This window comes from Rhizophagus irregularis, chromosome 23 (assembly GCF_026210795.1).
Source record: "Rhizophagus irregularis chromosome 23, complete sequence".
NCBI lineage: Eukaryota > Fungi > Glomeromycota > Glomeromycetes > Glomerales > Glomeraceae > Rhizophagus > Rhizophagus irregularis.
The window spans coordinates 649,682-720,620 of NC_089451.1; the positions used below are offsets into that span (position 1 = coordinate 649,682).

The 70,939-nt window shown below is 31.3% G+C and overlaps 12 protein-coding genes across 15 annotated transcripts; 6 read left to right on the forward strand and 6 right to left on the reverse strand.

The window, feature by feature from the left end:
- Positions 1 to 7,861: 7,861 nt before the first annotated feature.
- On the reverse strand, positions 7,862 to 8,863 carry OCT59_015123 (uncharacterized protein; the record flags this gene model as incomplete). Its single annotated transcript, XM_066139792.1, has 1 exon — positions 7,862 to 8,863. The coding sequence occupies one exon, from the start codon at positions 8,861 to 8,863 to the stop codon at positions 7,862 to 7,864; it is 1,002 nt and encodes a 333-aa protein (XP_066002632.1).
- A 14,002-nt stretch (positions 8,864 to 22,865) lies between these two features.
- OCT59_015124 (uncharacterized protein) lies at positions 22,866 to 26,409 on the forward strand (the record flags this gene model as incomplete). Its single annotated transcript, XM_025309698.2, has 12 exons — positions 22,866 to 22,943; positions 23,027 to 23,434; positions 23,508 to 23,693; positions 23,764 to 24,000; positions 24,071 to 24,161; positions 24,241 to 24,338; positions 24,410 to 24,496; positions 24,666 to 24,719; positions 24,791 to 24,886; positions 24,949 to 25,345; positions 25,488 to 25,513; positions 25,585 to 26,409. The coding sequence occupies 12 exons, from the start codon at positions 22,866 to 22,868 to the stop codon at positions 25,900 to 25,902; spliced, it is 2,076 nt and encodes a 691-aa protein (XP_025164723.2). The 3' UTR covers positions 25,903 to 26,409.
- OCT59_015125 (uncharacterized protein) lies at positions 26,406 to 28,328 on the reverse strand. 4 transcript variants are annotated; one of them, XM_066139793.1, is made up of 7 exons: positions 28,211 to 28,328; positions 27,997 to 28,147; positions 27,871 to 27,928; positions 27,673 to 27,802; positions 27,525 to 27,591; positions 26,776 to 26,919; positions 26,406 to 26,705 (listed from the first exon to the last, which is right to left on the reverse strand). In XM_066139793.1, the coding sequence occupies exons 3-7, from the start codon at positions 27,886 to 27,888 to the stop codon at positions 26,669 to 26,671; spliced, it is 396 nt and encodes a 131-aa protein (XP_066002633.1). In that variant the 5' UTR covers positions 27,889 to 27,928; positions 27,997 to 28,147; positions 28,211 to 28,328; the 3' UTR covers positions 26,406 to 26,668. The 4 variants fall into 4 exon arrangements, with proteins under 4 accessions (XP_066002633.1, XP_025164722.1, XP_066002635.1 ...); XM_025323027.2 differs by having other exon boundaries at positions 26,415 to 26,705; positions 27,673 to 27,705; XM_066139795.1 differs by having other exon boundaries at positions 26,415 to 26,705; positions 27,509 to 27,591; positions 27,673 to 27,705.
- Positions 28,329 to 28,401: 73 nt separating this feature from the next.
- Positions 28,402 to 29,489, reverse strand: OCT59_015126 (uncharacterized protein). Its single transcript, XM_025323026.2, has 2 exons — positions 29,225 to 29,489; positions 28,402 to 29,077 (listed from the first exon to the last, which is right to left on the reverse strand). The coding sequence occupies exons 1-2, from the start codon at positions 29,325 to 29,327 to the stop codon at positions 28,425 to 28,427; spliced, it is 756 nt and encodes a 251-aa protein (XP_025164721.1). The 5' UTR covers positions 29,328 to 29,489; the 3' UTR covers positions 28,402 to 28,424.
- Positions 29,404 to 31,019, reverse strand: OCT59_015127 (H(+)-transporting V1 sector ATPase subunit D). The gene is made up of 8 exons (XM_025323025.2): positions 30,944 to 31,019; positions 30,756 to 30,873; positions 30,607 to 30,686; positions 30,219 to 30,331; positions 30,025 to 30,128; positions 29,808 to 29,953; positions 29,662 to 29,735; positions 29,404 to 29,584 (listed from the first exon to the last, which is right to left on the reverse strand). The coding sequence occupies exons 1-8, from the start codon at positions 30,985 to 30,987 to the stop codon at positions 29,511 to 29,513; spliced, it is 753 nt and encodes a 250-aa protein (XP_025164720.1). The 5' UTR covers positions 30,988 to 31,019; the 3' UTR covers positions 29,404 to 29,510.
- A 161-nt stretch (positions 31,020 to 31,180) lies between these two features.
- OCT59_015128 (uncharacterized protein) lies at positions 31,181 to 32,044 on the forward strand. Its single transcript, XM_025323024.2, has 3 exons — positions 31,181 to 31,310; positions 31,387 to 31,590; positions 31,664 to 32,044. Exons 1-3 carry the CDS (start codon positions 31,190 to 31,192, stop codon positions 31,678 to 31,680), a joined length of 342 nt encoding a protein of 113 aa, XP_025164719.2. The 5' UTR covers positions 31,181 to 31,189; the 3' UTR covers positions 31,681 to 32,044.
- OCT59_015129 (uncharacterized protein) lies at positions 31,992 to 33,986 on the forward strand. The gene is made up of 6 exons (XM_025323023.2): positions 31,992 to 32,298; positions 32,378 to 32,416; positions 32,497 to 32,588; positions 32,663 to 33,184; positions 33,250 to 33,287; positions 33,362 to 33,986. The coding sequence occupies exons 1-6, from the start codon at positions 32,202 to 32,204 to the stop codon at positions 33,789 to 33,791; spliced, it is 1,218 nt and encodes a 405-aa protein (XP_025164718.1). The 5' UTR covers positions 31,992 to 32,201; the 3' UTR covers positions 33,792 to 33,986.
- Positions 33,987 to 34,344: 358 nt separating this feature from the next.
- OCT59_015130 (uncharacterized protein) lies at positions 34,345 to 36,108 on the reverse strand (the record flags this gene model as incomplete). The annotated part of the gene is made up of 9 exons (XM_066139796.1): positions 34,345 to 34,361; positions 34,435 to 34,493; positions 34,580 to 34,586; positions 34,663 to 34,693; positions 34,763 to 34,987; positions 35,065 to 35,213; positions 35,290 to 35,389; positions 35,449 to 35,666; positions 35,766 to 36,108. The coding sequence occupies 9 exons, from the start codon at positions 36,106 to 36,108 to the stop codon at positions 34,345 to 34,347; spliced, it is 1,149 nt and encodes a 382-aa protein (XP_066002636.1).
- Positions 36,109 to 37,432: 1,324 nt separating this feature from the next.
- On the forward strand, positions 37,433 to 43,228 carry OCT59_015131 (uncharacterized protein; the record flags this gene model as incomplete). The annotated part of the gene is made up of 17 exons (XM_066139798.1): positions 37,433 to 38,221; positions 38,293 to 38,330; positions 38,411 to 38,675; positions 38,751 to 39,056; positions 39,172 to 39,246; positions 39,360 to 39,518; positions 39,602 to 39,904; positions 39,990 to 40,259; positions 40,346 to 40,525; positions 40,610 to 41,063; positions 41,316 to 41,477; positions 41,552 to 41,823; positions 41,939 to 42,176; positions 42,253 to 42,333; positions 42,407 to 42,471; positions 42,549 to 42,789; positions 42,888 to 43,228. The coding sequence occupies 16 exons, from the start codon at positions 37,433 to 37,435 to the stop codon at positions 42,723 to 42,725; spliced, it is 3,834 nt and encodes a 1,277-aa protein (XP_066002637.1). The 3' UTR covers positions 42,726 to 42,789; positions 42,888 to 43,228.
- Positions 42,816 to 48,579, reverse strand: OCT59_015132 (uncharacterized protein; the record flags this gene model as incomplete). Its single annotated transcript, XM_066139799.1, has 14 exons — positions 42,816 to 43,993; positions 44,081 to 44,164; positions 44,242 to 44,467; positions 44,540 to 44,808; positions 44,881 to 45,030; positions 45,103 to 45,430; positions 45,498 to 45,668; positions 45,741 to 46,004; positions 46,086 to 46,379; positions 46,449 to 46,589; positions 46,671 to 46,745; positions 46,823 to 47,149; positions 47,278 to 47,621; positions 47,757 to 48,579. 14 exons carry the CDS (start codon positions 48,577 to 48,579, stop codon positions 43,701 to 43,703), a joined length of 3,789 nt encoding a protein of 1,262 aa, XP_066002638.1. The 3' UTR covers positions 42,816 to 43,700.
- An 11,931-nt stretch (positions 48,580 to 60,510) lies between these two features.
- On the forward strand, positions 60,511 to 61,008 carry OCT59_015133 (uncharacterized protein; the record flags this gene model as incomplete). Its single annotated transcript, XM_066139800.1, has 1 exon — positions 60,511 to 61,008. The coding sequence occupies one exon, from the start codon at positions 60,511 to 60,513 to the stop codon at positions 61,006 to 61,008; it is 498 nt and encodes a 165-aa protein (XP_066002639.1).
- Positions 61,009 to 63,559: 2,551 nt separating this feature from the next.
- Positions 63,560 to 63,967, forward strand: OCT59_015134 (uncharacterized protein; the record flags this gene model as incomplete). The annotated part of the gene is made up of 1 exon (XM_025311124.2): positions 63,560 to 63,967. One exon carries the CDS (start codon positions 63,560 to 63,562, stop codon positions 63,965 to 63,967), a length of 408 nt encoding a protein of 135 aa, XP_025174773.2.
- Positions 63,968 to 70,939: the final 6,972 nt, after the last annotated feature.

The following is a 70,939-nucleotide window of genomic DNA, read 5'->3' on the forward strand; positions in this document are numbered from 1 at the left end:
ACCATATAATCCACATTTTCATAATTTTCAATCAAATGTGAATAAACAAAATTGATAAGTGCTGGTAAACCTTTTTTAGTCATCCCTAAGGTTACCTACCTAAACTTCTCCAAAATTCTACGATTAGTTTCTCCAAAATTTTACTATAGTTTTATTATAGTTTTGGTAAGGTTTTGGCAGTTTCAGCATTTATAATAAGTTTTGGCAATTTTCACTTTTTTCCAGAGTTTTGCCAACTTTTTAATAAGACTTTCATATAGTTTCAGCAAAATTTCACCATTTTGGCATTTTGCCAACTTGCCAAAAAACACTTGTTTCTCCAGCAACCTTAGTCATCATCAAATTCAAAGGAAGATTTATACTATTTTCTGTACCAGGAACAATGGAATAATTACCATCTCCAATATTCAAAAGAAATTTGGCAAATTTCTTTTGCTTTATGATCTCCTGTGGATCAAGATCTTGATAAAGTTTCATATTAATAAATAATTTCATAACTTTTAGGTGTTTTCATAAAAAAGAGCAAGTCAAGTATGATGAGACAATATCAGCTCAAAGGGAACGTGGTATGACTGGTAAAACCTGCCTAAAATCACCTTCAAATACGAAAACTTTTCCACCTAAAGGCTTATTAATGCAAGTGATATCACGTAAAGTCCTATCCATAGCTTTAAATGCAAACTTCAGATGAAAAGCTTAGTTGCATTAATTAAACAAGCTTTTCTACTTTCACAGAAAATGTTGCAGGTTGAAAGTTCATTTAATTTCAGAGGAATTTTAAAACGTGAATGGGTTGTTCTCCTACTATCAATCAATTCTTGAAGAAGCTATAGCCAATATGATTTCTCCATAGAATTTAACAGTTGCCAGCAACATATTATACAAAAAAGTCTTACCGATACCACCAGAACTATCAACAAAGAAGCAGTTACATGTATTATTAATAGAAGATAAAACAGCATCATAAATAGTTTGCTGGTCTTTATTCAGCAAAGGAACATTCTGATTTAATGCACTTTGCAATAGTGTAACATCATTAAGGTTGCTTGTCTAAACCTCTTCAAAATCCTATGATTAGTTTCATCAAAATTTTACTATAGATTTATTATAGTTTTGGCAGAGTTTCGGCAGTTTTAGCATTTATAATAAGTTTTGGCAGTTTCGTCTTTCTCCAAAGTTTCGCCAGTTTTTTAATATAACTTTAATATAGTTTCAGCAGAATTTCGCTTTTCGGCGAAATGCCATCTTGCCTAAACCCCTAGGTTTCGGCAAGCAACTTTAAACATTATATGATATTTCTTCTTAAATCAGTTGATTTAATACATCAGGACCATCAAGAAATCCAGATCCTTCCAAAAAAAGAGGTATATCAGGAAAATCTTTTAGAGATTTTACATTCAACTGCAAGTAAGATTCCAATTGTCTCAATGCTTCCTGTTCAACTGCATCATTTACATCACTATAAAAATCACGATTCTGATATAAAATATCTTTACAAAGAGCAACTTTATGATTATTTCACAGAATTTTAGGTGCAGCAAGTGACAAAAGATAAGAATGGTCACAAAAAGGAAATGTAATTGTTAATCCATTCTCATACAACATGCTTTTCTCAAACAGACATCCCATTCGGTATTATCTTGAAGAAGGCCCAAACGAATATAGGCTTCCTTAAAACTTCCACATATATGACCTTCAACTGTCTTCAAGTCATCAAAATTAGAAGCACCTCCTACATGAGCAAGCAATATTCGCAAATAATAATATTCACCTTCTGAAGGTTGCACCATGTACAGTCTTCCAATCCACTTGTAATAGTTTTTCGTATATTCTACAGTACTTATGATCGGTTGAATTCCAAGTATAATAAAGTGGAAAGTCAACATATCTGTAATTATGAGCAGCAGGATTCTTAGCATTTTCTTGAAACTAAGCAACTAAAGTAATTACATGTAAGTCAGCATAATCTAAAACTTGCTGCAATTTTATCAGCAAGTTTTAAAAGTGTTACTTTACATAATTATAGTGTTAATTAACATTAAGGAGTTGTTTAATATGATATATCTTATCATTTAATACTGTATACTGTAATGATTAACACTGAATGCTGTTATATATGTATAATTTTACAAGTTTTTTTATGTTGTTTGATATCCAATATGATATGCAATGTAGTTTAATACCATCAATCAATCTAAACAAATATAAAATATTGTTTCATTAAAATTTAGTATAAAAATATACTAGTTGTTATCGCTATTTATTAACACTATACATATTTTTTAACACAAAATGTAGTTTAACATATTGTTAATATTGTTAAATGCCAATAAGCAATATATATAAATATGAAGTTAGTTATACTGCAATTTAGTATAGAAATACACCCATTTTTATTAGTGTTTTTTAATATTATACATATTTGTTAATACTAAGTGTAGTTTATTGTGTTGTTCAATATTAATAATTAATGTATATAAATACATATGAAACCTTATTACTGAAGACTCCCTCTTTTTATCACTATAAAACAGGCAGAGGGAGTAGCAATAGCTCTCTCCCTATAAGTACTTTATAACCTTTACCTATTTATAGAGAAGGGGCTTTTTGTAAAGTATTAAAGTTAATAGATATATATATATGTATATATAAATACATATACAGTCAAAGCTCGTTATAGTGAATCTCGTTATAGTGAACATTAAGTAAAATCATGTTATAGTGACCTATTGATTTTTTTCCTTATAATTAATTTCTCTCAATATAGTGAATTTTCTTAATAAATCTCGTTATAGTGAAATTACATAGTGGAACGGAAAGTTCACTATAACGAGCTTTGACTGTATACATCTATTAAAAAGTTATAAAAGAAAATTTCGAATTTCGGGAAAAGGCTCTGTTTATATATTTTTTATACATCACATGTATTACGTGATACTGAATTAATAATTACTGCAGCTTCAACTGCGCCTGCTATGGTATAGAGCTTTTTTTAGCAAAGCTTATTTTTTTTTTCTCTTATGACCTTTATTTTTCCTTTCCTCTTTCGCTTCTCTTTCCCTTCTCCTTTCTTCTTACCCTTCCTCTTCCCCTTTCCCTTTCATTCTACCCTTTCCCTTTGCTCTCCCATTACCCTTTCATTTTCCTATTTCCCATTTTGTTTTCCCATTCTTTTTCGCTTTCCCCTTTTCTTTTCGTTCTCACCTTTTCCAAATGGTAAGTTTTGAAGCGTTCGCCTCAAAACTTTTTTATAAAATTTAATTTTCTTTTTTATGTGGGAATGTTTTTAATGTTTCTTTGTTTTTTTTTTGTAGGACATTCGTTATTATACCTTTAGAGCGAAATTGTAAATTTCAATGCAAAAGTTTTGAACCTTTTTTTTTTTAAGATTATTTTTTTTTAATTAGGAAACATTACTAACGTTTCCTATATTTTTTTTTGTGTAGGATCTTTAGCTTGTTTTCAGTTCAAAATATTAAAAACTTTAAATTAATTTTTTTTTTATTTTAGGAAACTAATATTATTTAATAGTAACTAAAGATGGCGGTCTGATAGTCTAAACAAATCTTTCTGATGAAAGTTATTTCTTCACATGAAAACTGTCAGAATGATTTGTGAAGAATATTTATATACTACTGTTTTCTGGATTTCTGAACACATTTCCTATAATTTTTTTAAGGACTCTGTGTATTCAACTTAAAAAACAAAAGAGTAAGTTTCGAGACGTACGTCTTAAAACTTTTTAAAATTTTTTTTTTTCTTTTTAGGAAACATTACTAACATTTTCTATACTTTCTTTTTTATAGATGTTTGACTTTGGATCTTGGAAATGGTGGTGGATATGATAAGCTTTGAAGAGTTCACTTTCTCTTCAAAACTTAAAATCAATTTTTTAAAAAAAAAATTTTATTAGGAAACGTTTTCTAACGTCTCCTTTATCCTTTTTGTTGTAGGATTGGAATGTTCAGAATGGATGAACAGTTTGGTAAATTTCATTTCGTTATGAAACTTAAATAATAAATTTTAAAAATTTTTTTTTTTATTAGGAAATGTTCTAACTGAATGTCTCCTTTATTTTTTGTAGGTTCGAATATCTGGTATTGGATACGATAAGTTTCGTACTTTTTGTTACGAAACTTCTGTTGTTTTTTTTTTCTTTTTTTTAGATTAGAAAATGTTTACTAATATTTCCTTTTTCTTTATTTTATTTAGGTATATAATAGAATCCGTTCTAATTTCGAAACCAGGATCCTGGATGGTAAGTTTCAAAGAGTTTCACTTCAAAACTTTAAAATCAATTTTTTTTAATTTTATTTAAACTTTTTATTAGAAACCGTTCTAACTGAACGTCTCCTTTATTTTTTGTAGATTCGAGAATATCCGTATTGAATATGGGTTCTGAAACGGTAAGTTTCATATGTTTCATTATGAAACTTCTGTTATTTTTTTATTTTTTTAATTAGGAAATGTTTACTAACATTTCCTTTTCTTTTTCTTTTATTTAGACTTCAGAATATTTTTGATTCTGGATGGTTATGGGTAAGTTACACAAATGTTGTAAAACTTATCATATATATTTTTTTAATAAAAACGTTTTCTAACATTTTCTTTTCATTCTTTTAGGTTCCAGGAGTTCAAGTTACTGGGAATTTGTAATTGGTAAGTTTTATTTATCATGGAACTTTCTTTTGATTTTTTTAGGAAATTTTTATTAACATTCTTTTCTCTTATTTTATAGGTACCGTCCGGTGTTTGATTTTGTGAAAACAGCAGGTTTTGTAACAACTTTCGTTGCAAAACTTATTTTTTCAAATTTTTTATTTTAGTAACTTAGCAAAAATGGACCAGTTTTGGAGTGTGTGAAGGAGTTAAAGAGAAAAAAAGGAATAGAGAACTAAAGTGGATGAAAAGATGTCTGGGCGATACAAAATTATCGGAGATACGCAAAATGTATAGCTATTCAGCGTACTTATAATTTTATTTTACAGTTTTACGTTAGACATTAGATAGAAATTAAAATATTTAAATAATACAAATTTATTTAGTATTAATAAAATAATAAAACAATACATTTATTTTCGCGTTAATATATACATTGTTTATCAAATTTATTAATAAAAAATTATATTGTACAATATAAATAAACTAACACATGATACGCGTTAGTTAACATTAATTTGCCATTTTTTTACACGTATTTTAATAGTGTCGGTCATTATAGGGTTAGTTTTTCTATGTTTTTAAGATGTTAAACAACACTAGTGTCAATTGGTATTAATTAACACTAGTATACACCACCCAAAATTTTACTGATGTTATCATCATTATGGAAAGTAATAAGCTGCTTCTTAGGAAAATGAATCGCCAATCTTTAAACACTTGGAGAATGGCCATGCATCCTGTAATGAAAAATTCTCCAAATCGCTTCTGAAGACGAAATGTATCTTATGTCAAGATACATCTTTATCTCATCAACAGGTTCTTTAATAGGTGATCGCAATTCACTAGCACTTTCAGGTCATAAAAATGTAATAATAGCTTTATCGTAACTTTTGTATATGTATTTATACAAATATTTAATAGCCAAAACTGAATTACAGATTTCAACATTGATATGAGCATCATATTTTTCTACCAATTCAACATTGTGAGGAACCACTCATTGGTTATCTAAATGGACGTCATGTCTAACTTCAACAAAAGAACCATTGTCACGTCTACGGTAAAGAGGATATCTGTCACAATTGTCCTGTATGAAGGATTAAAAAGATTTCAGATAATGCTTCTGGCAGAAACCATCCTTCATACACAGAGCTGAAAGATTAAGTACACCATACTGACTATGCATCATAGACGATATAACGGTCACAGTGAACATTAGGATCAGGGATTTCTACGGAAACAATTGCATTATAATCTTCTGCAGAATGAAGTTTTGAATCTTGCAAAAGAATTAGGAGAATATGAGCATATAGTAAGTCACATTTCTAAAATTTGATTACGTAAACAAATGTGACAACTTTACTGAGGCAGTGTTTTTCACATAAATCCTTTAACAATTCTTGTAGTTTTATATGAAAAACATGTGCCATCAAATCAGGTCTATCTTGATATGGCAACAATTTTCTTGTAATCTCTTGCCACTTAGAATTACATATGAAGGTGACAAAAAGGTCAGGCTTTTCAAAGTGACTCACGATAATCATAACATCTTGATAGAATTAGTATATCTGATATGAATCACCAATAAACGTTAAAGGAAGAAATATCTAACATCCAACATTCTGTCCAATATTTCCAGCATCTCTATTATCAGCATCTTTATCATCAACATGTATGGTATCAGCAACTCCTTTATATAAATCTAAGCAAAGGGATGATTAATTAAATCTGAAATAATTCAAATGATACTATTCTATCTTTAAATACTGGTCTACAACATACTGTTAATACAAACGGCCAGCATGTTGTAAGCAATTACCAGGTCTAATCTGTAACCTGTAAGAATAAAATTGCATAGAAGTCACTGTATCTCTTAAAGCATTTATTTGAGCATTATCTGCAAGCACTATATCAATATGCCATCCATCATTACCATTTAGAAATAGTAGCACGTATTGAAGAAAATTATTATTATTTTTTTTTTTTTAAACCTTTATTATAGATGCGATCATGTCCTATTATAATCATGCTTACTTACATATATAAACTTACAAAATATAAGATAAAAAAAAAATACATATAAGAATTAAGCATTATGAAACAAGACTACTTTTCAAAAAGAACAAGTCGACCTGTCACCTAAACGATCACATCATTATTAAAAACTATGATGCGACCTCAAATTCAAAGGTGACTGTCATGATCTACCTAAAAATTTGCCCAATGACTGCCTCGATGGAATGCCAAATCATTCCATTTATTCCAATTACTTTCTAACATCTTACAGCCAACATTTTTAACACCCACTTCAGTGCGATTACTATGTGACTTAGCTTTTTTATCTTTACCGCTAATACCGCACTGCTTTTCTTCCTTTACTACACGTTATAAATAACGTGCATGTATGATTCTTTCTTTATTAAAAAGCTGTATGTACATACTATTGGATACAGAATGATGAAATAAACGAAAACAATTTTCTAAATAATTTGATAAAACTACTGGGGAAGTCTATATATTTTTCTTTCAAATAAAATTTGCCATATGTAAATATAATTAAATATGGAATGATGTGAAACTAAAAATAAATTCGATAGACAAACTGTCTATATATTTTTCTTTCTAACCAAATAGCCTTATGTAAATATTATCAGATAAGGAATGATCTAAAATCCTAAAATAATTATTCATTTTTTCCCTTTTGATAATTTATTTCTTAATAATTAGCCATCCCACAAAAGAAAATAGAAAAACAAAACAAGAATAACTAATCATATACTTATGTCCCCTTAATACAACATACCTTGCTCTAATTTACGAGCTTTAATTGCATACTGATAAGGTTGCTTGCCAAAACCTCTCCAAAATCCTGCGATAAATTTCGGCAAGATTTTACTATATGTTTACTATAGTTTCGGCAGGGTTTTGGCAGTTTCGGCAAATGGGGGTTTCGGCATTTCGGCAAAGTTTTGGCAGGATTTTTAATATGATTTAATATAGTTTTGGCATTTTCCGTATAGGTTTTGGCAGTTATTAAGAAGGTTTCGGCAAGCAACCTTACATACTGATTAACCACGTAGTCATGAGTAACCCCACGTTCACGTCTTGCTCTTCTAACCCCATTACAATATGTCGTTAAAAGACTTTTATCTCTAATACTATTCAAACCCCGATGAAATTCTGACCTTGTAATAGGTTTTCATCTATTGAGTATTTCTTGCCAAGGAGCGACATTATCCTGTCCACTAATTTCCATTTTTTGAAGGTTCGTAACAATATTATCTATTGTAACACTTTGACCAGCACTACTCGGCTGTTCTGCTAACTTAGCATCGTTTCGTTCAAAAGAAGTGTCTTTTTTCTTTCTTAATTCAAAAAAATGCTTTTTGTTAAAAGAATAGTTCATAAAAATATCATCTATTAACATTTTGTATCCAACTTTACTCGTAACTTGATCTACCAGAAACTCCATTTCTTTTTCTGATATGTACTGTTTCTTAAGGATATCACCTCTACGTTTCAACTTATGTTTGGAAATGAGTACTTTTGATTCAATTCCATTATTTGTAACCTGCCATTTATTCTTATTACTCTTGAGGTTGTTTTTAAACCTCTTTTTATACTTCTCTTGTTCTTTCGGTGTCTTAAATTGCTTGTTTATCCGTGAATTTGAATACGTAACTGCATATTTACGTGCTCCACCATCCATTGAAACTTTTTTTGTATAAGACACGCCTACGCGTTTACTTATTACTTGTTTAATTTTACTAAAATCCTTAAACACATTTTGCGGCGGAGGTGTAGGAGTTACTATCACCTCTGAACGACAATTTTGACAAACTTTTCTATTTCTTGACATCACGTAAGCACAGACGTTACTACAAAACAAGCATGGGATATAGAACCCCAAATACCATGTTCGTTTACCATGACTAAATTTAATATAAGTTGTAGTTTGCCTGTTCTTTTCTTGTTTCATTAATCTATTTTCAATAACTACAAGTTTATCCAATAATAATTGACGTATTCTTAAAAAATACTTGTTTCTAGTTTCTATGTCAATAGGTAACCCACAAAATACACTTGTCAAGTATTTTGAAATCCTGTATTTAGTATTCATCATAGGCCGATCTGAATTAATCAAATAAGGCTTATCATATTTCTTTATTATATATCTATTGTTGGTAACAATCGTTAACATATCTTTCTCTTTCTGTAAAAAATCCACATGCAAAAGGATATAGGACTTTCCTTTTCTGGTGGAATATATTGTATCAGCCCCATGTACCGTTTCACTTTTTCTGGACAGAAAAAAGTATAGCCGATAAAAATTTCTTTATTCAGAATCTTTTATCTGATTGGTGCGCCGTATTTACGCCTTCTTTTAAAAAAATTTCGCAAGAAAACAAAACTTTTATGTCTTTAAAGGACTATTAAGCCCTTGTGAACTTGTTCGAACTGAAAAGAGTGATAATAAAAAGTGTGTTGTTTAAACCAAGAAACACTTTTATTTTAATACTGAAGTGCTATTTTTCTAGTAATTTAACGAGAAAAAAGCGTAATATTTCTTGTGTGAAAAATGGACGTGAACGGTACAGGAAAGAGTTTTTTTTTTTGTATTGAAGAAGATTATAGGAAGAATGCAATTCAGATATTCTTTGTAAAGTTCTATTACAAAGTTTAAGAACAATATCTCGATTAAAAGGTATTTCAGCTGAATCAGCATCATTTTGAAACAAATCTCTTATTTGACGAAAATTCTGGATATAAAGATTATAAGTATCTAACATATTCTGCAAATTCTGCAATATTTTAGCATTCAGATCACACATAATACAAAGCTGATTGCTATTTTCGTGATCGGTGTTATAGATATAAAGCTGAGCAAATACCAGTTTCTGTCTATCATTGGGCATTAAAGATCTTAAAATTTGATTTACCTTGACCTTGAAAGCTTTCATTAATATTAGCACTAAAAGAAGAGCATGACAAAATTCTGTTGTAAGTTCTGATGTTTTTACGAAAACTTATTGCTTCTGAATGGAAGGAAGTATATAAATCAAGTAAATAAAGGGAGGATCAAGTACAGGAGGTTAATGGATCTTGCCACCTGCACAATATACAGTCAACTCTCTTTATAGTCACACATTTGCGACAGTCCATATTTGGTGATTATAAAGAGATGTGACTATATAAAAAATTTCTTATATTTGTATATCATAATTCCGGCCAAAAATTAATTTTAGCCAGAATTATACTTAAAACTTTATTGTATCGTAACTTCGCCAATATTAATCGTAGAGAGATGATCTTACCGCCATTCGATTCGTCATGATGAGACGGTTCTAATGGTATAAAATACGTCGAAATCCAATCACTAGATCAATTTCCGAAATTAAAAAATATTAAATGGTTTTTAAGTAATAACTCCGTCAATATTGATCACAAAGAGATGAGCTTACCACCATTCGATTTGTCTCGATGAGGCGATTCCAACGAGCTATAAATCGTCTTTTTACAATTCTAGATACCGAGAAATCTAACAAAATGTTAAATGGCGCAGTAAACGTAAATCAAGAAATATTATAATGCCGATGTTTAACATTTTGTTGAATAACTCGTTAGCCAGTAATCGGAAAAGGATAAAACTGGGTTGGTCACCCTATCTCGGTGGTTAGTCACTGAGACCCTCATTAAGCCTGAGTATGGTGAGGTCGCAGGTTCGATTCCCATGACCACGGAAATAAAAAGAATTTTACTGCGGACGCTACAACCAATAGCGTGAAGGTACAGGGATTAGTGTAGTTGGACTGCATCATGGTGAATTAGTGTGTACGGTTAGGCCGCACATTTCAACTAAGGGTCATGGTGTCCTTTTAACGTTCCCTATGAGGCCATTGGCATGTGCGCAGTCCTGTCCTTGAGGTCACTACTATACCTTGGGGGGGACTTCCTGTCTGGGTGGTCACTCCACGATACCACTTGGGGTCAGTAATGGCTAGATGGTCATCCTAGATGGTAAAGCTGAGGGTGCAATGTCTTAGTGGTAGTTAGACCTTCTGTTAGGTCTTAGGCCAACCAAGGTGTTCGTGCACAGAACAGGTAGCATGGTTATGGGGTTCGATTTTCCACTTCTGGGTCCCCTGGTTGGCGATCCCCTGGTGGTTGATACCCACCATAAGGGGTGATCCTGGACAGAAGCTTGCTACTTCCTGTCTGAGTGGTCACTACATAAGTATACCACTTGGGGTAAACAACTGTACTATCGGTGCTAGGTAATCGCGGGCTGTAGTGGCCTTTGAGTGAGACCTCGTACCTAAAATGGTGGTATGGAAGGGTACTAGATGGTTGATGTTACCTGTCGAAAGTCCTCCATGAAAGTAGGTGCTCTCTAAAGGTCGTAAAATAAATTGAGTACCAGTATCATGCAATGGATTAAGGATGAGTAGGCGGCGTGTACCTAGCTTCAGATCAGCCTAAAATGGATCGATGGGGGATGTCTTCTACATGGTGCTGTTACCTGAGGAATTAAGTCTTTCGGTTTAATGGTTGCCTATTGAAGATGATAGGACACAGACCCGAGATTAGTCTCATAAGAGGCAATGGGTGGTCTGGCCGTAAACAATAGCAAAGGAAAAGGATAAAACTGGGGTTGGTCACCCTATCTTGGTGGTTAGTCACTGAGACCCTCATTAAGCCCGAGTATGGTGAGGTCGCAGGTTCAATTCCCATGACCACGGAAATAAAAAGAATTTTACTGCGGACGCTACAACCAATAGCGTGAAGGTACAGGGATTAGTGTAGTTGGACTGCATCGCATGGTGAATTAGTGTGTACGGTTAGGCCGCACATTTCAACTAAAAGTCATGGTGTCCTTCTAACGTTCCTATGAGGCCATTGGCATGTGCGCAGTCCTGTCCTTGAGGTCTACTATACCTTGGGGGGGGAGGGGCTTCCTGTCTGGGTGGTCACTCTATGATACCGCTTGGGGTCAGTAATGGCTAGATGGTCGTCCTAGATGGTAAAGCTGAGGGTGCAATGTCTTAGTGGTAGTTAGACCTTCTGTTAGGTCTTAGACCAACCAAGGTGTTCGTGCACAGAACAGGTAGCATGGCTATGGGGTTCGATTCCCTACTCCTTGGGTCCTGGTTGGTGATCCCTGGTGGTTGATACCCACCATAAGGGGTGATCCTGGACAGATGCCTGCTACTTCCTGTCTGAGTGGTCACTATAAAGTATACCACTTGGGGTAAACAACTGTACTATCGGTACTAGGTAATCGCGGGCTGTAGTGGACTTTGAGTGAGACTTAGTACCTAAAATGGTGGTATGGAAGGGTCTTAGATGGTTGATGTTACCTGTCGAAAGTCCTCCATGAAAGTAGATGCTCTCTAAGGTCGTTAAATAAATTGAGTATCAGTATCATGCAATGGGTATAGGATGAGTAGGCGGCGTGTACCTAGCTTCAGATCAGCCTAAAATGGCCCGATGGGGGATGTCTTCTATAGTGGTGCTGTTACCTGAGGAATTAAGTACTCGGTATAATGGTTGCCCATTGAAGATGATAGGACACAGACCTGAGATTAGTCTCATAAGAGGCAATGGGTGGTCTGGCCGTAAACACTTGCAAAGGAAAAGGATAAAACTAAGGGTTGGTCACCCTATCTCGGTGGTTAGTCGCCGAGACCCTCATTAAGCCTGAGTATGGTGAGGTCGCAGGTTCGATTCCCATGACCACGGAAATAAAAGAATTTTACTGCGGACGCTACAACCAATAGCGTGAAGGTACAGGGATTAGTGTAGTTGGACTGCATCATGGTGAATTAGTGTGTACGGTTAGGCCGCACATTTCAACTAAGGGTCGTAGTCCTTCTAACGTTCCCCTATGAGGCCATTGGTATGTGCGCAGTCCTGTCCCCGGGTTGAGGTCACTACTATGCACCTTGGGGGGACTTCCTGTTCAGGTGGTCACTCCACGATACCACTTGGGGTCAGTAATGGCTAGATGGTTGCCTAGATGGTAAAGCTGAGGGTGCGATGTCTTAGTGGTAGTTTGACCTTCTGTTAGGTCTTAGACCAACCAAGGTGTTCGTGCGCAGAACAGGTAAACGTGGTTATGGGGTTCGATTGACTTGCTTGGGTCCTGGTTGGTGATCCTGGTGGTTGATACCCACCATAAGGGGTGATCCTGGACAGAAGCCTGCTCTGTCAGTAAATTAGTCTACAAAGTATACCAACAGGGGTAAGCAACTGTACTATCGGTGCTAGGTAATCGCGGGCTGTAGTGGCGCTTTGGTGAGGCTTAGTACTAAATGGAATGGTATGGAAGGGTCTTAGATGGTTGATGTTACCTGTTGAAAGTCCTCCATGAAAGTAGATGCTCTCTAAAGGTCGTTAAATAAATTGAGTATCAGTATCATGCAATGGGTATAGGATGAGTAGGCGGCGTGTACCTAGCTTCAGATCAGCCTATAATGGCCCGATGGGAGATGTCTTCTATAGTGGTGCTGTTACCTGAGGAATTAAGTACTCAGTATAATGGTTGCCCATTGAAGATGATAGGACACGACCGAGATTAGTCTTCAAGAGCAGAATGGGTGGTCGGCCGTAAAGCATTAGCAAAGGATAAAACTAGGGTTGGTCACCCTATCTCGGTGGTTAGTCACTGAGACCCTCATTAAGCCTAAGTATGGTAAGGTCGCAGGTTTGATTCCTATGACCACGGAAATAAAAAGAATTTTACTGCGGACGCTACAACCAATAGCGTGAAGGTACAGGGATTAGTGTAGTTGGACTGCATCATGGTGAATTAGTGTGTACGGTTAGGCCGCACATTTCAACAAGTGGGTCATGGTGTCCTTCTAACGTTCCCTGTGAGGCCGTTGGCATGTGCGCGTCCTGTCGCCGGGGTCCGGCTACTACTACCTTGGGGGGGACTTATGTCGGGTGGGTCCTTTTACTGCGATACCGCTTGGGGTCAGTAATGGCTAGATGGTCGTCACAGATGGTAAAGGCGAGGGCTTACCTATAGGGGTGATCCTGGACAGATGCCTGCTACTTTCTGTCCGAGTGGTCACTACAAAGTATACCTCTTGGGGTAAACAACTGTACTATCGGTGCTAGGTAATCGCGGACTGTAGTGGCCTTTGAGTGAGACCTAGTACCTAAAATGGTGGTATGGAAGGTGCTTAGATGGTTGATGTTCACCTGTCGAAAGTCCGCCATGAAAGTAGATGCTCTCTAAAGAAAGTCGTTAAATAAATTCGGAAGTTATCAGCATCACGCAACGGGCAATGGGTATAGGATGAGTGAGGCTGGCGCGTACCTAGCTTCAGATCAGCCTATAATGGCCCAATGGGGGATGGATGCCTTATAGTAGCTGTTACAGATTCGTTTAATAAGATTCGATATAATGGTTGCCCATTGAAGATGATAGGACACAGACCCAAGATTAGTGCTTATGGGAGAGGCGATGGGTGGTCTGGCCGTAAACATTAGCAAAGGAAAAGGATAAAACTAGGGTTAGTCACCCTATCTCAGTGGTTAGTCACTGAGACCCTCATTAAGCCTGAGTATGGTGAGGTTGCAGGTTCGATTCTCATAACCACAGAAATAAAAAAGAATTTTACTGCGGACGCTACAACCAATAGCGTGAAGGTACAGAGATTAGTGTAGTTGGACGATATCATGGTGAATTAGTGTGTACGGTTAGGCTGCACATTTCAACTAAGGGTCATGGTGTCTTCGCGTTCTGATGGGGCCGGGTTGGCGTGTGCGCGTCTATCGCGGTCGGCTACTATGCCGGGGAGGGGACTTCCTGTCAGGGTGGTCGGCTCTACGATACCGCTTGGGGTCAGTAATGGCTAGATGGTCGTCCTAAATGGTAAAGCTGAGGGTGCAATGTCTTAGTGGTAGTTAGACCTTTTGTTAGGTTTTAGACCAACTAAGGTGTTCGTGCGCAGAACAGGTAGCATGGCTATGGGGTTCGATTCTGATCACCATTGTCGGCCCTAGTTAGTGATCCCTGGTGGTTGATACCCACCATAAGGGGTGATCCTGAACAGATGCCTGCTACTTCTGTCCGAGTGGTCGACTACAAAGTATACCACTTGGGGTAAACAACTGTACTATCGGTGCTAGGTAATCGCGAGCTGTAGTGGCCTTTGAGTGAAATTTAGTACTTAAAATGGTGGTATGGAAGGGAATACTAGATGGTTGATGTTACCTGTTGAAAGTCCCATGAAAGTAGATGCTTTCTCAAAGGTCGTTAAATAAATTGAAGATCAGTATCATGCAATGGGTATAGGATGAGTAGGCGGCGTGTACCTGCATTCAGATCAGCCTAAAATGGCCCGATGGGTGATGTCTTCTATAGTGGTGCTGTTACGAGGAATTAAGTACTCGGTATAATGGTTGCATTGAAGATGATAGGACACGACCCGAGATTAGTCTCATAAGAGGCGATGGGTGGTCTGGCCGTAAACACTTGCAAGGAAAAGGATAAAACTAGGGTTGGTCACCCTATCTCGGTGGTTAGTCGCGAGACCTCAGTTAAGCCTGAGTATGGTGAGGTCGCAGGTTCGAGGCCTACGCTGACGGGAATAAAAAGAATTTTACTGCGGACGCTACAACTAATAGCGTGAAGGTACAGGGGATTAGTGTAGTTGAACTGCATCATGGTGAATTAGTGTGTACGGTTAGGCCGCACATTTCAACTAAGGGTCGTATGTGTCCTTCTAACGTTCTCTATGAGGCCATTAGTATGTGCGCAGTCCTGTCCTTGAGGTCGTTACTATACCGCAGGGGGGACTTCCTGTCCAGGGTGGTCGGCTCCACGATACCACTTGGGGTCAGTAATGGCTAGATGGTCGTCCTAGATGGTAAAGCTGAGGTGCAATGTCTTAAGTGTAGTTTGATTGCTGTGCTAGACTGGAAAGGTGTTCGTGCACAGAACAGGTAGCATGGTTATGGGGTTCGATTCCCACTTCTTGGGGTCTTCGTTGGTAATCCCCTGGTGGTTGATACCCACCATAAGGGGTGATCCTGGACAGAAGCCTGCTACTTCCTGTCCGAATGGTTACTACAAAGTATACCACTTGGGGTAAACAACTGTACTATCGGTGCTAGGTAATCGCAGGCTGTAGTGGCCTTTGAGTGAGACTTAGTACCTAAAATGGTGGTATGGAAGGGTACTAGATGGTTGATGTTACCTGTCAAAAGTCCTCCATGAAAGTAGATGCTCTCTCTAAAGGTCGTTAAATAAATTGAGTATCGGTATCATGCAATGGATATAAGATGAGTAGGCGGCGTGTACCTAGCTTCCGATCAGCCTATAATGGCCCGATGGGGGATGTCTTCTATAGTGGTGCTGTTACCTGCGAATTAAGTACTCGGTATAATGGTTGCCCATTGAAGATGATAAAACGCAGACCCGAGATTAGTCTCATAAGAGGCAATGGGTGGTCTGGCCGTAAACACTAGCAAAGGAAAAGGATAAAACTACCACCATTCGATTCGTCTCGGTGAGACGATTCTAACAAGCTATGATACATCTTTGTACGATTATTAGATGCCAAGTTATTTAATATATTCTTTATAAAACTGTGATTATAAACGGTTCTTTTTAATATAAGATTTTTGAGGATAGGTGTGATAGTGACTATAGATAGATTGTGACTATATAGGATAGATTTTAATAATAAAGTGTTTTGAACATTCAACTGGTGTGACTATATAGTAGAATATGACTATAACGGGAGTGACTAATATAGAGGGAGTTGACTGTATAGCAAACTTTGGAGAAGATAGGCTGCTATTCTGATTTTTCTCACACAACTAAAATCTCACGCCATAGTGTAAACACGTTGATTTATGTTTTCCAGATCAAGACGCCTTCCATCAAATCTTCTTTGTCAGTGATGTTCGGTCTCTCTTTTGCAATCTTCATTTGCGTGAATCTGAAATCTCGCTTATGGCAGACATATTGGAGCAGATAAAGAAAGATGAGTGTTAAGGAAAAAATATAACACAACATCATGCAAATTGGATAGCAATATGCATAAATTAACATATGAACACGTGAAGAAAAAGAGAAGACATTTCGGGATATGATATCAGTACAACGGCATGGAGAATAAATTCAAAGTTTACATCATTAAAACAATTTTTTTTTTTTTTTTTTTTTTTCCGATTATACGATAAAACAATTTTTTTTTTGATTACATTAGTAATAAAATGTTTTTTCAAACAACTTTATTAGAATCTAATTAAAATTTATTTAAAAATTCAAAAAAATCATTTTTTTAAACAACTTTATAAATTAAACTTTATTTAAAATTCTTAAAAAAATCATTAACTACAAAAATTGTTAAATCATTAATTTATTATATAATGTTATACACTTATAAATAATAAATAATAATTAATCTATCAATGTTATTACTTATTAAAAAATGTTTAAGGAACAGATCACGTTCACTCCTCTTCCTGAAATAAGGCTGCTCCAATTTGATAGTTTGTTTAACGTCCTAACTTTATATAAAAATTGAGGGGGGGAAGGGGGTCAAATTAAGTAAACATTTAAAAATAAACATAGTTTTTTCTTTATCACTCAATGCATTTTTACTAAAAATACATCTTAATTTATTACAGATAATGCAATTAATAAGTTTACATATATTACTTTTATTAATTATACCATTTTCTTTGGTAGATTCAATTACACTGGAAAGAAATTCTTTTAAATATTATACAGATCGGTGATGTTATTATAAGTCACGTGATATAACATATGTTTGTTTATTTTTAAAAATTTTTCAAAAATGAGGGGGGTGGGGTACGTTAAACAAACTATTAAATTGGAGTGGCCTAAAATAAAATAAAATAAAAAATAAAATAAAAAATTACTTAAAAAATGGTTAATTTATACAAAAGTAATGTGAAAGAATTAATATAAAATTAATACATACAAACAAAAAAAAACGTGAGCAAAAACGTGATGATAAAACAAAAAAAAGGGCAAACAGTGGTGACACAATTGTATAATTATTTATACATGTAATTTAAACATTACAAATTTTTTTAATTATATAGATTATAGGAATCAGTTATAATGAATCCCATAGCCCATAGGTAAGTTTCAAAAAAATTTTTTGAAACTACTAAAAAAACATTTTTTTTAACATTTTTTTTTATTATTCTATTATAGGGAGTCAGGTACAATGAATCCCATAAGTAAGTTTTGAAAAAAAATTTTCAAAACTTTAAAAAATATTTTTAACGTTTTTTTTCTAATACATTATTATAAGGAATTAGATATAACGAATTCTATAGGTTAGTTTCAAAAAATAATTTTTTAAAACTATTAAAAAAACGTTTTTAACATTTTTTTTTAATATACTATGATTATAGGGAATCAGTTCCAAAGTTGAATACTGAATCCTATAGGTAAATTTCAGAAATTTTTTTTCAAAATTTAAAAAAAAATGGGTTTTAATGTTTTTTATTATTATTCTATTATAAGGAGTTGGATATCGAATTCTATAGGTTAGTTTTAAAAAAAAATTTTGAAACTATTAAAAAAATGTTAATAAACGTTTTTTTATTATTCTATTATAGGGAATCAGCTCTGATATATATACTAGAATCCCATAAGTAAGTTTTATTTTAACTTTTGAAACTTTTTTTTTAAAAAACTTTCTTTAATGTTTTTTTATTTCTTTTATAGGGAATTAGCTCCAAACTGGATACAAGATCCCAGATAAATATCAGGAAATTTGTTTAGGCGTAATTTAGTGTAATATTTTGGAGGTGATGTAAAATTTTGAAATATTACACTAAAAACGTAATATTACAAAAGTTTACGCTTTTAAATTTGAATAATTATAGTAATTTAAAAATATTTCACTATTTACTGATCTAATCAAAATGATCTATATCTCATTGGAATCAGCTCATCAAGACGAATCAAATGGTGGTAAAATCGCATTTTTACATTTAATAAATGGCTTTCTATTAATTTAAAACTTTATTGCATGCATACTATAAAGCGTTCTATTAACTGTAGAAATGTGATTTTACTACCATTCGATTCATCTTGATGAGCTGATTCCAATGAGCTATAGATCGTCTTGATTGGATTAGTAGATAGACAATATTCTTAAATTACTATAATTATTCAAATTTAAAAGCGTAAACTTTTGTAATATTACATTTTTAGTGTAATATTTTGAAATTTTACACCATCTCCAAAATATTACACTAAATTACACCTAAACAAATTTCCTGATGAAGTTTTGAAAGTATAAGAAAATATAATAGTATTAGTAGTATTTCTGATTTTGTATTTTTAATAATTAATAAATTTAAATTATTAAATGAAATTATTGTGAAATATCAAATAATTTTAAATAAAAATGTATGCAATTAGAAGATTTTTTATTGTTATAAATTTATCAAAAAGTTATCAATCGGTATACTGATATGTCAAATAGTAAATATTCTATTGGTAACTATTAATACCCGATTATACCGTAAAGCACTGACTAAACTACCCCCCCTGTGTAAACTACCCCCTATGGTTTTGGGACAAAATTTTGTAAGAAACCCGGGTATTTTACATAGTTAATTTTTTTTTTGAACTGGAAATAGCCGATTTACTTGTATTTATTAAACCTTTTATTTATTTATATATAAACGTATTTTTATTAATTTGATTTATCTTTACAACTATTAAAATTCATCCCAGTTATTGTAATCATCTTCACCATCCTCCAAAACACGCTACAAATACTTTTTATACCGTGTAAAGATATTTGATCAACATAGTGCAACTGTGCAAGATACCCCCCTCTATACAAAATACCCTCCTGATTAAACTACCCGGGTATTTTGCAAATACGGGGGTGAATTTGTAAAAAACCCAGGGTAGTTTAGTTAGTGCTCTACGGTACTTTATTGAATATCCTGATTGGTAGAGCTCCGCACAGGTAAGGGTCAATTCGGGTGACCCGTCGGGTTGACCTGAAATATTCAGGTCAGGGTTGTCACCGCGACCAGTATCAGCTTGCTACGGTATGCTCGACTGATTGACTTGTCAACCTGAATACTTTAGCTCAAAAAAAATGTTTATACTCTGAAATGACGTTTTTTCATGTTACCTTATGAAAAAAACGCCGTTTCGGCATTGTTTTTTATAAACAAATACGCCGAAATGGCGTTTTTTCGATTTTATTTTATGGAAAAATGCCGTTTTGGCATTTTTTTCGAACTAACTTTTATGAAAAAAATTGCCAAAATGGCGTTTTTTCATATTATTTTATGGAAAAATGCCGTTTTGGCATTTTTTCACTTCTTTTATGAAAAAAAATCGCCAAAATGGCATTTTTTCATATTATTTTATGGAAAAATGCCATTTTGGCATTTTTTTTCCACTTCTTTTATGAAAAAAATCGCCAAAGCGGCGTTTTTTCATATTATTTAATGGAAAAATGCCGAACTGGCATTTTTTTCCACTTTTTTTATGAAAAAAATCACCAAAGCGGCATTTTTTTCACTTCTTTTATGAAAACATCGCCAAATCGGCATTTTTTCGTTTATCTTATAGAAAAATGCCGTTTTGGCATTTTTTTCTTCTTTATGAAAAAATCGCCAAAACGGCGTTTTTTCATATTATTTTATGTAAAAATGCCAAAATGGCATTTTTTTTTCACTTCTTTTATGAAAAAAATCACCAAAGCGGCATTTTTTCATATTATTTAATGGAAAAATGCCGAAACGGCATTTTTTTCCACTTCTTTTATGAAAAAAATCGCCAAAACGGCGTTTTTTCATATTATTTTATAGAAAAATGACCTGAATACTTTCAGGTCAGGACGATCAGTCAGGTCGAGCACCCGACCTGACCCGCCAGCCTGATAAAATTTTTCGGTTCGGGTCGACAAATTACCCGACCCGACCCGACCCGTGCAGAGCTCTACTGATTGGTACTTGAGTATCCTTCTTTTGCGCCATTTTTTGGCAGCAATTAGGTTTACCGATTGATAAAAATTTTTAAAAAAATAGGAACCAATTGGGTGGAATTCAGTCACCTGATTAGTCTCTGATTTAACATTGTTCGACTAGTGAATAATAAAGAAAGAAAATATGTAAATAAAAAAAGAAGAAAAGAATGAAGGTGAATAAAAAAAATAGGAAAAGTGAAAGGAAATGAAAGAAACAAAGACAATTGAAGAAGTGACGAAATGAAGCAAAGAGAAAGTAAAAAAAATGAAAGAAATAAAAAAGATTAAATGGAAATGAAAAAAAAATAAAAAGAATAAAGAGAAGATGAAATAAAGTAAAGGGAATAAAAGGAATAAAAGGTAGTATAAAGGAATAAAAGAGATGAAGTATAAATAAAAAAAAATGAAAGGAACAAAAAGAAAATAAAAAACAATGGAAAAAATGAAGGAAAGGAAAAATAAAAAAAGCAAAAAAAATGAAAAGATGAAAAAAGAACAAAAAAATAAAAAAGAGAATAAACAGGAAATTAAGTAAAAACTAAATCTATAAAATAAAAGAAGAAATAAAGTTAGTAGGGAATAGAAATAAATAGATAAAAACAAAAAAATAAAAAACATATCTTAGTAATTGTAGAGAAAAACTGAAAGATCTAAAAAGAGTAAAATACAAAATGTAAGAAATGAAATATAAGAATGAAATAAAAAATAAAAAGAAACGCCCATATAATGCTGGATATATATATATATCTTAATTGTAAAACTGAAAGAACCAAAGAATTTAAAGAATAAAATAAAGTTAGTAGAAAACAAGTAAAATGAAAAAAAAATAATGTACTTTAAATATTATACAAAGTAGCAAAAGAGCCTAAAGAAAAAAAAGATTATTTGAATATATTAAAAAAAAAATAAACAAACATAAAAAGGTGATATCACCGAGTAAATTATATAAAAATATATAAAATTATCAGGTTAAATCACTTTAGGTGAAAAATTGCCAAATCATCCCAAGTGAAAATTAGTTATAATCTAATATTATAATATATATTTTTTCAATACTATAGATTAAATTAATTAAATTAAAATTGCTTAATACTCTAAAAAATAAAAATAGCCAGAAAAAAAAAGGATTTGATTAGTACTAATTTTTTTTATACTAATTGCAAATATTATAAATAAAAAAAAAATTAAAAAACTTATAAAAATATATGTGAAGTATATATTGTAAAATTAAATATTTTCAAATAAATTTATAAATGTCAATTAAAAAAAAAAGCAAAATTAAATACTGCAAAATGAAATATAATTATTATTAATAGAATCAGCTTAGCTAATCTACTAATAATATAGAAATAAAGTTAAAGTAATAAATAAAAAATATATGTCTATATTTAATAAACATAAATGTAAAAAATTTTAAAATAATTGTAAATAATAAATATTTACAAATAAATTAATAAATTAAAAATACTGATTGTTACTAATAAGAATTTAAAATTTTTAATAATATTTCAACATTTAACATAATTTGAGCCAAAATATCACGTGAATCAATTGAAAATGGGTAACTTTATAACATAATAATATAATTAAAAAAATATTTATGGTAAACAAAAAGTTTTTACAATTCTGTAAATCAAATAAATCAAATTAATTTTTTCTGATTGTAGAATTCAGTATCGTCATTTTATAATTGCATGCTTTTAAAGTATCCCTTGACTATCCTGGGTCCCGTATACATTGCACTAGCGTACGTACATATGTCTATCGTTTTTGGCTTTCTTTTTTAATGTTGAGAAATTAAAAAAAAATTATTTTCTTTTTGACTTGTGCGACTGACTGTCATCCAACTGCCAATATCCTACCTTCCTCTTCCTATCCTTTTTAAACGTTTGTACTAATAATTAATTATCTTTTATTCTCTCCTTCCAACCAAACCAATTAAATACACATAAACATATCCAAACAGGTTTACAAATTAGGAATCCATTTTATTCGAAATTTGGTTACGACGAAACTACTATCTTTTCAGTAAATACCCTAATTTTTTAGCTTTTTGACAACTGTAAATTTATTTATATATAGTAGTATACGAACACCAGCTGTCCAACTTTAATTCTACGAATAAACACTCCCTTCCTTTAAGCTTTTCGTGCTGAAAGCGTTCGTTTTGACGATTCGAACAAACAAACATATTTCATCGTAATGAGTTTTCAAATAAGCCCGCCAAATACTGACGGGCATCAACCGTCTAATTCCGATGAGTCAAAGGTTTCCGAACAGGTTGGCCTCCGCTAAACAATAAAAAAATTTTTTCACCATGTTAGTTAATTTGTAACTTAATTTTTGTAACAATTTTCATATAGCTTTCGCAAAATGAATATAATGCCTTAAAATCGCAGTTGGAACAAATTTTTGCAGACTTTGATAAAGAAAACCGTGGGAGAATTGTTTCGAGGGATCTTTTCTCTATGATTGAAAAATTTGAAAGGAATCAAACATCAAGACTTTTAAAGGATGACACTAGGCCTATGTTTCAGATGTTTTGTGAACAGAATCCTGATATGGAAGTCTCTGTTGATGACGTTCTTCAGCTCATAACTAAGTTACAGCCGTCAGCTCCTTCTAATAATACTACAGTTGGTTCTACAGCTTCTTCAGAACCAATGACGCCTCGGAGATCAGTCACTAAATTTGGATCGGTTCGTAGTAATTGGCGAAATAGGCATGTTGGTAATAGGGATGGTTCAATGTCTATTCCTCAAGAAACTGATGTATGTAATTTTTAATAATGAAAACAAGCAGATTATTACAGTTCTTTTCTAACTTTTTGTTCATGTAACGTAGGGTGAGGATAGCAGTTCAGCATCAGGGCGTTCAAGACGTTTATCATCATCTGGATTTTATGAATCACCTGGTAGCATGATGTCATCTTCTTATACTAAGCCTTATTATGATCCTTCGGAAGAAATTGTAGAGTCTTTTGAGGGGAGTGGTGGAATTGACGAAGCGGTTTCTAATTTGATAAAAACTGTATGGTTATATTTTTACTGTAAATTTAGAAAAATTCCGAATTGTAATATTTTTGTTAATAAATTTATAGAGTAATAATGACGATCCTGCTGTCCAACTCAGCCGTCTTTACCGTCATACTGTTGATCTTACTAAACGCCTCAAAGAATCTGAACGTCATTTGGCTTCCGTAGCCCGTCAACATGAGGATCGTATTGAAGAATTACAACATAAATTGGATGAAACAAAAGCAGATTTAGCAACTAAAAAACGTGAAATTCAGGATCATAAAAGCAAAGAAAAGACGAATTTGCATCAAATTTCTGCAGTATATATTATTATTATTTATTACTTATTTAACATAGAAAATATATTTACTATATTTATCTATATTTTAGTTGGAGGGAGAGATACAGAAAGTGGGAAAGAATTTATCTAGCCAAAAGCAACTTTATAGTCATCTTAAGAGACAATATGAAGAACAATGCGGTACATTAATATTATTTGTTCTAACTATTGTAGCTATGAGCATTTATTTGTTATTAATATTATTTTAATTTATGAACAGAGGAAGCCGAAAAGTTGAAAGATCTTGTACGAATTAAGGAAGAAGAATTGTCTAATACGGAACGAAACCTTACATTCTTTTCTATGGAAAGACGAGCGGTAAAATTTAGTTTTTTAATATTTTTTTTTTATTTAATATATATTTTTTAAGCATTTATTTATTTTTTAAGTGGACTGAAGATCGAGAGCGTTTGGAATCTGCATTGATAAAGTTAGAAAAGAATGCAGAAGCTGCTCAACAACACGAGAACGAACTTGTAAGACAACGAGACGAGAATTTGTACTTAAAAGAAACGATTGATAAATTAAAACTCGATTTAGAGGAAATTCGAAGTAGCAGAGGACTGAATACCAATAAAAAATATCCTTCTTAAAATTTTTCATAAGAGTTTTACTTTATTTATAGCATATTATTCTTAATATAAGCTTACTGAACTCGATGTTGCCAATGACGTAGAAAACATAGGCAATAACAATAAGGTATAGTATATGATAATATTTTGTTATAAAATGAAACAATGGACAATTATATAATCTAATTATGTTTGCAGAGCCTGCAAACAGAGCTATTTGACAATGCGCTTGCGTCGATAGAAGAAGGTGGTTCAGATTCGAACACGGATGATGTAAGACTAACTGTTAGCAAGGTAGTTATTTTTTTCTAGAAATTTTCTTTATTAAGAAAATATGTTGACTAATTCATAATTAGACCCAACGACGACGTAAGGATAATACATCAGATATAAACGCAAGTGAAGAGCAATCGCATTCACGATCCGGCGAACTGGAAAGATATCGTGGTGCTGATACCGATCATACAAACCGAAAACAAAGTGGATCACGTTCAAGTCGTCGTCAAGTAACAGATGCAAGCGGAATTGCACGAAACACCTCTGGTAGGGATATTGAATCACAATATCAAATACTATCTTCAGAATTAGGAGTTCAATATGCCTTGATTGAAGGCATATTAAGGAACCGAGATATAGCACCAGGTGCACATGATAAAAGAGATAGACAAATTAGGAATAGTGTTGATGGAGATAGTACTGATTTAATGAGACATTCAAGACTTCGCCAATCAGCAAGAAAAAGCAAGCGGAAAGGTTAATCATTAATTTAAATTATTTAATTGGCTTTATTTTTAACTCAACATTAAATTTTACCAAATTTATATTATTTTTGTTGTACATAACTATTTCATATTATAACTTTTGCTAATATTATCGAATTTTCCATTAAATATAGCAGCAACTCCAGTTCCAGAAATAGAGGTATGCATTTCTAATTTTTTATCATCATGATATATGTTATAGAACATTTAATTGAAATTGGTCCATTCTAGCCACAATCGTCAGAAAAAATTGAACAAGCGGCGATGCAATCATCGAAGGCGCTTGTCACACGCAATCAAAACATGACTGTTGCTCAACATAATATGGTTAACAGTACTGTTACATTCGCACTCTACACACTTGTAATTTATCTTTTCGGAATTATTACATCTGTGTTTGTACTTGATAACAATCAGGGAAATATTCCATATAGCGAATGGCTTCCAAATGACTTGCGTGATGAAGGCTGGACTATGCGTTCATTTCAGATTATATTGTATTGGATCGATACATTATTAAATGATGGAAATATGAGAGTTCCTACATAAATAAACCGGAAAGACTTTTTATATTATTTTTATTTTATCTTTATATTTTTCCTTTGTTAAATAAGTAGTCTATTATAGGTTGTCGTGTTGAAAGAAGATAATTAAAATCTTGCTTATACGAGTTATTTTTTATATCACTCCAATTTCTCCCCTTCTTCCTTTCTTTTAATTTTAACAAGTACATAATGTACACTTGAATTTTTATAATTTCTTGTATTATAATTGTTGATCTTTGTTGCGCTTGCAATCATATTACCATTTTTTTTTATTTACTTTTTCTTTTTTGTTTGAAATTACATTATAATTGTTCATTTTCTTTACCATGGTTATATTATATACTAAATATCCTATTTAGATTGTTTATCAATTTTGGAGGACAAATACCAACTAGTATTATATTTCAAAAAAAAAAAATTGGCTAATACTTAAGAAAAGTGGGTCTTTATTTATTTGTTTAATGATTAACCGATGTAATGAATTTAAAGAAAAAAAATTCTGCATGAGAGGAAAATTTAAATACGAGGACATCTAATTTTATTTTTCAGGTAAATATCTCGGAATTTATTATTTTCGATAAAGAAAACTATTATATTAATGGTTCCGAGATTTAGTATGAAAGTAATGATATTGATAATATCACATTTTAACATACAAGTATAATACATTGAATGGATGGAAAAAGAAAAAAAAATCACCACCTAAATGCTCATCCAAATAACATAACTATACAACACATTTAAAGCGTATCACGATGTAGTAAATCAGTTTAACCTTGACCTCGTTCGCTAGAGGATCTGTCCGTGCTGAATAATAAATTTTACATTAATTAATATGTTAATACGGGCATAATATTAAGTTTATTGATAAACTTACGAATATCTTCTGTCTTCGTGACTATGCCGTTTATCTCTTTCATCGTCAGAATATCTCCTATAATACCTATCATCACGATCATCACGATCACGTCTTGGTGTTAGTGATCTCCTGGGAGAACGAGAACGAGAACGAGAACGAGATCTACAAAATAAAAAGTATTATTATGTTAACAACATCTATCCAAGATCAAAAAATAGTGAGATAGGTTTTAAAGATGACTAAATCTCGCTGAACATTTTGAATAGGGAAAAAATACATATAAAGATTATAATTTTGAACATTCGGCGGAATAGAAAGTTGCCGGTAATACTTTGAAACGGATTTCGACCATTCAATTGCCACGAGATTTCAGATACGGACAAGGGTCTTAGACCATCATTATTCAATAATCATAGGTTGGTCGGATTTGTTACTCTGGCAGACTTTTGAAAAACATTTAATTCTTCTCGCGGAAACAATTAAATTCTGACACAAATTTGGTTTACCAAGCACCATTCCTTTTAGAATATTACACGCGGCTTTATACGGGTTTAAATATTTATATAAACATTTTTCTATATATAATTGTCGAATAATGTGATCATGTGACATATAATGTTGTCACGACCACACGGTTGAAATGGACCCGTCGAACATTACTAGGTCTATACAAACTGAACTTCTCTCAACCTAACAATTATCTTTCTTGGAAGCAATATATAAAATAAGAAAAATATTAACAAAAAACAACCTTAACGAAAACAAACCTTCTTCTTGGACTCCTGCTCCTTCGCCTTTCTCTACGACTCGAACGACAGTCCTTTGCCCAATGACCTTAAAGATTTTAACAGAACTCATATAATTTTCTTATCATTTAACAAAATTTCGAAGTACAATATTAAATGTTATAAGTACCTTCTCTACCACATTTGAAGCATTGATTTTCGGCTGTAAAGCAAAAAGATATATAATATTTTTTTTTGTTAATATTGATATTACAACGGAATAATTCTTGGTTCTTTGAATCCATTGAAATCGAGTAATGCTGTTAAATGAAAATTTCATTTTCTAGTAAGTTATAACGTATATGTTCATTTTATTCCAAAAACCTACCTGGCTTTCTCCCACCATTTTTTGCCCACTCAACAACAATACGATTTCCGCGCACTCGCTAATATAAAAATTATACCTATATTAATACCTCAAATTTTTTGAATGTCCGTACTTTAACATACACACCAAACCGTCAGTTTCTTTCATTGCATCGGATGCATCCCTCTCGTCCTGATATTCAACAAAAGCGTAACCTCGTTTTACTTCCAACCGATTAAGACGCCCATATTTGTCAAAGATATGTTCAAGATCTCGTGGGTGGGTATCCAATGATAACCTGAAATTCAAATAACAATAAGAAGTGAAGGAAAAAGGTCAAGTTATTATTATATGACAGTACCTTCCAATGAAAAGTGCCATTTTCTGAACAGTTATTTAAGCAAAACTCTATTTTACTGGTAGTTCGATTTCGTATTTTTTTTTTTTTTTTCAAAAAAAGAGAGAAAAAAAATTTTTGCAAGTTAAACCAGTGGGCTTATTTATACTTTTTATAACTGTAGCACTGAATCATTGATAAAAAATGACGAAAATCAAATATGAATCTTAGCATTTATTTACTTAACCCAATCAAAAAGCTTAGTTTTTAAGGCTTTAAGCCAAGCGACATAAAGTACATAACCTCTACTGAATTCTTCTCCATACATCGAATTTGGCAATCGCCATATCACAAAATCATTCATTTTTTCCAAAAATACCAAATGAGTTGTATCTGATCTAAGTTCTAATGCAATAATAGCAATTGTAGGATGAATTTCATTATTTTTTCCGCAAAGACAAATTTTAGTTAAAGTTGTAATAAAAGCATCAAGTATGAATTCGTTGTATACGCAGTCACTAGCAATAACAAAATCCCATTGATGTTTTAGAATATCTTTATCAATTTCTTCACCCCATAATAAATCTGTTACAATTACATTCATATAATCTTTTCCCAAGTTTCGTTTAACGTTTTTCCAGAGGTGCGGCAAAACATTCGCTTGATCGGTCAATGTTACCAATTTTACCAAAGGAACGAGACTTATACCTGTTAATCCACATCCCGAACCTAACTCAAGTATTTTTGTTTTTTCTGTTGAAAAATTTAACCACGTGCGATGATTATTCATAAATTTTGCTAGCATAATGCTAGAGTCCCAAAGGACGGTTCCCGTTGTACCGCGGACAGAAAGAAGGGATTGATTTTGTGAAATGTTTACACTAATATTGTCTAATTTTCAGAAAAGAAAGTTAAAAAGTAAATAATATATTGAGATTATATTGATAAAAAAGTTCAAGTAACAACCATTGATTAAAACTTCAACATAATCTTTTTTTTGTGTTACAACACGATTATGTTGCCATTCTAAAGGACGACCTTCTGTGAACAAAAGAAAAACTTCTTCATATATATCATCAATCTTAATGGAGTCTTGTGGAATTGATATTGGAAATATCAAATTTTCGTTATTTATTTCCATCTTTGAAAGAGATAGGTGATCAAAAAAATTCAAATTTTTTAAACTTTATATAATTATGTAATCGACATAACCAATTTAGAAATTTCATGTGAAATTTAAAATATAGAAAGTAATTTATTTATTGGTTCAGAATAAAGTTTTATAAATAAATAATTAATTATAGAATCTAAAAAATATTATAAATTAAAATATAACGTCGGTGTCGTCATTTTTTTCCAATAAATCTGCGGGTTGAGAGTCATAATTCTGTGCGTCATCTAAATAAAAGTAAAATAATATAAGTAAACATAATATATAAGTATTAAAATTGTTAACCTAATTAATAGATATGAACCTTGGCCAGTCCTAAGCTTTTCTATTTCAGCTGCTTGTTGATCTTTCTTCTTTTTACCCTGAACTTTCTTTAATCTTTTAATAAGAAAAAGGATTAATTGTTATATTAATTTTCCGTAATTAACTGTGTATAATGATCACACACACCTGAAGAATTCTTCACGGTCTTGTTCATCCAATTCAGAAGTTATATATTTTATAGTATTCTCTATTTTTGGTATAATAACATGCTCGATAGCATTTACACGACGATTAGTTACTTTGATAACTTCATCCAAAATGACGAATGCCGTCTATATAAAATCATATCACAATATAAATATAATCATTTTCTTTGTAAGACAACATAAATTTATGTTATTACCTGCAAAGAGGCCAATTCAACCAAAGTTTCTACAGCCTTAATATATGTTTCTTTACATTTTTGTACTTGTTGACCGCCACGTCCAAGACCTGTTAATTCAAAAGCTATACAAGCCATTGTATAAAATAATTATTTAGCATGAAACAATTCAATTAAATAAATTATTAACATTAAATAATATTAAGCTAACATACCATTTCCTCCCTCAAGATAACTCTCAAAAGTAGGTAACATTACTCCTGAAACATTTTCTTGCTTTGTACGAACGCGGAATTGAGCACTCTTGACACTTTCTTGAACTTGATAACTTAAAATAATTATTGCATTTAGTATTGTATAAATAAATAAATAAATATATATATATATATACAGTCAACTCTCTATAAATGCACCCCCCTTGGGACTGGAAAAAAGCGTGTAATTATGTACAAAAGGTGTGCATTTATAGAGAGTAAAAAATTAGAGGTCATATATATACTTGGGACCGAATCAAGGTGAGCATTTAGGAAGGGAATGCACTTATAAGTGGTGCATTTACAGAGAGTTGACTGTATATATAATTTATTGAAAAAAATTACTTACCTAATATCACCAGCAATGTACGACACTTCTGCTAAAGAGAACGAAGCTGTTTGCATTACTTTACCCATTTTTTGCTTAGCCTTTTAGTTTTTAAAAAAATAATCATCAATATCAAATTAATAAACAAAGATAATAAAAAAATTTCTCACTTCGTCAATTTTTTGAACGATCGCTCTGAACCTCTTGGTAAGAGCTTCACTTTTACGTTTCAACAAGCTGTGACCTGTTTGTGCCCCTTTCAACTTTGTCTTCATAGTAGTCAAAGCCCTATATGAAAGGATCGAAAGTTAATAAGATAGGTTCAACACGAAAAAAAAAAGAAATTTTTTAAATTTACATGCGAGTAGGGAAAATGTTGATTCTAGGTCCTGCTCCAGACATTTGGTATTTGAATCTTCAAGCAAATAGTGTTTGGTATTGAAAAGAGAAACATTGATCCGGTTTTATAATCAAAAAAATCTGGTACAACGTATTTAATATTATTGCAGATTATCAACGTTCAAATCTAACGATTCTAACAATCACATGACAAAAATAGTTTATATAAGTACTGAAAAATTGCCGTACTAACCATACTGCGAATATGTTTTTAGTAAAGATGTTTAAAAAAATATTTTTTTTAACGATCGTTCTTGCAATATTTTATATAATTGCGACAAGACCTGAATTGCCGCAATCTGAAACGTCACCTATTGATAAACCTGGTGCTTGTTTATTTTATTTTTTTTCTTTTATTTAGTGTTATTGATTTTGATTTATTGACCAAACGCTTTTATACAGTGACCAAAAAATATGTTATTATGTTCAAACCGAAAACCTCAGAAAAAGTAATGGACGATGTAAAACTACAAATTGTGAATAACGGAGGATCTATATATTTAGAGTACTATATGATCAAGGGTTTTGCAGCTGAAATACCAGAATCTTTTGTTCAAACTCTTGAACATAATCCTAACATAAACTCTATGGAAGAGGATCAACTTGGTTGGTTAATTATTTTAAAAAGTCCTTGATTTTTTCTGACATATTTATACTAAATTTTTTTTTATTTGAATAGTACACACAATGAAATAAATGGACGATTATAGTTTCCTTCTTTTTAAAGATAAAGAATAATTTAATTTATAATATATACTGTATATTTTTTTTTATAACAAAGAAGCAAGATTTAATGTTGATGTTGATCTGTAATAGTATACTATATAAGTACTATATACTAATTTTAATTTATTAAAATCAGGTTTCTAATAAAATAATTATATATTATTTGCTGATTGGTAATAATTTAACTCATTTACAACATCTATACAGAAAGTTTAACGTATTACAACATAAAGAACAATTTTATTATATATATCATGATGTACTTACTTTCTCCGTTTTTCGTATTTTGTATATTTTGTATAAATACTCTATCGCCCTTTTTCTTATATCTATTATAAAGTCACGTTTATATTTAAATTTTTTTCTTTATATTTTTGCTATTGTTCTCTTTCTCAAGAATTACTCCTTGTTTTACGTACAAAAATTTTTGATTCAACAGTATTTATAATAATATATTGATAGATACATTTATATGGAGATATAATAATATAATGTATTCGTTGACAATATTTGTTGGTCGGTTTATGCCTGTGGTGGTCTTATCTCTCGTAGGTTATACATACTATGTCTTTGTATTTCGAATATGTGGTAAGTTGATATGACTTTAGTTATTTTAGTATGATAGCACGCGTTACGTAAATTGTAAATTTATATTTTATTTTCTTAGTTAATCGTTTAATAGATTATGATAAAATTGCACAAGCTGGTATGTTAAATTAATTAATGCAGTGAATTTGTAAAATTTCAAATCAACGTTCTTCTAAATTATATAACATAAATTTTCAGTGATATATCTGGTAATTTACAACATTTTGTTTGTAATGACTTTGTTATCATATTTTAGAATTTTACTTCAAGGTCCTGGATCACCTTCAAAAGTAAGCATTGAAAATAAATCAAAATAGTTTCAAAATAGTCAGCATTTGGGTTACTTATAAATTCATTATTACAGTCACCGAAACAATCAGAGCAACAAAGAAATTCACATTCACCAGATGATGATGTTACAGTCAATGTATCACAACCAACAACGTTTACCATTCATCATTTTAATCCTGTAACAAATCCAATTAATACATCAAATGCTGATGCCTTATTACAAATGGAAAATGCTTTCATTAAAGATAGTGTGTCTCCAACAGTGGCAGCATCAACTTCTAATACTAACGCTGCTACTTCTAATCCTTCTTCTTCAAGTATAATGGTTTCAATGCCGAATATTTTTATAAGTAAAAGGGACGGAAGACTAAGATGGTGTGATAGATGTAATTATGTGAAACCTGATAGATGTCATCATTGTTCCGAATGTGATACCTGCGTGCTAAAAATGGATCATCATTGTCCATGGGTTAACGGATGTGTGGGTTATTTCAATTATAAATGTTTTTATCTGTTCATAGTATATACTTCACTATATGCTGATTTTGCATTTGCTGCTACTATACCTGTATTAGTGGAACAATTAAAGGAAGATGTAAGATATTTCTTTTATTGAACAAAATTCAATTATTTGAGTAACTAATTTATTTTTTATTGTAGAAGTATCTTGATATACAGTTGATTATTATAATGATATTGTGGGTATAATTTGATTTCATCAAAGGATGATTCTACTTATATTCCATTCTAATTTTTTTTTAAATTACAACAGTGGATTTATATTTGGTCTTTTACTTACAGGATTTACATTAGTTCATACAACGTATGTGCTGCGGAATAGAACTACGATTGAAAGTATTTCGTTTCGTACAAGAACGTACAATGTACGTGTACAATTTGACGTTGAGAATCCATTAGGTTACGGTGTGACAACTACTCAGCCTGGTGAAAATCTGTGGAATCTTGGTTGGAAAAAGAATTGGAAAGATGTTATGGGAAATAAATGGTGGTTATGGTTTATACCATTTGGTAAACCTCCCGGTGACGGATTAATATATTCTTTTAATCCTGATCTACGAACTAGATTAATAGATGACGCTAGAAGACAATCTCAAGCACAAGAAGATAGAATGGCCATGATGATGCAACAAGCCCAACGGAGTAACACCAGGGGTGGAACTGGAGGTGGAAGGATATTATGATAATGATCAAATTTTTAACACTAAGAAACAATTTTTACTTTGCTTATTAAAAAAAACAATGTAAATTAAAAAAAAAATTAAATTAATATAGAAGTAAAATAATAATAATGAACATAGTTTGTTAAATGCAATTTAGTATTATATACTATTTGTATTCTTAAAAATTTTACTTGGGAATAAATTAAGCAGTCGAATCAAAAATCGGATAACTTTATTCTACCTGCTCTACCAGAACATTATAAATTAAATTTTTAACCGGTCAGCACCGAAATGGTTAGAAATGGTTAGATTTGAAAAGTAATAATTGTAAACGCTCCAAAACCCGTTATTATAATCAAAAAAGTTTATTAATATTTGATTTCAATGATTTTTATACATTATAATAATTATAAATTATTTACATGCTTAAACTGAACATCATTTTATTTATTAGATGTAAGTATATTCGAATATTATAATAATCTATTTTGTTTTTACTTCTTTATTGACATATACCCTCCTTAATAATTTAAAATAATAAAGCTTTTTCCTCGTAACAACATTATATCCAAATTTATTTATATACATAACCTACAATTCATAAGAATTTATTAAATATATTGTATAGAATTTAAGAATAACCTAATATATTTACTATATTTACCTTCGTAAAGGCTTTTTAAAATCTCAAATATATACAGCGCTGGTACATATTCATCCATTCTTTGGGTTATCAAAATAACTCGAGCATAATAATCCATTTTTGATGCCAGCTGGTTTTTTTTATGCTTTTACACCTGCGCCTACACCTTGGCTCTATAAAATTATTAGTTAGTTTGCCAAATATCTTAATAAATAAGACCACAAGAACATCAATTGTGGAATTATTTACCGCCCTCCGACTTCTGCTCTTTTGTGATAATCTAAGCGGAGAACACATTGTTCCCCGTTGCAGCAGTCTCCTCGACACATTCTTCTTCTTCAACACACACTTCACTGTCATTTAATACAACAGAAGTCAACCGCTCACGAGCCAACGAAGGCTCGACAAGGATATGGGGAGACATATCCAGAGAAAAGGCCAGATCTTGTCCAGTGATTGTAGCCCTATCTTGATACGCCCGACCAATTTTTGCTAAGCCACCGCGAGCTCCCAAGGCTGAACCACCGGACCTCGTCTTTTGTATACAATTGCCCAGTATATTCTTTAAATGTGACTATCATGTAAAATAAATTTCCGCATATGTAAGCATCATTAGCAAGAACATAACAACATATATTTACCAAAACTAACCTCCAGTGCATAATTCATCAACTGGACACAATCTTCGGAGACACTTTGAAGTTCATTTGCATGGGCAATTTCAGTTAATCTCCCGAAGAGCGCACGGTGATCCGGCAATGCTTTTTGTTCAACGCATGTCAATACATGCGTGTCGTCGGCTAAATTTTTTTTTAAAAAAAATTAATATAAATTTAAATTATAATTGCGATAAATGTAAAGAAGGTATTATCTAACCTTGAGGCCGGAAAACTCCGTCTTCGGCCTCATACCGGGGGAGTCGTTCTTGTCTCGGTGATGGTAAGGGCGTCGAAGTATAAGATTCTTGCTGCCGATTCTGATAGAAAATAAATGTTTATTATCTAAATTAAATTGGTTAATAACCTTAATTCATACCTTTGCGATATCTTTTATTCGTTCTCTTTCATCTCTAGGAAGTCCCATAATAATTTCCTTTAATCTTTTTCTTTTGGCATCGGGTGCCGAGATACCTGAAGATTCTTCATCGCCATCTCGCCCACGCTTCTTCGACTGCGTTTCGGGTTGCGGCGGGGGACCCTCCTTGTAAAGACAATTTCTCAATATTCCGAATAATAGCATATTATGGAGATCCACTGAACAAAAAAATTATGAAACATACATTTAATCAATTGTTATATAATAATAAATCTCATTATCAAATATTTAAAGGATATGAAATTTATTATACATACGATGCTCTCTATCGAATAAAGGTCTCACAATTTCATCAAAGTCAACACGGCGAATCTTACAATAGATTAATCGTTTCAAAGCATCCCAATAAGTGGAAGAATTATGCCCCAAGTATTCAGTTAATTTAGATTTAATTTGGTAGGTGTCTATACGACCATTTGAAAGATACGTAACGCGTTCAAAGCGCTCGTCGACATTAGGAAGCGGAGTTTGTGAGTCGCCGTTTCGGCGATTGTTAGTAGGGGTGGGTTTTGGGCTGCTAGCTGACATCTTAGCTTTCCCTTTTTGGGAGTTACTAGGTCCAGCTTGAGTAGTGCCGCTCATACCTTTTGGGATTTGCATGTTGGTCGGCTTTGTTACGGACTTGGACAACAAGCTTACAAACGAAAATCAGGTTTCTCTTATAAAACTGTTGTAGCATAATCAGAGAAGATAAAGGATTCTCTGAGTAATAAATTAATTACGAACACATAAAAGAAAAAAGTATTTGTAAATAAAGTACAGATGTTTCTAAAATCCTTACTTATAAAAAGAGAGAGAAGATTCTCAAGCGAGTAAATAAAAGAAACCACTCTTCTTGAAATATATTTCTGTAGGATTGTTACTGTAGGGTTGTTAAGGAACTTTTGAGAAAGTTTTACGTAGAAATTGCTTTAGAAAGCGTAAAGAGTGTTGCTTTTAATTACAAAATTGTCCTTAACGACAGTAAAAGAACTAGTAGAAGGAAAACAGGTCAGTGTACATGTCACATGCAGATCATTCTCGTATTAATATCAAAATTTTGCGATAGATCATCATGTGTTCACAATGTTTGCTTTTATGAGAGGAACAATGGTTATTTTCTATTTTAATTATAAAAAAATCATATGTGATTTATTACTATGTTTTTTGATTAATTAATTAATAACAAGGTTATTTTTTCTAAAAACATATAGTTTATAATATATATTTATATTCCATAATAATTTGTCTATTCAGTATTTGAAATATCAATATATTAAATTAAGTCAATAACACCAATTTTCTCTTTATTTTTTTTTTTATGTTATTATTATTAATTAACCTTTAAACTATTTACAGGCAAATAAATTTGCCTGCAATTTTATTTTTTAAATAAAGATATTTTTAAATGTTTTTTAAGATATTTTATTTAGAAAAACTATATTTCTATAATAAATTCTATAGTATTTTTCTAAGTAAAAATCGAAAAAAAATTCTAATTGATTAATGATTTTTAAAAAGTAAATGAAGCTAAATTTTTTAAACTAAAATATTTTTTTATCTACTGATTCTAGAAATATAAAATTAGCACCATTTGATGCATTTTGATAAAGAGAATCTGATAGAATAAAATTTATCTTTCTAAAATCTATAAAACAATATAATTTACTACCTCAATGAAAGGAATCTAACAAACTAAATTTTATCTTTTTATGATCACAGAAACTTGATTTTTAAATATATAATAATTTAATAATTTGTACTTTGTAGTATTGATAAACTTTATTTATTACTATTTTATTTATTCCCTTTTTATTATAATGTTAATTTATAATATACAATATATCGATTTAATAACCGAGTTCACGTGACGCAGAGCAAATTATTTGAGAGATTTTTTTTATTTAAAAGTACTTCAGATTATTTTTACAGCGGTAATTTTAAAATGTCAGCTACTCATGATGCTCCACCACCAATACCTCCCAAACCGGATAGTCAAGGAAAGCCTCAAAACGAAAATGATATAAATCAGTTATTAAATTTAATTGACGAAGAACTGACGATTTCCCAGGAAGCTTATAACACTACCCACACAAACAATATTAGTTGGAATCAACCAACAACAACAACTCCTTTAAATGCAGCACCTTCACCTCCGATTGAACCGATAAATACAAGCTATCTTTCAAATAGGCAAAATTCAGAAACAAACATAACAAGCCTTGGTAGACGCTCTTCTGGAACTTCTACATCAAATCATTCTCAACAATCGTATAATGTCCCCAGTTCTGCGAATACGTATCAACAACATTCATACAACACACATCAGTATTATAACCCTGTTCAACAACAGCCTTATAATAATAGCTCAATTCCTCAAGCTTATGGTAATGCGCAATATTATCCGCAAGCAAATGTACCATATAACTATTATTCTAGTTTTCCTCGTGACCTTACTTCTCAAGGTTGGCCCGCTCATAATGCACATCCAAATCCTTCTGTGAGACCATTACCGAATCCATCAATGTCAAATACTACTTATGTTCAACCATATGCTTCAGCATATAATAATACTCCATATAATTATGCAGCGCCTCCTCCAATATCAGGAGCAACTTCTATGCCCGGATATTCGACACAACTAGTAATGCCTGATTTTCATTTTTATAAAGCATCAGGACCTCCTCCTCCACTACAAAATGAGATACAAAATCAGACACAAAAAAATGCACAAGTAAGATACATATAATTATTGATCTTTTATCTCTGATCAGCAATATTCTAATTAATTAATTAAATTATTAGCCCTTATCTAACGATGATTATCCAGAGAAAGAATACAGGTCAGTGTTTAAATTAAATCGTAAGCACTTTATAAATAAAACAGGATAACCATAACTTTAAAGTTCAACTTGATTTTTAGTCAATACCATACACAGTTTCCTTCAGCTTCTGAAAATACTCGGGTATCAATGAAAAATACCAAAAGGTCATCGTCATATGGTTCATCTTCTAATACTAGTTCAGCACCAGCAACTAAAAAATCATATGCGAATGGTATCAATGGTTTGATGAACCCAGCACTCTTATCCAATATAGCATTAGCATTTCGTGCTACTGTAAACTTAGGTACCCATGTAAAAGGTGCTTTAGAATATCCTGATAGTTTTACTGGTGTTGATGCTGTGGTAACTATTTAAGCATAATTGATAATATTTAAGAATTCAATATTATTAACTTATTGTTAATTTAATATATACCAGAACACGATTTATTCTCTCTTACCTTGCGATATTCCGCGTCATGTTGCTTTATCTATGGCCCGTTCGTTAGAGTCACAACTTTATTTTCATTCAATAAATTGGGCAACTGTTTCTGTTATTCAAAACAATAAGGAAGAGGTTTACACTTTCCTTAAACCTGATCCTGAAGCGCCGTCAGCATGGGAATGGGATGAAGATTTCCCTACTGGTGTATTTCCTGCTGTATCAAAGTGTTATAGCCCGCGTTGCAGTATTGATGGTAAAGGATGTTATTCCAGGATTTGTTCGAACTATGTTCCTGGCGTGGTAATGATATAACAACTTAATTTATTCTTTATTCGTTAGTTTATAGTAGAAATTGACGATATTCGTTATTCTAAAGTTGTATACTTTCATTTTTTTTTTTATCACGACACTTCAGAATGAAATAATACCTGAAAAATCTCTTGAACCCAGTCAACCTGATGAGCAACCCATAAATACTCCTGAGACGCCAGTAAGTTAATTATGTTTCTGACAATTTGTACCTATTACAAATTCATAGATACTTACAGATTATTATATTTATGATTTAACATTTTTTACATACGATTACTCTTTTTTTAAAAGGTTCAACCTATATCACAAGAACAGCAAACTTGGACGGGTTTTGTCCCAAAAGAAATATTGAGTACAGTTTCTAAAAATGAGTTGAGGCGGCAGGAAATTATATTTGAAACTGTATACACAGAAAATGATTATGTAATGGATTTGAATCTTTTAGAGACGGTAAATATAAATTAAAATTTTAGATAATGTACTAAAATGTTATGTGAATTTTAATAAATAATTTATTATCTAAATATCTTTAGCTTTATGTTAATGAACTTCGTTCAGCCTCACCTCCAATAATTTCGCCTGCTGAGCTTGATCGTTTTATTCAGGAAGTTTTTTATAACGTTTTTGACATTAGAAAACACAATAAAGTCATGCTAGAACGTTTGCAAAAACGACAGAAGGAAAGTTATGTAGTAAATAATATTGGAGATATATTTTTAGAATGTGCATTAGAGTTTGGAAATGATTATGTAAATTATAATGGTCATTTTCCTCTTGCTGATAATATCATAAAGATTGAGAAAGCAAGAAATCCAGAATTCAAACAGTTTTTGGAGGTAAACAGTCGTATTGACTCGATAGTTATTGTTATTACACATTATATTTCTTTGATATTAATATCATATTGTTATTTAATCATAGCAATGTTCACGGAAACCTGAAGCACGCAAGCTTGATTTCCGTCACTTTGCACAAAGACCGACGACACGTTTGCAACGATATACATTGTTGCTTGAACAGGTTATCAAATACACTTCAGATGATAATCGGGATAAAGAAGTTTTGGAAAATGCTTTGCATACAATTCGAGAATTATGTAGGGAGAGTGATGATAGAGTTCATGAAGCTGAAAAACGATTGAGAATAGTAGAACTGGAACGTAAACTAGTGAAGAAAAATAATGAACCATATGTTTGTATTGTAAACTTGTAATCCTTAAAATTATTTCTCATTATTGTCTTTTGAGAATTGATGGTTTTTTTTAATATATTTTATAGCCCGAGCTTAAACTTCGGGATCCAAATCGTCAGTTAATATTTAAGGGAGAACTACAGAGGAAATCAGACATAGGTTTTGAATGGTTGGATCTTTATGTTTTCCTTTTTGATCATTATTTAGTTATGACAAAACCAAGGAAAGGTCCTGATGGAGAAGTTAGATATGTCATTTCTAAAAAAGTACGTCTTTATATAAATTATTTTTGAGCTTTTCTTTATAGGTTTAAAATGCTTTATATATTAAAAGAATCTTTTTTAAAAAAGCCGATCCCTTTAGATATGCTTATCGTAGACTCAGGCTCAGAAAATATACAACAAAATAAGTCTACTTTTTTTTCTAATCTTGGCAGTATTAATTCTGCACTCGACAGTCGAAAAAGAACAAATAGTGTGGGCCAAAATTCAATGGCTTCTCCTTTGGTTACAGATCTTGAAGGGCCTGAAAATCTTTTAAGTCGGCCTAGCTTACATTCTTTTACAATTATTCACATCGGTCGTAACGGGGGATCATATCAATTGTTTGCTGATTCTGCTAATTCGCGCAAAATGTGGAAGGAAAAAATTGCAGAAGCACAGACTAAACTTCAATTAAATGGGTCAAGCAAACAAGTATTTGAATTGTTTACATTGAACGATGCAACATTCGGAACAGCACCGATTGGAACCTCCGGTGCAACAGGTGCATCAAAGGGCAAAGTAACATGTTCCGTCCCATTTGGTAAGTTATAATAATCCAAAAAATTTCCCCCCAAAAAAAGTGTAGTTTTAGTGCATCTGCATTGTAGTGCACATCCTCTATTTTACTATTTTACTATTTAAGCCCTAATTCCTTACCTAAATTTCGTCTACCCTAACTCTGATAGTAAAACAAAAAGGGGGTGTGCTGCAATGGAATGCACTAAAGGTAATAGTAATTTCCCAATAAAATGTTTGTGTAATAAACTAAAAAAAACGGATGGTTATTTTATAGTTACTCCAGAAAGGCGCAACATGGTTGCTATTGGTACAGAAGATGGCGTATGGATGGGCTTTGGTGGAGAAACTAAGACATTTCGTCCAGTTTTGACTGGCATTGGTAACGTAATGCAAATGGCAGTCATTGAAGTATTCGGAATTTTTGTTGTATTAGTTGGTAGGTATAAAAATTATAAGGTTGATTTCAAGTTATTTAGTTTGGATGAAAAATTAAGGCTTGCTTTTATATAGACAAGGCTTTGTGGGCGTATTCACTAGAATCGTTGATACCATCATCTACAAATGTCAATACATCTAGTCGGACACAGCATCGTCAAAGATTGAGTGCAAGTAACAACATTCAGTATTTCAATGTTGGCACTATTAAGGATACTACTTTTCTTGTTTTTATGAAAAAGAGAGGGTTAGAAAGCCATTTTAAAATCCTAGAACCAATTGGAACAGGGGGCCAACGTAAGGGAATGTTTCAGATGCGAAACGATAATTGGTTCAAAGAGTATAAGGTATTTTTTTTGTAATTCATATATTGTACCCGTGCAGGTTTATTTGTGTGGGTTTTTTTTAAAAAAAATTTTAATGCGTTTATATAAATTTTTTTATTTTAAATAATCTTTTTAGCAATTTTACGTTCCATCAGAATCCTATTCAGTTAACTTCTTGAGATCCAAGTTATGTGTTACTTGCACACGTGGTTTTGAAATAGTTAATTTAGATACACTTCAAAATAATACAATACCGGACCTCTCCCACCCACAATTCGCATCTATTGCGCGAAGGTGCGATAATTCCAAACCTCTGGGGATGTTGTTTAGGTTAGATGATAATGATACTAACGAATTTTTGTTGTGCTACGATGGTAAGTAAATTTTTAGAAAACTGACAATTTTTACTATTCATAAGTAGCTCTACTTAATCTCATTTTTATTTTTTAGAAATATTCTTTTATGTTGATAAACATGGCGAATTATCAAGACCTACAGTAGTGGAATGGGAAGGCAAGCCCGAAGCAGTAGGTGAGTGTTGAATATAGGAACACTATTTGTGATTGAATTAGAGTTAATATTTAATAATTTATTCTTTTAATAGCAATACAATTACCTTATATTATTGGCTTTAATCCATTGTTCATTGAAATCCGGGACGTGCAAACTGTAAGCTAATTTACTACTTAACGTAATCGTATATTTTATGAGGTTATTGTTTATTAATGAAATCATTGCATTTTTAGGGAAAATTATGTCAAGTAATTTCAGGCAAAAATATGAGATGTTTAAATGATAATTCTTCGGGAAGGAATGCAATACATGCAGTGATGCAACATCCCTTTAATGATACACAATACGTTTTTCAGCTAGTATTGGCTGATATAAGAAGAAGTGATAGCATGAGAGGAACGCATCGATGAACTTTAATTTTTTATTAATATACTAACTTTATTCAGTCTTTGTCATGTATTTCATATTTATTAGGTATATTTACATTATAGAAAATTTTTCACTATCTTATTTATAATATTTATTATATTCATAATATTTATAATATTTATTATATATAATAAAAAAAAAAGGATCAATCTATTCGTCTCGACCTTGTGCATTAGTATTGAAGAGGGAATTAAAGAATCATATAACGGAGCAAATAATAATTTCATTACAGTGCTCTGAAATCATTTTGCCCCTTTCCTAACTTTGAAATCACAAATAAACAATTTGGTAACAGTCTAGAATCCAAGAGTAGGGTTGAAATCTTACTTCCCAAATTATTTCACAATTCATGGAGTAGTGTAGGCCAAAAGTGTTACGATAAACTTTCAAGCCAAAAAGTTATTTCACTATATTTACTAGATGTAATGTTAATAATATTAAATTACTTTAATAAATTTGTTATTCTTTCCATTTTATATATTTTATATAAAATTTGAAATAATATTTTTGTGTAAGTTAAATATTCGGAAAAACAAAAAAAAAAATAATCATAAGTTTTTTATCAAACAAAAAAAAAAATATAATATAAAACACGAAATAATGCACAAATTTTCTATCAAATGATAAATCAAAATTGAAAAATACAATAAGATAAAAGATTACAAATGTATAAGAATTTAAAATGACAATGAAAACAAATTTCTAATCTCTTCATAATCCCACTAAAAAATATATATATACACATATATATATTTTAATTATGACTTTCCACATTAAGTATAAGGTCTATTATGATTCATTATTCCATGTGGTTGATGGGAATCTTGTTCAGATGAATAATTTTTAAGGATGTTATAAAAAGCCTTATGTTGTTGCGGTAAGAAAAAGTGATGGATTTAAGACCTTAATTTCGTTCAGGAAACACACTGGTATTAACTTCGATCCTTAAATTCACATCAACTACCATTATCAGGCCTTGTGTTACCATCCTCATATCCTAAAACACTTGTGGATATACTTGTAGCCTCAGAAATTAAAGAACTCCTTCTGCCATCAACAAGTTTTAATGAAAAAACTTCAGAACTGTCTGTTGCTTGATCCGTTGTAACAACTAAAATATTGCCACGTGAATCAGAATATAAACAACGCATGTTGTGTCCTTCAATAATCTGCTCAAGAATTCCAGTCTCAACATGACGTACTTCAATAAAAGATGGTTCAAATGCAAGTACATAAGGATAACGGAGAGCTATAATGTAAAAAATTTTTTCCAATTAAATAATAACTCGTTTAAAGTCTCAAAAAGTGGGAAAAAAATGGATATTATATAATTTACCAAAAGAAGTGGGAGATCCTTCCCACGTTATTAACCAATTTGAACGTGAACGCCATCCAACCTTATTAACATAGAAAGCGAATTCTATTAAAAGAAAAAAATATCAAAGTTAAATTCAAGTAACAAAATTAAAAATTGAAATATCATTTGCATTTAATTACCATCATAACATAATAAAAAGTCTCCCCCTGAAATTCGGTATATAGCAATTGGCTTAACATTTTCTTTCTTTTGAACAAAATCGAGCGAAACATCATCCGGATCAATTAAACTTTGCGTAATAAGTGTTTCTAAATCAACAATCTCAAACCCTTTTGCACAACATCCCACACATAATTTTTTACTAAGGAAATTTACCGACGTTAATTCCGTTGGTATGTAGAATTCCTAAAAGAATGACAGTTAAACCTCAATATTAGTTTACTATAAGATTGCGACTATACCAAAACTCTATATTACCTTATATGTTTTTAATGAATCGCTACTTCTTCCACTCAAAATCTTAAGTGGGCTTTTATTTTTGTTTTTTATGTTTTGCTCAATAGGTTCGAGTGTTTTAATAGTTGAATTAAGGGCACTATTTTTTACTACGGTCACCAAAGTCTTTCCAAGGCAAGTTCCAGACTTAAAAAAACTGGCGTGTGAACTAATTTTGCTTGACCGTTTAATGGCTTCTTTTGATTTAATAGGATCCAATGATTCAAGTGGATATGAATAAAAACATTTATCTATATGGTAATTAAGAGTTAATATGAGCTAATGCTTCTATTATCAATTTTTTACAATATCCCATTAGTTACCTGCTAACACTAACAACAACCGAAATTCTTCAAGGACATCTATCTGAGATACTCTTTCTAATTGAATTACACGAACAGCTTTTGAACTTGAGCCAATTTCCAATACATATATTCCGAGATCTGTTCCGAAAACTAACTTACTGTAGCCGTCTAAATACAAATGATGTCTTATTTAATTATTATATAAATTAAAACAATTAAAACATATTATTTAGAACTTACCAAAATAGGATCCACAATTAACTTTATTCGGACCAGTACTCAGTTTCTCTAACGAGATTCCTCTTTCGAAAACTTTACTCTTATCGTTAATTATTTCTTTCTGTTTTTCAATATGTTCAATCCATTTTCTGCGGCTGATAAATGTGGTAGCATATAATGTTACAGTAAATGATTGCTTTCCAAGACGACCAAATGTAAGTGCATATTGCTTGTCGCCATTTCCACGCACTACTGTTGGATTTTTTCCAGGTAAAATAGATGGTGGGCGTTTATTTCCCTCAGATTGACCTTCTGTCGCAGATACGCTTAAAAGCACAAGAGGTATTGGCTATCGAAAAAAAACATATTGTTAAGAAAGGTTGAAAATTTAATTGCATCTTAAGTGATATAAATACCTTCCGATGAATCTTATATTGCTCAACTTTATTCACGGTTTTAACCTTCACCATTAGTAAAGCATGATCAAATAAAAACACCTGCAAGTCAGAAGATTCCCCGCCACCACCTCGCTTCTTCAAAGAACCTTTGAAAATTAATTGACGCCCCTCCTCCGTTAATCCAAGATCCTGAAATATTATTTACATCACGTCAAAAAAAAATGTTTGAAATGTAAACTTAATTCAATAAATAATATTTACATGTTCTCCTTTTGGAATCAATTGATCGTTTAGTTGCTGCAGATTAAATCGATTTTCGGATTTTCCAGATTCGACATTAACATTTGTTAGGAATTCTTTAATAATCTTAATAACTTTGGGTAAATTAATACGGTCAGGATGTTCTTGAGGGGTTTGTTTGAGAACAGCCTCCAAAAGTAATGGATAACGACCAAGCCGTGTTGTTGGCTTTGTTAGATATCCATTAAGCTCGAGTTTCCTAGATTCAGGTCGACGTTCAGTTTCCTATAAAAATTGTATAGGAAAATTCATTTAGGCCATATTATCATTACAAAGTCTATATAATAAACATAAAACATAACTTACCTCCACGAATTTTGCGAAAACATGGTTGCTATTTTTTTCTCTCTCAAATTCATACTTGCCCCATAATTGATGAGCACCGTATTTTATGAACGGATCAAACAAAGGAGCATATTCTAAAAATATATCCCCAATTTGCTCTACAATAGCAAATGAATTTTGACGTTTTTGTAAAGCATCAGCCAATTTAGAATTAACGTTATGGACTTCCAATATGTTATAAAAAACTTCATTAACAAAATTTTTTCGCCGGGATTCAGGTATGAAATTTTGATTTAAGAGAGGATTCATCCAACACTATAAAATACAACAATTAATTACTAAAACAATATAAAAGCAATAAATACAATAAATATAAGAACTTACGTCTCTCAGATATTCCAAATCGCGAACAAAATCCTTTTCTGTATATATTACTTCATTTATGGCTTCTTGGCGTTTTTTCTCTGTTTCTGAAACTGTATTAGCAATCTCAGGTGGTACCGTATGAATCCACAATTTCTGATCCTAAATTAAAATTGTCAAAATTATCCACTACATTTTAACTCACTAAAAGAAATTTTTTCAAATTAATTGAGGCTTAAATACCTTTTTATCAGAGATAGATCCACGGCTCACAGCTCTTTTCAATCCTGGATTGGGCTTCATATTTTTTCTTGCATGCTTTTTAAAACAAAATATTTTAAATACTTCTATATTTTTAACGAAAAAAGTAGATTTATATGAGTGAAAATACATACTTGTTCTAATCTCCGTGGGCAAGCAATGCTATAACATAAGTTATCCCGAGTACATGTAGGTGAATAGCAATCAGTCAATAAAGTAAATACGCCATTTGGTAAATCGTTTTCTTCTATTTCTTCTTCTTCAACGTCGTCTTCAAGCTCATAATTCTCAGATGATGACAATATTGAAGGCATTTTTTGAAATTGATATAACTCGTTTGGAGAATCGCGAAGTCTATGATCGTATGTGACATCATGGAAAAACTTTTGAGAATCCAAAGCTCGACCAAGTAAAAGTGCCAAATTTCTATCCGTTGTTTTGATGATAAACGCAATCTTATCCTTTTGAAAAAATCCAATTTAAATATCAAGAATTATGTAGATTAAACAAATGTGTAGTAAAGTGTTTGTGATGCTTCAATAAAGATTTATCCTAAATATAGTAAACATAATATAACATAATATCGTACCACAGCCTCTCTTCCGTCAAAACAATCTTTATACTCGAGATTATCCTTCATCCTATTTGATAAAGTAACTCGCGCACGAAATGCGTCTGCAACTCGTGAAAGCAAAGCTGGATATACAATTGGTATGTGTTGTTTTCCTATTGTAGAAGAAGGTGAAGACGGAGAACTAGATACTTCTGAAGTAACTGACGATGGTGATGCGTCAGAATATGAAAACGACCGAAATCTTTCGGTACGATGATTTGTCAGCGGCGGTTTTGATCTCTCACGTACACTTTCCATGGACCTTCTTGGGGGAATATTCTCATCAGCATATGATGGAATAATAAGATTTGAGACGGCACCTAATTGAAAGGTCATCGATAATATTTGTAAATTTATCTGGATCGTGTTACAATTAAACTAAGCTTCATTACACAGCATAAAACTATCATAATTTTAAACAGGAATATCTAACAAAATATAATATATTTTCATACCATTAATCGACATTGACCTTGTTGAGGTTGAACTCTGTGCAATGTTTGATGCATATTGAGAAAGTGGTTGTGGAGATCTACGTCCAGACTTACTAAATGACCGTGAAGTCAACGATTGTGAACGTCCTTCATAAGGATGAACTGTCTGAACAGCGATTTGTGGAGGTGGTCCTGTATGTGAGGTTTGTGTATAAAGCGGATGCTGATATTCAGCTTGATGCTGATATGGATATCCATTAAATTGGTAATGTGTGTGTTGCGAAAATTGTAATGATTGTGGATATGTGTGTTGGGGATATTCTAAATGCTGTGAATAGTGTGGATACTGCTGCGTTGAAGAAAAGATGTCTGACTCCTCTTCAGATGACAATGTTCCCAATGAAGGTGCACTTGCAGCAGCTGGATTTTGATATATATTTGAACCGGATGTTTGATATTGTTGATATGGATATTGTGAAGCTGGCTGGGAATAATGCGGAAGATAGGCCGAGTCACTATAGACAGTATTATGTTGTTGGTCATGTATGTAAGGATAAGTCTCTGAACGTGATTCAAGATCGAAATTATCCCCCACTGAAGTATTCTGACCGACAACTATATTATTTGACGAATTAGAATTTCTCGGATACCCATCTTCCCACAGCCGTGCAGTCGCTTCATTAGAGGATCTCGGTCCTCTCGGCCTTTCTGTAGGAGGCGTCCTATACGCAGCATAACTATCATAATGCTGTTTAGCACCTTTATACAGCCCTTCTTGTGAAGGATTGCCACTATATGGACGAGTACCATTTTTTTTAGGTTCGTAAGAAACCATATTCTGCATTATGCCCGACGATGTTCTAAGTTGCGATTGCGAGGGCCGTGGTAATGGGCTTAGTTATTTAGTTTTATGTACTTTTGATGCTGACGACTTCTTTGACGATGGAAGAACTTCAACGATAACAATGCCACGTGCTAGTGAATATAATTAATTCCACATCATAAGTCTTAAATATATGTAATTCTCAACTTTTTTTAAATGTAAAATATTCTAATATAAAATCGTTTGCGAAAATACGCTTCGTCCACTTTGGACACTAATAAATACAGTTATGATTATAATGGATGAACATAAAATATGTCAAAATAGTGTAAAAATTCCACTAGTTCTACTAAACTTGATTGTAACACACTGTAAAGTCACACAAAAAATGGTGATATCAAATTTTTTTATTAACAATTATTCAGCTATTTTATAGTATACTAATTTAACTTAATATTTACATCATTTTCTATGATTAAACTTACTATTCATTTTTAATAAAAAAATAAGTGCCAGAGTAATTCACTAATTAATTAGTATTAAATTATTAAAATTAAAGGAATTAGAATTAAAATTATAATAACATAGTAGAATTTCAAAAAGTCATATAAGTAAAATATGTAGCCAAACCTAATTTACTATTAGTTTTAAGTATTAGTTTATTTTAAGGCCAGAACTATAATAATGCATAATATATTTATTAAATAAAATTAATAGTTTTAAAATGCTAATTACTTATTAAAATTAAAATTTTATAGTAATTGAAAATGTAAATCAATAAAATTGTACTTTAAATTCTTTTTTTTTAAAATATTGAATTAATTTTTCTTTAACTATTATAATTTAAAAATTATTAAAATTTTATATTTAATGTAAAAATATTGATATATAAAAATTATTACTTAAATTGGTAATATTACACAAAAATCAAAAATCTAGTTATATAAATATAACAGTTATATAAAAGGTAAAAACAATCTCACCTTCAATTTTATTAACAAAAACACCTTTTTTTTCTTTATGAATATTTAAAATATAACAAAAACTTTTTAATTAGCAATAAAAAAAAAGATAATTATTTGCATTCATCAATACTTTTTAAATATTTACTGACTTATTACTACGCAAAAAAATTGCTACAATTTTTAATATTGAAAAGTAATAAAGTAACAAAAGTAACAGTTATATGTATATATAACTAATAAATATAATAAAATCTTATAAAAAATTTTATCTATTATTTCTGTAAAAACTTTATAAGGGGATGGCCAGAAATGATGTTATTTCCTAAGGGAAGAGGGAGATTAAGACCATAATGATGTTACACACCTTCCATTTTTAGACACTTGTAGTTAATATAATTTTAGTCAGAATTGTGTTTTAATTTTACATTTCCTAAAATGAATGATGACATAAGGAGAGGGGAATCAAAAATCCCAAAATTTAAATTATGTCATTTCTAGCGATCCCCTAAAAATAAGCCTTTTACAGAAAATGTAAATAATTTGATAAATTTCTGATATAAGATTATTAATTCCAGAAATATGAGCCTTTTACAAAAAAAAATGGAATATAAAAAATGGATTGACTTTTTTAACGGAAAAATAAGACTTTACTACAAAAAACCTATGATTAACCAAAAAAAATTTAACTGCAATATTATTAAGAGTTTTATTATTTTTGTAAATATCACTTTTAACATATATATTATAATAAAAACTTAAAGAAAATGGTCATATATTTTTAAAATGGATGTTATTTTTTTATATTTCATAAACTATAATCTTAGTAAATATTAAAATAGTATATTGTATAAATTACCAAAATTTTGCTTATACTAAAAAATTTTAATAAAGCAAAAAAATATAAAGATTTATATAATGATATACAGTCAACTCCCTCTATAGTCACTCCCGTTATAGTCACATTCTACTATATAGTCACACCAGTTGAATGTTCAAAACACTTTATTATTAAAATCTATCCTATATAGTCACAATCTATCTATAGTCACTATCACACCTATCCTCAAAAATCTTATATTAAAAAGAACCGTTTATAATCACAGTTATATAAAGAATATATTAAATAACTTGGCATCTAATAATCGTACAAAGATGTATCATAGCTTTGTTAGAATCGTCTCACTGAAAGTGAAGAATCGAATAACGGATAGCTTTTATCCGGCCACCCTTGTGCAAACAGTCTTATGACTTTATCTTTTATTTTATACTTTGGGTTTCGAAAAGTAATCGAACAATATTACAAAAATAAGAAAATAAACTAATAAAAAATAAAAAGAGTAGCTTCACGACTCATACAAGTAAAGAAATCTAAACTAAAATAAAATTAAAGCAAAGAAAAACTGAACTATTACAGAATCGCATACCCTAACTTTACCCGAAGGCCAGTGTGAGTCAACTATCCAACATCCAAAAATCCAGTCCGTTACCAGAAAGAGATCCTAAGAGGTTGAACTGTTAAGCGGCGCAGAAAATCCAAGTGCGAGATCCAAGATCCACCCCGAATTATAGAAGAGGATATCCAAGAAATCCAGGAATCGAATCATGAGCCAAAGAAGAGTTGTGTTGTTGTGGAGAAGTAGTATTAGGGAAAGAATTTGTAGATGGACCACGTAATTTGGAAGCAGCCGAGATACCCTGCGACTCCTCCCAAGCATGGAAAAGAACATTCCGACACAGCCAAATTTCACCATATAATTCGACTTGGAAGTCGTTAAGAAGGGGAGAAATAATCTTGTATATAACCAGAGAGAGGAAAGTATTGATTCAAAAATGCCGTTAAATGCGCAGGCAACAATCCTCGAGTAAGCCAAAGACAGGATGAAGAAGGAGCTTCATAGTTCCAACAATCCAAAGCAAAGAATTCGGTATGAAAGGAAATATCCAAAGATTTTAAGGATAGGAAAGAAGATAAACAAGAATCTCTAAATTTAATGACTTCAGACCGGTGAGTTAAACAGGGATTTAAATCCGGTAAAATATAAGGACAAGTCCAAAGATGATTCAAATCTTCAGGAGCAGAATTACACTGCGGACAGAGCCAGTCAGGAGAATATAAGTAAGGTTTACGTTGTTGAAGAGTAGTTAAGGTAGGCAACATATCCAAAAGAAGTTTAATGCGGAAGATCCAAAATTCAGGACAACCATTCCTATGTGAAGCAAAACCTTTAATTTGTGAAAGGCAAAAATATATACCAGCCCAATCAAAGAGTGAAGGAGAACCAAGAGCAGTAAAACGCGCTAGTGAACAGAAAGATAAAAGAGCACGAGCATCTGCAACAGAGCGGAGAAAATGTCGAATATTCACGTCAATAGGCAGGGAGTTAAAGGTCAACAAGCATGGAGCATAACAAAATGTTGAAAGTAGAGTAGTGGGTTGTAAAGACGAATGAGCGTCTTTTGCCAAAGAATCTGCTTGTATATTGTAAATATCATCGCCATGAGCAGGGACTTTAATCAATTTGACATTAAGATTACGGTCCATGATAAGTTGTCGAATAGAAAGCCAAAGAAGATGATTAGGTTCTCGGAGCAACTTCGGTGAGAAAGGAGCATCAACAAACCGTGTCCATAGTGAAATTAACTGACTACAATCAGTATGAACAGAGATTGACGAATCACGGGAAAGGGCATTCAGTCCTAACAGGACAGCAGAAATTTCAGAACGCAAAGCGGAAGGAAAGTAAGAAGGGAGATGACAAGAAGATTCCAAAACAAGTCCAACATCATCAAGAGCGATCCAAGCAGAAGTCATGGAAGAAGGCGAAGAATCAGTGGCAGGATGGAACGAACCATCTGTGTACAAAGATTGCACCGAAAGTGGTAAAATAGTGTCTTCAATTCTTTCGATACTATCCTTAAAGAGAGGAGAAAGAGCGGGAGACGCGTTCGAAAAATGAACAAGAGCCAAGGAGGTTGCATAACTCCATGAAGTAGATAGAGTAATGGGAAGATAAGCCGCGAAAACTTTGGCATTTCTGGTAGGATAGCCCACAGTATCCGATAGGGTTACATTAAAAAAGCATTTCTCGCTATTACAGCGTTGTCTGATGGCAGATTTCATGGATAAGGCGGGAATGTTAAGAGCATACAGGGACAAGGGTCATAGGATCGTTCATCAGCCAAGGTAGATACAGGAAGCCAATGAGACATAATAGCCGAGTTTTGTTTCTTATAAGTGATACACACACGACCAACAGATAAAGTTTGAGTAGCAGAGTCAAGAGTAATAGCCCATTGAGGATAAAAGGAATAATCTTTAACAGTATGATCTAATAAACAAGGAGAAGCTAAAGTAAAAGAAGAATTAATAAAATATGAAGATAAAAGTAAAGTAGAAGAAGAAGAAGAGAGAAAATTATTATTGATAAAAGTAAACCAATTAGGGATCCGTCCTTTACGACCAACGATGCCAAGATAACGAAGGTCAGGCCAATTCATAAGATAACGTCAAGCACAAGGAGAAACCAGCTGAGCAAGCACAAATATATTCAAGTTTTTCCAAAGTTTCCAACTCGATTGAAAAATGGAATGAGGTAGAATAGATCGGAGTGGCAGAGCAGGTTGTAGATTATGCCTCGGAGGCCGGAAGGAAAGAGACCACGTGATGTTCAAATGCGAAGAAAACAATAACGAATTAAACAAAGTGTGCGTTCGCAAAGAAACGATCTGTGACCATGGTTCTAAGTTAATAGTAGTCGGGCAACTTTCAGCACCCAGATATCCTTGAAGATAGGAGATAGCATAAAGGGCAAAATCTTTGAAATCAGGATGAGTGAAAATTTTTTGCCAAGATGCAATATGGGAAGAAAGAAAGCGATAGAAAGCATTTTGAATCGAAAAGGGAAGTTTGAGAAATAACAGGGGCAACGGAGTAGTCGTAGCAAGACCAGCTTTTCTTCGAAGTACTGAAAACAGAGGCTTAACAATTGATTGAATAGTACTTTCAGAAAAAAGGGTAGTTTGAAGACGAAATTCTAATCGCGGAAGAAAGACAGCATTGTAGAGATAGGCCACATGTTGTGCTAATAATTTCTTCGGTCCCAGGAGAGCTGCCATATCTTTAACCATGGAGCGCGCTTGTTTGAGAACAAAATCAGAAGAGGCGGATAAAGAAAACCAAACGCCTAAAAAGCGAAAGGAAGCATGCAGAGATAAAGAGGAAAGGGAAAGAAACAAATCAGAGACTAAAAAGGAAGGTGTAAGATCAAAAATAATCTTTGAAGAAGGGGAAGAAGATGAAAGAAGAACATATTTAGCTGAATTAGCTTGAACATTATTTAAAGTATAAAATTCAGCAGTAATAGAAAGATGGTCTTCTATTCCAGATTTTGAAGAAGCAATAAGTGTAGAATCATCCATAAACGTTAAATGTGAAATTGGTAAAGAATGTTGTTCAAATTCAAGTGGAGAATAATTTAAAAGAGCTGAAGATTTTAAAATAAAAGGATCTCGTGCTTCTTGATTCAAAACAGTGAGTAAGGGATCCAAATAAATAACCCAAAGAAGAGGGGAAATAATTTCTCCTTGATCGATACCAACACGTACTCTATAAGCAGCTGTATCGCCATGACATGTAATTATCTTATTATTTCGTCGTGTAAAAAGATTTAAAATAAATCGCACTAAAAGTGTAGGGATATGTAACCTATCTAAAGCTAATTTAAGCATGCTCAAATCCATAGAATCAAAAGCTTTAGAGATATCTTGAGAAACGATCCATAGTTCCTGATCATCAGTAGAGTCATGTTTATGTTGATGAATAATCGCATCCAGCATTTTGATAGGGACATCAGTAGAACCACCAGGTAAACCAGCAAAATTACCACCTTGGAGAACTTTATTATCAGCAAGAATGTTGGAGAGACGATTCGTGACGACCTTAACTACACATTTTCGGACTGTTTCCAGAAGAGTAATAGGTCGAGTGTTCTTAAGTTGAGCATCAAATTCGTGAGGTTTAGGAATAGGATAAACCACAGCTTCACGCCAGTCAGCAGGAATATCACCGCGAGAAAGGCAGGTATTGGCCAATAAAAGAGAGAAATCCAAGGCTTCACCGGACAGATGTTTAATCATCTCATAAGAAATTTTTGAAGGGCCGGAAGTTTTGTTATTTGGCATGGAGGAAATCACAATAGTCCATTCTTGTAGCGAAATAGGCGCCAAAACAGGATCATATAGTGAAGCAGACACATTAGCAAGAGGAGTGTAAGCTTGTTGCCATCGGGCAGGAAATGAAATGATGGAAGAGTAATGGGTCAACGGAGGAGAAACAATTGATTGAAAATGAGAAATAGCAGCTTGTTTAATATCCGAAGGATCCGTTAAAAGAGTAGGAGTTGAATCCAAAACGACCAGAACACGGTCAAGAACAATTGAACGTTTTTCTACTGATAAGGCAGAATCTATAAAGGTGCCGAGCGAGTTCGAAAAGTGTTCGTCACGTAGTGCAGTATAATATTCCACTGAGTCCGTAAGGTGTTGGGCGAATTTAGTAGATAAAAAAGCAGAAACTAAATTCTTCTGTGATCGTAAAAACGATTTAAATACAGATGTAGGGGTTGTAGAATAGGTAGGAACTGAATAATCAGGGAGTAAGGATGCAAGATTATCAAGATGGGAGGGCAAAGCGGCAGTCATTTGCGCAATCTGAGAAGGCCGATTAGAACGACGAGTAGTAAGGCGATATAAAAATCGATCTAAAAACTTGTTAATAGCAATAAGTTTAGTTAATTCAGGAGAGTACGAATGTCGGTGTGTGTTGGAGACTTTTTGAAAGGGTAAAGTTTCAATAGCAGCACTAATTATGGCAGCTTTCAATGCATGCCACATACGATCAAGAGAAAGAGAGGAGAAATCAAAATTAGAGCGATATTGTCTATCTAAATAAACCCCAAGAGAATCATCTACTTCAGTGGTAAAATTATTCCATTGTTCAACTGAAGTGGAAGCGTAAGAAAAAATAGTACGCAATTCTTTTTTTTGTTTAAGACGAGATTTAGCCAAAATAGCTAGGCAAGAACTGAAGTCAAAAACAGTTGAAAGAACTTTGTGATCTGTAAAAGGACGATCAAGGAGATCCGGGCAAGTAACCACTTGCGAAAAAAGACCAGGGGCAGGAAAACCAGGCGAAGACCAAATATAATCCAGTCGAGAAGATCCATTATCATGAAAGAAAGTGGGATCAGGACCATTTGTAGAGGAGTGAGCTTGATGATCGGTAAAAAACCGAGAGGAAAGCAAGCGAAGAAGCTTAAAATGATTAGGTGAATAATTAGAATGAGCGATTACATCAGCATTGAAGTCGCCAAGAATAACTACAAAATAATTATTAGCTCGGGCATAATCGAGCCAAGAAAGAAGTTTGGCAATAAGATCATTGCAAATAGATTGATGAACAGAACCAGAAGGGGGATAGTATATAGAAATAATAGAAATTTTAATTTGATGAAAGAACAAGTCTAATTTAAGAAGTCGACCGTTCCAAGGATCAATTGTTTGAACATGTTTATGAAGGGGATTACGTAACAAAATACCAACACCATCATGAGGGCGAGAAGAAGAAGATGAACAGGCCCAATAGGATTTAAAGTGATGTTGGGAGTGTTCATTTTTAAAAATAAATTTAGCATTTGAAGGGGAAAGACGCGTATCATTAATAGATAAAGCACCAAAAGAGGAGTGGAGAAAAAAATTAAGCAAATGTTGTTGTCGAACTGGGGAACATAAACCATTAACATTTAATTGACCAAATTTAATAAGGGGAGAGGGGTGAGGGGAAAAATTATGTTTATTGTTGTCCATCATTATTACACACTGATAAATCAGTAATAAAAAAGGAGGAAAAAGAGAACAATTATTGATTAGCTTGGCCTTGTTGCCGAGCTAAGATGAGGTTGTTTTGTTGGATTCCTTCTTTAATCGAGCCAGCCAAAGAGGCAACAGTATCGGAAAGAGAGGAGAGACGCTGTTCCATATCAATAGGGGAGGAAGGAGCGACGTTGGAAGGTGGAATGGGAGCAAAATGAGGAATCAGGGAAAAACCACTTGTTGATTGCAAAGGGGGAGAATTAACATCAACGAGGATATTATTATCAGTTCGATTCACTGTATCATCCCATCCTTGCATAGAGGAAGGGATGTAGGAAGGAGGTTTAGTGACAAAAGGGCCAGGAATAGGAGCACGAGCAGCCATAGCAGATTCCAAATTAGTGATGCGGCTGTTCATGGTAGCAAATTGTGTGGTAAGAAGGGCTAATTCTTCAACTACTTTTTCAAGAGCAGCACCAATAGATTTCCAATCAGTAAGCACAGTAGGAGGAGCAGGATATGTAACATCCATGCCATCAGCATAGTGATCAAGTTCATTTGCATCAGGAATACGATGACGTTGATTATTATTGTTGTTGTTACGATTGTCACGATTCCATGGTCGATGTTGAGAACGAGAACGAGATTGTTGTCGGTTATTAGGTCTGGATTTAGAACGATGGCGAGAAGCATTAGTACGGCTTTGTCCATCATTATTGTTATCAGGGCGGGCAAAACGGTTATGTCGTTTAGCAGGATGAGAAGGAGGTAGATGCTTATTATATAAAGCACGTAATTTATCATTAGACTGCCAAGGGCGAGAAGGGCAATTAGGTCTAGATGAAGAACCACATCGATCAGGGTTACAATTAGGGCGACCACATCGATGACAAAGAGAAGTGACTTCATCCGGAGAATGCCAGGTAAGGCCAACTTTCTTGAGGGCACATGAAATAGATTTAGCATTTTCCATAGCCGTTTCAGAGGCAAAATGGCAATAGGCGTAAGGCTTGGGATTGTAAGAATTCATAGAGAAGGGAACATTGATAGATTTAGCGGAAATTTCTTCGGCAATTTCAGCAAGATCGACCGCTATAGTACCACGGGAGACCGGCAAGTAAAGCAACATAAGCACGTCTTTCAGCGCGTTGTTCAGGTGAGAAAGTAGCGGGGCAAATACGCAAACAATGTCCTCCACAAAGGACGCCCCAGGTAGAGTCGAGGTTTTGTAAAGCACCAGTAGATTCAAAGGTAATGTATGCAGTACGATAAAGTTTAGATAAACGGGTATGGCAACGAGTAATATTGCCGTAACGAGAAAAGGTACCACGCAAGAGAGCGTCAGATAGAAAAAGGGGGATATCGGTAACCACCAGGGTACGCGCGTGTTCATCAGCCTTAATAGCCTGGGGGTCATACGCATGGAAATGCAAGCGAAACAAAAGATTCCATAGGGCGTGCCGGCTGTGTCAAGATCATCCTTTTTTCGGAAGTGGACGATGATCCTCTTCAAATCGTTGGATCCACTACACGTGGCACGACTACTATAAGAGGAGTACAAGGAAAGTTGTCGATCAACCGCGTCGCACGCGTCGCGGTTCGAAGCGAAGTGATTCCAAAAGCCATCGACGTCATTAGGAGCGGCCGAGGCGTAGAAAAGTGTAGGTTGAGATTGTACTGCAGCTTGGGACGCGTCCGGAGAGGCAGCACGTTCAGGGAAAGAGACTGCGGGAGTAATATCAGGGCTTTTGCCTTTATCGTTGTTGTTAGCAGGGGCGTGTTGCGAAGCATCGAGAGAGGAGGTATCGGGTTGAGAAGGTATCTCAGCGGAAGTTGTCTCAACAGGGCCAGGAGGCGTGAGAGGTTTATCAACATCCATGACAGAGTCTTCAGCGCTGACTCTGGTACGTTTATTAGTAGAGGTGGTCGAAGGTGGGGTGTTCGAAGGGCCAGATATAGAGGAACCTTGACCAGAAACGTTGCCTGCTGGAGAGCTAGAGGCAGGACGTTTAGAAGTAGTATCGTTGTTAGACTTGTTGTTTTTCTTTTTCTTGTCTGTAGTCATTTTGTAAAGTGTCGTAGTTATCTAAAATAAAGAAAATATAAAGAAAAAGTAATAAAAAACTTTGAAAAAATTTTTTATTTTTTTCGTAAATATTGTCAAGTGAGCAGAACGGGAGAGAGTTTAGTTTTATCCTTTTCCGATCACTGGCTGACGAGTTATTCAACAAAATGTTAAACATCGTCATTATAATATTTCTTGATTTACGTTTACTGCACCATTTAACATTTTGCTAGATTTCTCAGTACCTAGTGATTGTAAAAAGACGATTTATAGCTCGTTGGAATCGCCTCATCGAGACGAATCGAATGGTGGTAAGCTCATCTCTCTGTGATCAATATTGACGGAGTTATTACTTAAAAACCATTTAATATTTTTTAATTTCGGAAATTGATCTAGTGATTAGATTTCGATGTATCTTATACCATTAGATTTGTCTCATCAAGACGAATCGAATGGTAGTAAGATCGTCTTTCTAGGATCAATATTGACGGAGTTATTACTTAAAAACCATTTAATATTTTTTAATTTCGGAAATTGATCTAGTGATTAGATTTCGATGTATCTTATACCATTAGATTTGTCTCATCAAGACGAATCGAATGGTAGTAAGATCGTCTTTCTAGGATCAATATTGGCAGAGTTATTACACAAAAACCATTAATATTTTTTTAATTTCGGAAATTAATCTAGTGATTGGATTTCGACGTATTTTATACCATTAGAACCGTCTCATCAAGACGAATCGAATGGCGGTAAGATCATCTCTCTACGATTAATATTGGCGAAGTTACGATACAATAAAGTTTTAAGTATAATTCTGGCTAAAATTATGTTAATTTTTGGCTGGAATTATGATATACAAATATAAGAAATTTTTTATATAGTCACATCTCTTTATAATCACCAAATATGGACTGTCCCAAATGTGTGACTATAAAGAGAGTTGACTGTACCTTAAAATATTTTATTACATAAACCAATATTTTTATAATAAATTCTATAGTATTTTCTAAGTAAAAATTGAAAAAAAAAGCAATTTGATTAATGATTTTTTAAAAGTAAATGATCAACAAATTATAATAAATAGTAGCTAAATTTTTCAAATTGAAATATCTTTTTATCCATTAATCCTAGAAATATAAAATTACCACCATTTGATGCGTCTTAATGAGAAGAATCTGATAGAAATAAAATTGTTTTTCTACAAATATTATGTGACAGGATAACTTATAAAATCTAAAAATTTATAAATCAATATAGCTTTTTATTTATCAATTTTAGAGTTATGATTTTATTACCATTAAATGCACTTTAATAAGAGGAATCTAATAAATATAATTTCATCCTTTTATGATCACTAGATCTTAAGATATTTTAAAAATTCAAAAATTTTTAAAATTAATTTTAACTCCTACAGTTTAAGGGATAAGATTTTTAGTAATACTTATAAATTTTAGTTTTTTTATTATCATAAATCCCATTTTATTTGGTAATATTTATAAAAAGAATGTTAAAAAATTTCTAAAGTAAAAAAAAAAACTTATTTTTCTTATTTACTTAATTATTTTATTATCTAAAGTCCAATATATAATTTTGATTAGTATTTTTGTTTTTATATAACTATAAAATTACTTTAAAAAAAGGAAAAGAAAAAAAATAAAAGAACATTGAGTTACATTAATTTAAAAAAAAATTTTTTTTTTTTATAAAATTAAAGGATAAGGAAAAGAAAAATAAATATTTTTTTTTAAACTTTTAATATATGTAATATATGATATATTTAATTATAAATTATTATTAATTGAAGGATTAATTTTACATTCACCTCTGGTGAATTTTATCAGGATGAATTTTGCTATAATTTGCATTATGCATAAATTTAATAAATTTTATGGTGATAGGTGAATTTCACCTTGATTTTCATAAATTTTTTAAAATGTTTTCCCCTGAATATACAAAGACGTCACTTTTCTCATTTTGTTATTTTTTTAAAGAAAATCCTTCTTTCTTAATAATAAATAACCTTAAATAGTTAGTTTCTTAAATAACAATATGGAATTTAATGCTTTTTGTTCTGATTATCATAATAATAGTTATGAGATAAGTGCTTTTATTTCAATATATTCTGAACCTTTTAATGATAATTTTACCAATATAAACCTTTTACTATATTCTAAACCTTTTAATATAAACTTTTTGCCATCATCTTTAGAACTTTCTGAGCCACCTTTTGTATCACCTGTATTACCATTTGTATTACCTGTTGAACCACTTTTAACTTCAGATGATAATTTTACAGATATAGAACCTTTGTTACCTTTAGAACTATCTTTTGGTAATAGTAATTATCAATATAATTTGGCTGTAGGAGATTCTTTTGATAATTGGTTATTAGTTAATACATTTATGCATCAATATTGCTTAGAACGTGGTTTTAAATATCAAATTTTCCGTAATAATAAAGATTCTAATGATTCAACTATTATCAGATGTAAATCATTTCATTGTTCATTAAGTGGCAATTATGAACCTCAAAAAATAATGGATTAAAAATTACATCAGTTACGTGGTACTATTAAAACCAATTGTAAATGGCATGTTAACTTTACATTTCCTAAATCTGCACATCAAATAGGGTGCACAACATTAAAAGATGTGCATAATCATAAGATAAATCCTGCACAAATATCTCATATTATTGCTAGATATAGACGTCTTAATAGTGAAATAATTCAAGACTTAAAGTTTTTTCAGATTGCAAGGTTGCACCAATTACACAATTAAAGATACTTAAAAAAAGTATTCAGAACATGTATTTCACAAGCAAGACGTTTATAATGCAATTTATAAATTGCGTTAAAATAATAGAGATGAAAAACTGGACTCAGTTTTATTTCTTAATGTACTTTTAGAAAAAATGACTCAAGACCCACGTTGAAAGATTTATATTTGACATTCTGGTAATAAATGTCATTTATCAGGCATCTTTTGGATGTCTCCCTCTCAACAAGAATTATATCAACGATTTTCTGATGTAGTATTAAACGATAATACTTGTAAAACCAATAAATACAATATGTATTTAAGTGTGTTAATGGTAAAAGACAACTATGGACGATTTTGAAATATAGCAAATGCACTAGTGGAAGACGAAATGGCATCTACATACACATGGATTTTGCAATGTTTAATGAAAGCTACTGATAATATTGCGCTAAAAGCATTTTGGACTAAGGTTGCTTACTGAAACCTAGGGGTTTAGGCAAGGTGGCGTTTTGCCGAAAAGTGAAATTCTGCCAAAACTATATTAAAGTTATATTAAAAAACTGGCGAAACTTTGGAGAAAGGCGAAACTGCCGAAACTTATTATAAATGCTGAAACTGCCAAAACTTTGCTGAAACTATAATAAATCTATAGTAAAATTTTAACGAAACTAATCGTAGGATTTTGAAGAGGTTTAGACAAGCAACCTTATTTTAGACAGATTCAGAGCCAGAATTAATCAATGCAGCTTCTCAAATTTTTCCTACAACGCCCCATTTTTATTGTTTATTTCATATCTGGTAAAATATAATTAAGAATCTTAAATCAAAATTAGGATTAAGATTTCATGCTTTCAGTAAGGCTTTTTATTTATGTAGAAACGTCTAAGACATAAATTATTTGAGCAATGTTAGGCATTTATGATAAATGAATTTCCAGAGTGTGAATGCTATATGACTAGGGCATTATATGGTAATAGAATCAGTTGGGCTAAAGCTTATATGCCATTCCAGTTTAATAGTGGTATACAAAGTACCCAAAGTGTAGAATCGTTTAATGGTATTATTAAAAGGTCTTTAAATTCAGCAAGTACTCTTTGTGATATTGCAGAAACAATTGATAAAAGACATCAGGAGGAGTTTAACACACGTCGAATGACCAAAAACAGGCAAAAAAAATGGCTAGAATTGCATAAACTATTTGCAAATTTATATAAACTATTTACAAATAGTATAGGTTAATTCGCAAATAGCCAAAAACAGCCAAGAATAGCTAAGAATAGCCAAGAATAGCCAAGAATAGCCACTGCTTTTTGCGCCATTTTTTTTTGCCAATTTTTAGCATTTCGACTTGTATAAGTATTATCAATTAACAGATATTAAGGCGAAATATACACCAATTGGATTACCATATCTTTCATCTCAATTTTTTTCAAGTGTTGATGCAATTATTGTGAAATTTTTATTACCTTTTATATTATCTTTACAACGATATCAAATTTCACAATCTTTTATATATGAAGGACAGTTAACATCATATAGAGATGTGCCACTTAGTGTTATATAACATATATAACATATATATATAACTAAAAAAAATACATATAATATGAATAAAAATTTTTTTGATCAATCAATTACCAGGCTGTATATTCTGAAGTCACAAAAATTTTCATCCCTTATCTGTCACTGGTCACGTGAAGTGAGATTAATGATATATATAACATAAATAACATAAATAACATATATAACATGTTATGTTTGTTATATTTGTTGTTTTTAATGTTATAAATATTATATAGCAAAAATGGTATATTTTTAATATAGAATAATAAAAGTATATATTGTATTTATAAAATTTTTTATTCATATTGTATGTATTTTTTTAATTATATATATGTGTTATATATGTTATATAACACTAAGTGGTACATCTCTAACATCATACTTATTTGAGGTATATTAATAACACGTTAAATTAGTTTGTTAATAAGTTGAGATAGAGTTTAACATAAATTTTTGTTATAGAATTTACAAGCTGAAACCATTGATGATAATTTCATAGAAAAAGTGGTAGATGAACCACAAATAACATTGAAGGCTATACTTGATGGTATAGATACATCAAATATTATTAAAGTATGGAGAATTATTAGAATAGGAGGTATTTCTAGTAAAGAAAATCTGGTGGCTTTTTTTAGTGATAGGACCCATATTTGTATGTGTATAGAATCTATTACAAAGGAATTATTTGCCATCACTTTTGGCGAGTAATGCTTTATTCAAGTACTGCCATATTAGTATTATACCTATCAGATGGTATAAAGATAAAATTTTAATGAAATTAGATGATATTCTTGATAATTCACCAGTACTTACAGCATTAGAGTCATCTACTGAAGTTAATACAATATCACGAACAGTAGATTTTACTCTCCAAAGTCTAAGACAACTTCAAGGATCTTATCATAAAAAAAATGCTCAGAGAATTATTCCTCAAAGAAATCGTTTTGGTGTAGCATTTTCAACTGCTAAAACTGCAATTAATATTGCATTAGAAACTGGAAGTGATACTGAATTAGTAAAATTATTAAAAGATTTCATTTTGAATAAGCAAAGGAGTTGTAATGGTGATGGTATTGAATCAGAAATTATTAATGTAGTTGTGAAAAGTAATAGTCAAATTGTTTTTTTACAGGAGAATTTGATTAATCAAACTACAAATCCGTATGTTATTAAAATTTGAGGAGCTCCAAGTAAAAAAAGAATAAAAAGTGCTATAGAAATTTCAGGAAGGAGTGTGATACATGACATTACAAGTCAAACTAATATTCAACAAAGTAATGATAGTGATATAATATCAAGATCACAATGAAAATGCGGTCTTTGTGGAAAACCAGGTCATTATCAGAAAAGATGTCCAAATGGTAGAGAGTAGATGTGAAATCAATATATAATATAGTGTAAGTTTGTTAGATTATTTGATTATCCAATAGTTGTTATAGTAATCTATATAAGCGCATTACTAATTAATCATTGAATTGCGTTACTTATTACTTAATTAGAGCGAACGTGAAATTGTACAATGTTGCAATGCGTCGTTAAGGGGAATTAAAAAGGTGGGTGGGAGGTTTGGGAGGTTTGGAGAAAAAAATAAAGTCTTTTTCAAATAATTTTTTTTTAATTCATTGCTTCTAATGAAACTTAATCAATTTTTACTCAATAATCATAATAAAACATTCATTAGAAAGGTGAGAAAATTTTACATATTTTTATTCATTTTTATTGTACTTTTTATTGTATTTTTAATTACATAATATCATGTTAAAAATTGTACTTTTTTTAAAAACGAATTTTAATATAATAATTATAAATCACATGATATGGTAAAAATCACCTCTGGTGAATTTCACCTCCGGTAAGCGTTAAAATTATCCTTAATTGAAACTAAATTTTTTAATTTTAGTTAAATATAAACCAAATTTTATTAAAACTAAATATTTTTTTTTTAACTAGTATTTTAATGCATTTTTTTTAAAAACTTTTATATATAAAAAATGCTAAATTTTTTTATATAAAAGAAAAAGTAAAAAAAAAATAAAAAAATATTTATTTTTTTCTTGAAATTTTATATGTAAAAATTCTATTATTAGTAAATAATAAATGACATTATATGATACAGTATATATGTTATGCTTCAGAGATTGAAGTTCACGCACTTCAGATTAAAATTGTCACCTGATGCAGAACCCTGAAATTCTCTAATATAGATCATAAGTTATATTTTTGGCAAATTGACCCATTTTTTAAGGGTTCAAAAAACCATTTTTTTGTAAATATCTTGGCATCCAGTAGTCCAATTTCGATAAACTTTTTTTAAATTGTAAATCTGAATGAGAGCTACAAAATAAAAAAAAGTTCATTGAAATTGAATCACTGAATGCTGAGATATTTATAAAAAATGATTTTTTGAATTTTAGCAAAAAGTGGTGTTTTTGGCCAAAAGTTCCTTATAATCTTTAGGCCACTCCAATTTAATAGTTTGTTTAACGTACCCCACCCCCCTCATTTTTGAAAAATTTTTAAAAATAAACAAACATATGTTATATCATGTGACTTATAATAACATTACCGATCTATATAATATTTAAAAGAATTTCTTTCTAGTGCATTTGAATCTACTAAAGAAAATATTCCCAGTAGTATAATTAATAAAAGTAATATACGTAAACTTATTAATTACATTATCTGTAACACAGGTCGAAAAGTGAAAAATCAGGCATCAATCAGGCACCAATCGGTCACCAATCAGGTACCTGATTGGTGACCGATGCCTGATTGGCATTTTCGCCAAATAAATCGCCAACCAATCAGGCAGTTTGCTAACTTTTGATCCAGTGATTAGAAAAAGATGAAATATAGCTCATTGGAATCGTCTCAACAAGAAGAATCTAATGGTAGTAAAATCGCATTTCTAGGATTAATACTTGATGAGAAATTAAGTAAAATATAAAAATGAAAATGTATCATTTATATTTTATTTAATTTTTTATTAACTATTAATCCTAGAGATGCGATTTTACTACCATTAGATTCTTCTTGTTGAGACGATTCCAATGAGCTATATTTCATCTTTTTCTAATCACTGGATCAAAAGTTAGCAAACTGCCTGATTGGTGACGATATTTGGCGAAAATGTCAATCAGGCACCGATTGGTGCCTGATTTTTCACTTTTCGACCTGTGTAATAAACCAAGATGTATTTTTAGTAAAAATGCATTGAGTGATAAAGAAAAAACTATGTTCATTTTTAAATGTTTACTTAATTTGACCTCTTCCCCCCTCAATTTTATATAAAGTTAGGATGTTAAACAAACTATTAAATTGGAGTGGCCTTATATTAGTTTTCCAGGGTTCTTCTAACATATCTCGATTGCTAATAAAATGAGCTATAATTAAACATCAAATTTTCCAACTTTAATGTATTTTTAAGTACTAAGTAAACTTATTCATCATAATTTTAAGTATATAATCCTAAAATTTTAGAATAGTTGGAATTATATTCATAAAAATCTTTTCATTTGAAAATGGCTTAAACTTTAATAATTTTTCAGATAAAACACAAGTATAAATTTCAATATAAATCAGATTTACATAAAAATTTCAGAAAACATGTAACTCATTATGGCACATAAGTTTAAATATATTGCAAAAAGTAGTTTAATTAATGAGAAAAAAAGTTTACTTATAACAGACTTTATTGCATGATTCAAATAACACAGGTCAAAAAGTAAAAAATCGGGCATTAATCAGTCATCAATCTGTCACCAATCGTGACTGATTGGCATTTTCATCAAATATCATTACCAATCAGACAGTTTACTAATTTTTGATCTAGTGATCAGAAAAGGATGAAATATAACTTATTGGAATCGTTTCAACAAGATGAATCTAATGGTAGTAAAATCACATTTTTAGGATTAATGGTTAATAAAAAATTAAATAAATGAAAATATAAATAATATATTTTTATTTTGGATCATTTTAACGCTCACCGGAGGTGAAATTCACCGGGGATAAATTTTATCATATCACGTGATATTTATTATTATATTAAAATTTAGTAAAATTCATCGCATCAAATTTTTTTTATTTGAATAAACATGTAAAAAAAAGTTTTTTCTATTGACTATTTAAGCATAAATTTTTAAAGTTTTATTGACAAAAAGTTTCTTTTTAAATTAACATAACTTCAATTAAACTATTACACCCATCCACTAACCATTTAATCATTAATTTAAAACCTATAGTAATGCATAATATATAATCCTTTATAATAATGAAAAATGAAATGAAAGTGAAATAGGTTGATGAAAACAGAAATGGGATGATGTAAAACAAAATGAAACAATACAAAGTGAATTGAGATGATGAAAAATAAAGTGGAATATTGCAAAATGAAATGGAGTGATGAAAATCGATATGAAATGATATGAAGCGATATGGAGTGATGAAAATGATATGAAGCGATATAGAGTGATGAAAAATGATATGGAGCAATATGGAGTGATGAAAACTGATATGAAACGATATAAAGCGATATGGAGTGATGAAAACTGATATGAAATGATATGAAGCAATATGGAGTGATGAAAAACAATATGAAGCAATATAGAGTAATGAAAAACAATATAGAGCGATATGGAATGATGAAAAATGATATGAAACGATATGGAATGATGAAAAACAATATGGAGCGATATGGAGTGATGAAAAATGATATGAAATGATATGGAGCAATATGGAGTGATGAAAAGCGATATGGAGCAATATGGAGTAATGAAAACTGATATGAAGCGACATGGAGTAATGAAAAGCAATATGGAGCAATATGGAGTGATAAAAACCAATATGGAACGATATGAAGCGATATGGAGTGATGAAAAACAATATGAAGTGATATGGAGTGATGAAAACTGATATGAAGCGATATGAAGTGATGAAAACTAATATGAAGCGATATGGAGTGATAAAAACCGATATGGAACAATATGAAGTGATATGGCATGATAAAAAACAATATGAAATGATATAGAGTGATGAAAAACGATATAGAGCAATATAGAGTGATGAAAAATAATATGGAACGATATGGAGTGATGAAAAGTGATATGGAACAATATGAAGTGATGAAAAATGATATGAAGCGATATAGAGTGATGAAAAACGATATGGAGCGATATGAAGTGATGAAAACTGATATGGAATGATATAAAGCGATATGGCGTGATGAAAAATAATATGAAGCAATATAGAGTGATGAAAACGATATGGAGCGATATGGAGTGATGAAAAATGATATGGAGCGATATGGAGTGATGAAAACTGATATGGAATGATATGAAGCGATATGGAGTGATGAAAATGATATGAAGCGATATAGAGTGATAAAAAACGATATGGAGCAATATGGAGTGATGAAAAATGATATGGAGTAATATGGAACGATATGGAGTGATATAGAGTGATGAAAAGCGATATGGAGTGATGAAAAATAATATGAAGCAATATGGAGTGATGAAAAATGATATAGGAGTGAAAGGGACAATGATAAATGAAAAGGATAATTAAAAACAAAGTGGAAGCAAAGGGAATGGTAGAAAAATAAAAATACTAGCAATAAAAGTAAGTCTTACCTTAACTTCTTGAAGTTATTTGAAATTATTGTTTTTTGAAAAACAAGTTAACAAGTTAGCATAAGAGAAAAAGAACATTAAACTAGCGAAGTAATAAAAAAATAAAAAAATCTTACCTTAAGAAGTTCCAGTAAAAGCTGGTCATTTTGAAAATAATACTACAAGAAAGTAAAAAATAAAATATGCATTACGCGTTTGTGTAATATGAAATCACCTGGTGAATTTCACCGGGGTAAATTTAAAATTTTAATAATTTTAATGCATTGCAAATCAAGGCAAAATTCACTCTGGTGAAATTTACTGGAGGTGAATGTAAAATTAATCCTTTTATTTTTATATTTTATTTAATTTCTTATCAAGTATTAATTCTAGAAATGTAATTTTACTACCATTAGATTCGTCTTATTAGGATGATTCCAATGAGCTATATTTCATCCTTTTCTGATCACTGGATCAAATGTTAGCAAACTACCTGATTGGTGATAATTTTTGATATCAGTAAACTGTATAACTGAAACTGGCCGGTAATTACTGATTACTAATGCCGATTTACTGAAATCTACTATTTATATTTTTTTATTACAAAAACTATAAAAACTATATATATATACCATATATCACCTTTAATAATAAACCTATGTAAATTTTATTATAAAATCTTAATTTTTTAATACATATTAATATATGTAATTTTTTTTAAAAAGATTCTCCTATAGATTTTATACTACTAATTTAAAATACCTAAATGATACCAATATTTTAAACACATAATAGCACGTATTATTTCTGGAGTAAAATGTACTCTATCTGATATTACTACATCTGCAGCACTTGAAAATACCCTTTCCAAAAGTACACTTGTGGCTAAAATATAAAGAAAAATCAATATTAAAAATAATACTTAATAATAATAAAATAAAAAGATATACCTGGGATTCCTAAACAATCCTTTGCTATATTTGCTAGATTTGGAAACTTTTTTTGTGTCGCTATTAAATATTAATAAAATTAAAATATAATATTATTTTAATTTTAAATAAACAATTGATAGTATTTAAAATATTTTTTACCTTTTACCAATTTAATATATTATTAAGAGCTGATGCATGATTACCTTTGATAAATATTTTAAATTTATTTAATTTTTCAACACATTGTTATTTAAAAATATGAGTAATAAAATTCTCATTAGATGAATCATATTCATTATTAATGTTGTTAATTTCTATTGATACATATTTTTCTTTATAAATTTCAAGCACCTATTGAAATAAAGTATAATAAAAATAAAATAAAATTTAAAATACAAAAAAAAAAATTAAATTAATACTTTTTTCCTTACTGATTCAATTTATCGCTTATCCCATTTTTAATCTTTTATATATTGAATTTTAAGTTATAAATCTAGAACTATTAAAAATAAAAATATTATAATTTTAAAATTAAATTCATATTTTAATGATTTACAATTAACAATTTACTTAAAAAAATAGTATATATAGATGTATTGGTTTTATTATAATATTCTAGCAGTTTTCTAATTGCATTATTTACTGCTTTTTATATATATAAAAATATAATTAATATAAAAATTTAAAAATCAAATATAATCTAAAGTTTAAACTCACTTTTTTTTCTTTGCAATATCTAGGTAAATCCTGAAAATCTTCTAATCTACAGTCAAACCTTGATATAGCGAACCCTTGATATAGTGAATTTTTCAGACAACTATAATAAATTTTCCCTTGCTATAACGAATTAACCAATCAAATCTCTTAAAATCTTCACTATAGTCCTATAGCGAAGTTGAGGTCTGGAATCTAAGGTTCATTATAACAAGGGTTGACTGTACTTAATAAAATATTATAATATAGTATTACATAAGCTATTATTAAATAAGTTTCAATACATATTTGCTTTGTTGCTTTAGAAAAACCCTAATTATAAGTTATAAATTATAAATAAATATTATATTAAAATACCTTCAGTTTTTTAATTTATAAATTATAATTTACCTTTAATATTAGTTCAATTTCTGCAAGGCATTTCCATTCTTTTTCATTAAGTATAAAAGGACAAAGATTTATATTACTATTATTTAATGTATTTAATGGCTACCGTAATAACTAATAATTAATAAATTAATTTAATTTTTGTTTTTATTATAATGAATAAAAATTTGAGTACAATAATAAATAATCTTACTTTTTTTAATTCTTTTGCTCTAACCAACATTTTAAAAGTAGAATTCACTAAGTCTTTATATCTAATATGATCATTTTATCAGAAACATCTGCAACTTTACATTGAGCATTAAATTTTTTTTTTTTATTGTAAAAAAACTCTTATTTTACAAATAAGAATACAAAGCTATATTTATAATTTATTTAAATATTATTAAATATTATTAATTAAGTTATCAGATAAATAAAAAAATAATCTATCCTACACATATCTTATATATATCAGGTACTTAAAATGTAGAAAATCTTATATAAATAATACATATATTATACACATAT

Coding starts and splice junctions, on each gene's coding strand:
- OCT59_015127 (XM_025323025.2), bottom strand. CDS start 30,987: ATGTCTGGAGCAGGACCTAGAATCAACATTTTCCCTACTCGCAT. Junction 30,874..30,943: donor AACATTTTCCCTACTCGCAT/GTAAATTTAAAA, acceptor CCTTTCATATAG/GGCTTTGACTACTATGAAGA. Junction 29,585..29,661: donor AAAGCTTAGGACTGGCCAAG/GTTCATATCTAT, acceptor ACTTTTATTTAG/ATGACGCACAGAATTATGAC.
- OCT59_015126 (XM_025323026.2), bottom strand. CDS start 29,327: ATGGAAATAAATAACGAAAATTTGATATTTCCAATATCAATTCCACAA. Junction 29,078..29,224: donor TTTTCTTTTGTTCACAGAAG/GTCGTCCTTTAG, acceptor TCTGAAAATTAG/ACAATATTAGTGTAAACATT.
- OCT59_015128 (XM_025323024.2), top strand. CDS start 31,190: ATGTTTTTAGTAAAGATGTTTAAAAAAATATTTTTTTTAACGATCGTT. Junction 31,311..31,386: donor GTCACCTATTGATAAACCTG/GTGCTTGTTTAT, acceptor GCTTTTATACAG/TGACCAAAAAATATGTTATT.
- OCT59_015129 (XM_025323023.2), top strand. CDS start 32,202: ATGTATTCGTTGACAATATTTGTTGGTCGGTTTATGCCTGTGGTGGTC. Junction 32,417..32,496: donor TGATAAAATTGCACAAGCTG/GTATGTTAAATT, acceptor ATAAATTTTCAG/TGATATATCTGGTAATTTAC. Junction 33,288..33,361: donor TTGATTATTATAATGATATT/GTGGGTATAATT, acceptor AAATTACAACAG/TGGATTTATATTTGGTCTTT.
- OCT59_015125 (XM_025323027.2), bottom strand. CDS start 28,230: ATGGCACTTTTCATTGGAAG. Junction 27,929..27,996: donor TGAAAGAAACTGACGGTTTG/GTGTGTATGTTA, acceptor TTTTTATATTAG/CGAGTGCGCGGAAATCGTAT. Junction 26,706..26,775: donor CACGAAGACAGAAGATATTC/GTAAGTTTATCA, acceptor TTTATTATTCAG/CACGGACAGATCCTCTAGCG.